General features: G+C 39.1%; 3 protein-coding genes, 1 non-coding gene and 1 pseudogene across 4 annotated transcripts; 2 read left to right on the plus strand and 3 right to left on the minus strand.

The window, feature by feature from the left end:
* The first annotated feature begins 18,997 nt into the window (after positions 1-18,997).
* LOC141608196 (uncharacterized) lies at positions 18,998-21,091 on the plus strand. Its single transcript, XM_074427561.1, has 2 exons — positions 18,998-19,153; positions 19,285-21,091. The coding sequence occupies exons 1-2, from the start codon at positions 19,009-19,011 to the stop codon at positions 20,316-20,318; spliced, it is 1,179 nt and encodes a 392-aa protein (XP_074283662.1). The 5' UTR covers positions 18,998-19,008; the 3' UTR covers positions 20,319-21,091.
* Positions 21,092-30,476: 9,385 nt separating this feature from the next.
* Positions 30,477-34,389, plus strand: LOC141651753 (uncharacterized). Its single transcript, XM_074459454.1, has 7 exons — positions 30,477-30,492; positions 30,707-30,847; positions 30,957-31,009; positions 32,216-33,311; positions 33,375-33,424; positions 33,633-34,076; positions 34,204-34,389. The coding sequence occupies exons 1-7, from the start codon at positions 30,477-30,479 to the stop codon at positions 34,387-34,389; spliced, it is 1,986 nt and encodes a 661-aa protein (XP_074315555.1).
* Positions 34,390-37,764: 3,375 nt separating this feature from the next.
* LOC141608203 (uncharacterized) lies at positions 37,765-42,165 on the minus strand (annotated as a pseudogene).
* A 597-nt stretch (positions 42,166-42,762) lies between these two features.
* On the minus strand, positions 42,763-43,327 carry LOC141651763 (uncharacterized). Its single transcript, XM_074459463.1, has 2 exons — positions 43,305-43,327; positions 42,763-43,216 (listed from the first exon to the last, which is right to left on the minus strand). Exons 1-2 carry the CDS (start codon positions 43,325-43,327, stop codon positions 42,763-42,765), a joined length of 477 nt encoding a protein of 158 aa, XP_074315564.1.
* A 25,414-nt stretch (positions 43,328-68,741) lies between these two features.
* On the minus strand, positions 68,742-68,848 carry LOC141621410 (small nucleolar RNA R71). The gene has a single exon (XR_012532308.1). It is a non-coding gene; the product is annotated as a small nucleolar RNA R71 (small nucleolar RNA).
* Between the last annotated feature and the right edge of the window lie 3,241 nt (positions 68,849-72,089).

Consider the following 72,089-nt stretch of genomic DNA (forward strand, 5'->3'; position numbering starts at 1 on the left):
TTGGCGCATATTTAGCCCCCGAATTACCCTTGTTTCCATGCTTTTTAGTGCTTATTTGGGTCATTTCTTATCTTTAGTTCTTTGTTTTGCATATTCTTTGAGATTTTGATCCCTTGGTAGGAAAGGAGTAAGAATCTTGCATTTTCATGGCAAATCAAGACTAAATTGATCAAATTCAATGACCAAGCATCAAGGAGGGACAAGATTAGAAGGCCTTTGTACATATCATAGTAGAAGAGCAATGTTGAGAAAGGATCCTTGAGTCCCCAAGGAAATCCCCAAGGAATTTATGAAGAAAAGGGAAGAAAAGAAGAAGTCACCACGCTGACTGACAATCCGAGTGGATTGTCAACAATCCGCCCGTCCCGACCCTAATCCGCCCGGATTCCTTCACAGCACGGGTTGTCTTCTTCAAGCTACGAAAAGAGAAGCCCTTCTCTCCAAAAATACCGGCTTCTCCTTGCTCTACTTAAAAAGTGTAATTACTAGTTTAGCCCTTAGTTAACCCTAATGCATCCTCCCTAATTTTCACTATAAATACCCCATTAGTCTAATTAGAGGAGCATGTTCTTCTTATCAATAATTAGTGTAGTTAATATCAATCAAATCTCTCTTCAATATTGTAATCAAGTATTAATCAAGTTTTAATCCAAGTTTTAGTTCTTTAATCTCTCTTTTGTTCATCCTTTATTTTGGGTAATTGAAGATTATTTGGGTTATTATTGGGGGATTGACAACCTCTCAATCTAGCATTCAAGTACTTCTATTATTCTTGCTTTATTATTGGAATCATTAGTAGGTATAATCTCTTAATCCCTTTTTAATTATTGTTAATTACTTTCATTTATTCATCATGTTTCATATTGTTGGTATGATTGACAACCTTGCTAGCATGATCAACATGATAATGAGTGAGTAGTCTCTTAGCTAGGGTTAATGGGTGATTAGGGGAAACCAACATGGGGAATGATTCATGCTTAAATTAATATGCTTTCATGGTTTATTTGCTTGCTTGTTTTGATCTCAACTCATGCACATGTTATATTTGATGAAATGCTAAGCCTATGAATCCTTGCATTTACTATCATCTCCTATCTTTTCAATGAGACTTGTAAGACATAACCCAACTCGAGTCTCATTAGACCATGCATGTTGTTGAGTAGGGAAGATTAAGTCGACTTGTAGGTGTTCTACAATCTAATCGATTCGGCTCCGGGACCCAAACTTTCCTAGGATTGTAAGATATAACTCAACTCAATCCATCACAACAATAATTGCTTGCTTATAATTTGAGAACATGTTTGTATGATCATATCCCATGATTCCCCTATGATCCCATGACACCCTAGTGCCTTTAATCAATTGTTTACACCCCTTTTTATTCATCTTGCTTGTCTATTTTCATTGTTATTCTAGTTTAGTAACCTTCTACATCAACCCAATTTGTGACACCCCTTAGACACCACTAGTTACAATAGAAATCTCATTTCAACTCCCGTCCCTTGGGATCCGACCTTTACTTGCCTCTTTACTAATTGTAGAGTTGCTTGTTAAGCTATAAATTGTGTTTTGATTCGACCGTAACCAACGACCACATCTATTTACTTGTGAATACGAAACGGACCGATCAAAAATGGCGCCGATGCCGGGGACGGTGTTTGTTTGATTTAGATTTCCTTTTTGTTATTAGTTATGTCTTTCTTCACCTTGAGGAAGTAAAAATCCTCAAGGTTTGTTCTAATCATTTTTCGAGTTGTTTGATATTTTGCGAGATGGATTTCATAGACTGTTTTGTAGAGGACCACTTGAGTATCCCCTACTTCAAGGATCCCATGCAAGCATTAGAAGCCTTAGAAGCAAGTGAGGCTAAGAGCATGTATTGGGAGTTGGAGGTGGATCTCTTCGAGGCCGCTCTAGCTAACAAGGAACTTACTCATGCACAATCCGAGTTGGTGCATAATATTCTAGTAGAAGCATGTCAACCCGTAGAGGATGAGCAATCCATCCTAGAGGATATTTTGCAAACTCAAGAGCAAGAGGAACCCATCATGGGATTTGAATATGATGAGGTTGATGAAAGTGAAGTTGAGTATGCTATGAGAATGGAATGTCTAATGGAGATGGAGCAAATTCTCAATGAAACTCCAAAGGAAGAAAGTAAAGTACAAACTCCTACTTTGAAACCCCTTCCCCCAAATTTGAAATATGCTTACCTTGATGAATCAAAGACCAAACCCGTGATTGTTAATGATAGACTTGATGATGACCAATTGGGAAAATTGCTTAATGTGTTGAAACAACATGAGAAGGCTATAGGTTATAGTCTAGATGACCTTAAGGGGATAAGTCCCGACTTTTGCATGCATAGAATTCATCTAGAGGACGACCATAGACCTACCATTCAACCCCAAAGAAGATTGAACCCCCACATGCAAGAAGTTGTCAAAGGAGAGGTCATGAAATTACTTGATGCGGGAATCATATATCCCATATCGGATTCTTTGTGGGTTAGCCCCGTTCAAGTGGTACCTAAGAAAGGAGGTACCACGGTAGTGATAAATGAAAAGAATGAATTAATACCCACAAGAATGATCACCGGTTGGCGTATGTGCATTGACTACCGGAAATTAAACTCCGCAACAAGAAAAGATCACTTCCCCTTACCATTCATTGACCAAATGCTTGAGAGGCTAGCCTCTAACAAATTCTTTTGTTACCTTGACGGGTATTCGGGATTCTTCCAAATCCCTATACACCCGGATGACCAACATAAGACCACCTTCACATGCCCTTATGGTACTTTTGCATATAGGAGGATGCCTTTTGGATTATGTAATGCCCCCGCTACTTTCCAAAGATGCATGATGAGTGTCTTCTCCGATTACCTAGAGACCATAATGGAAGTTTTTATGGATGATTTTAGTATTTATGGAAAGGACTTTGACTCATGCTTGCATAATCTTTCTCTTGTATTGCAAAAATGTGAAGATGTTAGTCTTGTTTTAAATTGGGAAAAGTGTCATTTCATGGTCAATGAAGGAATTGTTTTGGGTCACTTGATTTCGGAAAAGGGCATCGAGGTCGATAAAGCTAAAGTTGAGGTGATAGAGAAACTCCCACCTCCCGTGAATGTTAGAGGGGTGAGAAGTTTTCTCGGTCACGCGGGTTTTTATCGCCGTTTCATAAAGGATTTTTCAAAATAGCAAAACCCCTCACTCAACTTTTGCTTAAAGATGCCCAATTCCAATTCTTGACGAGTGTGTTGAAGCTTTTAATAGAATCAAAGAAGCGTTAATCTCGGCACCAATCATTCAAACCCCGAATTGGGAGTTACCTTTCGAGATTATGTGTGATGCTAGTAACTACGCCGTTGGAGCGGTTCTTGGCCAACGGGTAAGGAGAGCTCTTCATGCCATCTATTACATAAGCAAAACCCTCGACCCTTCTCAAGTAAATTATGATACAACCGAAAAGGAGCTTCTTGCCGTTGTATATGCTTTGGACAAATTCCGTTCCTACTTGCTTGGATCCAAGGTGATTGTATTTTCGGATCACCGTGCTCTTCGACATCTCTTGATAAAGAAGGAGGCAAAACCAAGATTGTTGAGATGGATTTTGCTTCTTCAAGAATTTGATTTGGAAATAAGAGACAAGAAAGGAGCCGAGAATGTAGTGGCGGATCACTTGTCAAGAATCCGGTTTCATGATGAAAATGGAGAAACCCCGATCAATGACTCATTTCCCGACGATATTTTGATGGCTATTCAAACACAACTTGAAAGGCACATCACCCCATGGTTTGCCGATTATGCCAATTATATTGTTGGAAAAGTGCTCCCTCCAAACTTGAACCACAACCAAAGGAAGAGATTCCTATTCCAAGTGAAGAGGTACTTTTGGGATGACCCAAACCTCTACAAGGAGTGTAGTGATGGGCTCTCACCGGAGATGCATCCTCAATGGGAAATCCAAGGAATCTTGGAAGGATGTCATTCATCACCCTACGGTGGGCACCATGGAGCAAGAAGAACCGTTGCAAAAATCCTCCAATCGGGCTTCTATTGGCCTACAATGTTTCAAGATACAAGAGAGTTCATCATTCATTGCGATGCTTGTCAAAGAACGGGGAATATATCTTGGAGGAACGAAATTCCACAAAGAGGCATCCTAGAGGTAGAAATCTTCGATGTTTGGGGAATTGACTACCAAGGGCCCTTTGTGACATCCAATGGGAACAAGTACATCCTTGTGGCCGTCGATTATGTCTCAAAGTGGGTGGAGGCAATTGCCACCCCAAATGATGATGCGAAAACGGTCACCAAGCTTTTCAAGAAGATAATTTTCCCAAGATTTGGAGTTCCTAGAGCAATCATTAGTGATGGAGGAACACATTTCCATGAGAAAAAGCTTGCATCCCTTTTGACCAAATATGGTGTTCAACATCGAACCGGCTTGAGGTATCATCCTCAAACAAGCGGTCAAGTGGAAATTTCAAATAGAGAGATCAAGCAAATCCTTGAAAAAGTTGTGAACAAGACTCGGAAAGATTGGAGCACAAAGCTTGATGATGCTCTTTGGGCTTATAGGACGGCCTACAAGACTCCCATAGGAGCCTCCCCCTACAAACTTGTATATGGAAAAGCATGTCATTTGCCAATTGAATTGGAGTATAAAGCTTATTGGGCAATCCGAGCACTCAATCTTGATCTCAAATTGAGCGGTCAAAGAAGGATGATTCAAATCCAAGAGTTGGAAGAATTCCGACTACAATCCTATGAGAATGCAAAGATTTATAAAGAAAGAACAAAATTACTTCATGACAAAAGAATTCGACAAAAGGCCTTGCACAAGGGAGACAAAGTCCTTCTATTCAATTCCCGCTACCGACTCTTTCCGGGAAAGTTGAACTCTAGATGGATGGGTCCTTATGTGATAACAGAAGTTGGGAAATATGGAGATTTCGAACTCAAGGCCGAAGATGGAAGCAAGTTCAAGGTAAATGGTCAAAGGTTGAAGCCATACTATGAAGGTGCATTCATTGGAGAGATCGAGGCTACCTACCTCGGGCCTCCTCCCCCTTGAAAGGACCATCTAAGGGAGAGTTTGGTGGAGTCCTCCCTAAACCACTACTTGTAAATATACTAACCCTCTAACTTGTATTTATTTATTGCATTTGTTTTAATAATAGCATGAACTCTTTTCATGAGCGTAAGTGAGGGAGGGTTTCTAATAATTTCTGAATGAAGGAAGGAACAAATGCCCGAGTGTGGGGATGCATGAAAGAAAGGAGAAAAAGTCAAAATTCGTTGCGTGAATCCGTGCGGATTCCAGAGAATCCGGACGTCTTGTCAAAATCCGGGCGTATAGGGGAGAAACCGCACGTCCAGCTGCACTGAGAAATTGAAGATTTCTGGACTGAGGTTGAATCCGAGCGTCCTGTGAAGAATCCGTACGTCTTGAGGAATCCGGCCGGATCTGAAGAAAGACGCCCGTCTTTTCTACCTGTGCATTTCAAGAAAAATCTCTCATCTTTGAAATCCGCCCGTCTTCTCAAAAAGGCGCCCGTCCCACCTGTGAAGAATCCGAGCGTCTTATGCTCGGGACGCCCGTCTTATGGCGTCAAAATTTTGGGATTTTACTCTGTGACAGAATCCGGGCGTATTGCCCATAATCCGCCCGTCCCGTGAAAAGAGAATCCGAGCGTCTTCTCTTTAAATCCGCTCGTCTTCTCGTTATTTTTCAACCCGACTTTTTCCAATTAAATTACCACCCCACCACACATACTTTGACACATCACTATTCCTTCCACTTACCCTATAAAACCCACCTCCTTATGACTCCCATACATATCCAAATCACTCTCTTTGCCCTCAAAATTAAAAATCCCCAATTTTCTAGGGTTTCCAATTCTCAATCAACAAGGAACATCCTTAGCAAATCTTCAAATCAAAAGAACCCAACAAAAGAAGCAAGAATGGCACCAAGGAGATCCTCCTTTAGAAGTGAAAGAAGACCAAGGATGGTGGGAAGTTCCTCTACCTCACATCTCAACACCATTAGAAGGGAACATGTAGAGATTGTAGATCTCACAAGGCTCGATGATTTCTCGAATGTGGAATTCCTTGATGATGTGCAGCGATTGGTCTTCCACCAACTCTTAAGTAAGAATATTCTTCCCACTAAATTTCTTTGTCATGATACCTTAAGAAAGCTTGGAATTTTTCACCAAGTAGAAGCACTCTTTGAGGTTTTTGGTCTTTCGACTCTCTTTCGCATGTATGAACCAACCTATCGGTCCCTTGTGCTAGAATTCTTAAGCTTTTTGAAGATCACAACCGTAAACAAAGTGATATGCATAGAGTTTCGGTTGGAAAATGTTTCTAGGATGATGACCCTTGTCGAGTTTGCCAATGTGTTCGGACTTGATGTTTCGCCTACCCGAACATCAAAGCCCAAAAAGTATAATGTTGCACCATTGTGGAGGGCCATGACGGGCCGGGATTTCATTCTTACCAAAGAGTGTCTTGCTTTTCACATCCAAAACCCGATCTTGAGGCTTACATATCAATTTCTTTCGGGTACTCTTTTCGCCCGCCGAGATCCGGCCATTGTCAACCAATTGGACCTTGTATTTATGGAATCATACCTCAACATTCAAGGGAGAGATAGGTATCACTTCAACAAACCTCTAGTTTTGCTAGAGAAGTGGGCAAGGTTTAGAAATGGGGATGATGATGGAATGAAGCACATAGTGAATGGTGGACTCATAATTAGACTTGCAAAGCACTTCAACCCAAGGTTCAATGAGAACAATGAGTACACTCCACTTACTGGGAAACAAGAATTAATGAAGATCTACTTGTCGTCCAACACCATTGGATAACCCTTGAGGGGGTTGATAAGAGGATAAAGTGGTTGACAAAAGGGAGCGATCCACTCTATCTCCCAATAACCGATCTACCACGGGTCTCCCCAAGAAGAGGAAGCTTGTCCCCAATGCCCTCCTACCTCATCCCAAGTCAAACAAGGCAAACTCCACCTCCACAAAATCCACCACCACAACAAGATCAACAAACTCAAAATGAGAAGATAAAAGTGCCTCCTTACCCCTTTCCCTACCAACCATATAACCATCCAAATCCCTTCATCCTCCCCCGTGACGACTTTGTCACGGGAATTTTGCAAGATTTACACTACCGTCAATATGAGACCTCCATGGATACTTATTATGCTCTTTACCCCCAATACTATGAGATGGCTCAAAAAGGACGGATTAGTGAGGAAGGAGCTTTCCCCTCATGGGCTCAAATGGAATTGCTCTTTCCCAACTCGGAGAAGGCTAATGAAGGGGCAAACGGTCGCAAAGGGGAAGAAAGTGGGGATTCTTGTGGAGGTGATACGGTGAAGCTTGAGAGTGAAGATGAATTCATGGATCCAAGTTTAAGTGATGCTTCAAAGGATATTTGGGATAGCGATATAGAGGGAGATGATGCGGATGCCTAGGAGACTACTTCATCACTAGGTGGAGCAAGCATGAGCGGCCACCTAAGTTCAAGTGAAGTTCTCTCATCTCTTCTCTTTATCTTTATTTTTCATGAAAAGAAGTTTGTGTCTTGTCTCTTTGTATTTTATTTCATTTTGATCATTGTTGGTTTAGTCCTAGCAACATCAAAGGACTCACACCTCGGTACCATTGAGGTGTTCTTATTGTTCCCATTTGTAAAATTCAAAATGACAAAACTAGTTTCATGCATAGCATAGTGTGTGCATGAACTATACCCATCCTTGGACATTAGCAATAGTGTCTCACTCGGTTTGGGGAAGTTAATGCATACACAACGGGAGGTAATCTAAATTATCCTCTCCGTCATAACAAAAACCATGCATCATGTAGTGTAGCTTAGTATAGAATTGCATTTAGTATAGAAATCATGCATCATCTTTGCATAATTTCCATCATTTTGGCCATTGAGGACAATGCCCATATTAGTGTGGGGATGGGAATTCTAACATTTAACTCTTATTCGAAAACCCATAAAAATTGAAAAATTTCAAAAATCATAAAAATTGAAAAAATTGAAAAACCCAAAAACATGTTCATTTCCTTTGTAGTGTAGTCTTGTATATAGTGTTTGTATATATTGTGTTTGTCTATCCTTTTTCACATTGATTGACTACGCCACATCCGAGACATGAGGATATTGAAGACCGCATGGTATGATCTTTCCAATCTCCTTTTTCCTCTTTATGTTAACGACTATGTGGCTTTATTTTGATTGATGCGGTAAAAACAATGTGAACTTAGGACTTGCATTTAGTTTATATGGCATATTAGTTGGTAGAATCATTTGCATTAGGATGTATATATGCTAGTTGCATCATGGCATGTAGTTTGCATGGTTAGAAATATTTTGTGAAACCGTCTACTTCGGAAGCTTGACAAGTGTATATAGGCCCTAGTAGATGCTTTTTCTTCTTAAAACTTTGCTTGTTAGAATACTTGTAAAACACCCTAGGATGTGTCATGCTAGTATCCTTTGACCCATGGATTAAGGCCTAGTCAAGAGTACCTTGTGGTGTGATAACTCCTTGGCTACCGTTTATTCCAAGGTGACCCTTGAAACCATGCATACAACCATCATCCATGTTCTACCACATTTTTGTCATCAAAGGGAATGGACACAAAAAGAAATCAATTTGAGTTCAATGAAATGAAAAGTGAAAGAAAGTTTGCAAAAATGCATCAAATGAAAAGAGGAGCAAAAATAGAACTCCTAAAGCTTCAAATATAAGGCACCCTCACTACATATGGGGTGAAATGCAAAGAAAAGTTGAAAGTTGTCAAGTGTTGAAAAGCCAAAAATCAAAAGAAATGGCAAGAAAGTGTTCTCAAATGTCAAATGCCACAAGAAATTGGGGGGAAAACAAAAAACAAAAGCAAACTCCCAAAGTGAAACTCAAATATCTATTGATCCCTTTATCCATCATATCCATTTTTGTGCATGGTAGAGAGGGGACGACCCTTCTTCTTGTCTAGGCAAGAGGGGGAATTCCGCGATCCTCCAGTGTTTCTAACACCATAGGGTGTTTACTCTTGACAAAAGCATTTAACGATTGAGGACAAAGGTACCCTAGCTTAACACAACTTGGAGGTGATTTATTGGTATCCTTCTAGGCTTAGTAGTTTGAAGAAATTGCATCTATGAAGGATTGTGTACCCTTGAATTGCTTCCCTTGTAGATAATTTCCGCCACTTGATGAGGGAGTGGCTATTCTTTTTGTAGATGCATCCATTATATGTTTTTGTGTGCTTAATGTTTGGATGTGTCGCCATTTTGGCAAGACCCACCTTGCCTTGCAAGAAGGCATCCTACCTCATGGTTGTCTTGTTGTGAGTTGAAGGGGCGGAGTGAGACCCGCTAATTGTCTCATATCGGCTATATTATTAGGATAGGTTAGTATTGGTCCTAGTCTTTGTCACCTCTTTACTCGGGACGAGCAAAGGTTCGGTTTGGGGATATTTGATGTGACCATAATTGGCGCATATTTAGCCCCCGAATTACCCTTGTTTCCATGCTTTTTAGTGCTTATTTGGGTCATTTCTTATCTTTAGTTTTTTGTTTTGCATATTCTTTGAGATTTTGATCCCTTGGTAGGAAAGGAGTAAGAATCTTTCATTTTCATGGCAAATCAAGACTAAATTGATCAAATTCAATGACCAAGCATCAAGGAGGGACAAGATTAGAAGGCCTTTGTACATATCATAGTAGAAGAGCAATGTTGAGAAAGGATCCTTGAGTCCCCAAGGAAATCCCCAAGGAATTTATGAAGAAAAGGGAAGAAAAGAAGAAGTCACCACGCTGACTGACAATCCGAGTGGATTGTCAACAATCCGCCCGTCCCGACCCTAATCCGCCCGGATTCCTTCACAGCACGGGTTGTCTTCTTCAAGCTACGAAAAGAGAAGCCCTTCTCTCCAAAAATACCGGCTTCTCCTTGCTCTACTTAAAAAGTGTAATTACTAGTTTAGCCCTTAGTTAACCCTAATGAATCCTCCCTAATTTTCACTATAAATACCCCATTAGTCTAATTAGAGGAGCATGTTCTTCTTATCAATAATTAGTGTAGTTAATATCAATCAAATCTCTCTTCAATATTGTAATCAAGTATTAATCAAGTTTTAATCCAAGTTTTAGTTCTTTAATCTCTCTTTTGTTCATCCTTTATTTTGGGTAATTGAAGATTATTTGGGTTATTATTGGGGGATTGACAACCTCTCAATCTAGCATTCAAGTACTTCTATTATTCTTGCTTTATTATTGGAATCATTAGTAGGTATAATCTCTTAATCCCTTTTTAATTATTGTTAATTACTTTCATTTATTCATCATGTTTCATATTGTTGGTATGATTGACAACCTTGCTAGCATGATCAACATGATAATGAGTGAGTAGTCTCTTAGCTAGGGTTAATGGGTGATTAGGGGAAACCAACATGGGGAATGATTCATGCTTAAATTAATATGCTTTCATGGTTTATTTGCTTGCTTGTTTTGATCTCAACTCATGCACATGTTATATTTGATGAAATGCTAAGCCTATGAATCCTTGCATTTACTATCATCTCCTATCTTTTCAATGAGACTTGTAAGACATAACCCAACTAGAGTCTCATTAGACCATGCATGTTGTTGAGTAGGGAAGATTAAGTCGACTTGTAGGTGTTGTACAATCTAATCGATTCGGCTCCGGGACCCAAACTTTCCTAGGATTGTAAGATATAACTCAACTCAATCCATCACAACAATAATTGCTTGCTTATAATTTGAGAACATGTTTGTATGATCATATCCCATGATTCCCCTATGATCCCATGACACCCTAGTGCCTTTAATCAATTGTTTACACCCCTTTTTATTCATCTTGCTTGTCTATTTTCATTGTTATTCTAGTTTAGTAACCTTCTACATCAACCCAATTTTTGACACCCCTTAGACACCACTAGTTACAATAGAAATCTCATTTCAACTCCCGTCCCTTGGGATCCGACCTTTACTTGCCTCTTTACTAATTGTAGAGTTGCTTGTTAAGCTATAAATTGTGTTTTGATTCGACCGTAACCAACGACCACATCTATTTACTTGTGAATACGAAATGGACCGATCAGTATGAGATAGTACATCCGATGTATGTTCATTTTCCTCCTTAGCTTCCAATAAGTCGGCTGGAAGTTTGGTTGATTAGGGATGTAGTTAATTCATGGCCATAGATTAAATGCATGATGAGTTTCAATTTATCTTTTTTTTTTTGTCACGAAAGTAATAAGAACGATTTCTAGTTTTGGTTTTATATAAAATATGAGTCAACTCATTATCTAATAATAGGATCAATAAATTATTTAGCAATTTATAGTTTTATATCAATTTTATTTTATTTTAATTAAAATATTATAATTTAGAGTTTAATGAAAATAATATAATTTGATTAAAAGATTAATTTTAATGAAAATATAATAGATGAATTAAATTGTAATTGTTATTTCCTTATTTAGTGAATGGAATTATCATTAGTTGCCTTGCCTTTTTTGTGAATATGCTTTTTGGTGGAAAAATGATAGAGTTCATCTATTCTTTTAGTGGATTGGAGATTAAGAACTTATTTCCTTATTAATATATAATTTTATAATGACAATATACATTGTAAACCTATGATCTATTCATTTCACAAATTTAGCCTCTCTTAATTCAATCATTTTAATCATTTTAACCTATGAACCTAGACTATCATCATTTTCCTTAATTCAATCAGCCTCTCTTAAAAAGAACATATACGTGTAGATACCCAGTATCTGTCAAGTCTCCAACAAACACTCGATGATTATCGGACTACAACATGCATAGGAATCACAATGTTTAATCGACAGCTTTGTACAACTATACGTAAGAAAACTTAAAATGATTCGAAAACAAAACATTTCAAAACATTTCAAAAGTACCTGGAGTGTTTAATGCATGACGACGGGGTCACAATGACACTAACTGGACTCAAAATCGACACCGGGCAAAAAACCGACTCAAAATTCAAATCCAGACTCCAACAACGAGTCAAACACAAAAAACAAGACTTTTCGAAACTTCCATGTTAAGTATTCCCGGGATGCTTCATTGTCAAGTATAAATCATGTCATCCAAAACATAGGATAGAACAAATCATGTTTACAATTGCGTGATAGTGACAAGACACCTCGAAGACCCGCGAAATGACTCGTGCCTCTTCGAGCAGCTCATGCGGCCACGTCGCTCAAAACGCACACAACCACCCATTTTTCGATAAATACCCCTCAAATGCCACCATTTGGGATTATGCGAGTGTCCGCCCCCTCATTTCTCCCTTAAAATTCTAGACTCGACTTCTCAAGTCACAAACTGACATGTGTTTTCGACCTACTGATCGAAAACACAAGCCTTACACATTGTTTGGTACCGTCATCGTGCATTAAATCACTTGACCGACCATCTCGATCAACTACACCATCACTAAACTTAAAACACTCTTTTACATTGCTAAAACGGTTTTCAAACCGAGTTTTCCGACCAAACAAGTTGATGCACTTTCGTCGATTTCTCATCTCAAGCTTAGCATGTAAGTATGAGGGTGAAAAAATCCTCTTCTATCATGTTTTTCATTTGTTTTATGACTATAATATGCTAAAACATGCATAACGTGATTCAAACATAGGTTAGATGAGCCAAAATCGGATTTTGGCCGGAGACAGGGGCCGCTTGTATAGCAGGAAGGCTCGCGCCTAAACCCCCTCTCAGGTCTTAATCCAGCCGTGTTTGGTCTCATCTTTCCTTTTCTATTTTATTTCTTATTTGTAATCGGCTTTTACCATTTCAAATATTTCAAATCATTTTCATGATAAACTTTTAACCATAAAACATTTTTCACCCTTGGTTCCTAATACCATGATGGTTTAATCCGTGTTTCGGTGATAATCTTTGGTTAAATGCATTTTAAAAGGTATTTTAAAAACCTTTTATTTCATTTCTTTACATTTTTCAAAACAAATATATTAGTCATAAATACAAAGTCATCCTTGGTTCTACATACCATGTTGGTTTTAAACCCGAGTACGATGATAAACATTGACTAATCACAAACAAATGGACTTAAAACAATTAGTTCATAATCATTTTCAAAACTATTCATGTCAAACTTGCAAAATCGAACCCGACATCGAATATTGTCAATACAATGACGATTATTCAAGTCTCGTTCTCGATACCAACACAAAGGCGGTCTAAACGACCTTTTCAAACCAAGATGGGTTCAAACACCCTCTTTTTAAACCATTTTACAAATCTTTTAATAGTCAGAAGACGTCCCTTCAACCGTCTGCTGACCCGTGCCTAAACAGGCCAACCATTTTCCAATCTTCAAACAAGGACAGGCCTGTTTGCATCGCCGGATGGCTCGCGCCTATATAGGCTGCCTGATGCAGACCCTGTTTCCTTCCAGCACATGTCCAGGACGATCCCGACTTCAGTTAACCCGAATACAGGACGGATCAGATGACAAATCTGCTCTTTTACATTGTATTTGCAAAACGCCTTACTAAGACAAATGGATCACGTTATGCACCATAAGCCTAACTCGGTAAATGGATGTTTAATTTCCGTCTTGCATGCAAATCAACATTAAATCCAACTTGACATCAAATACTTGATATTTGGATAAACAACCGATATAAAGCTCACATGTTAGGTTCAAACTTGTGGATGCGCATTCATACATTTACCCGTTTTATCAACTTTTACATTTAACCAACCAAGATCGATCAGTAGAGGCCGCTACCGCGGGAGGAATTGGATGTCCGATTAAAGGGCTTCCCAATACGTACCTTCACCTCTTATTCAGAAACTTTGGATAGTGGACGACCTTATCCAGGGCGTACGAGAGTCATTCTAGAGATAGGATGCTAAAGAGGGACGATTCCTTATCTTTAATACCTATGTCAAACACCGCTTTTTGCCTTGGTTGACCTAGGTATAAAGTGGATTTGAACGGGTTCTAAGCATCCCACAAATGCTTGGTGGCGACTCCGAACATCTCTTGCATCGTTTCGAGACCCTTGTCGAGACGAAAGCGACCGATCTAAAACGATCCGGTCGAAAGCATTCTTTTACGCCGCCGAGCGTGGCTTTCAAAGAGACCGCTGCATGTCCCACGGATCGGCTGATCGTGCAGGTGGCCATGTCAACATATTGGCGACTCCGCTGGGGAAAACTAGGACACTTGTGTCTTTGTGATCCCTAGATGGTGAGACTCGAACGAGATCTTGGTTGAAATGCATTAATTGATATTACGGTCATAAGTCGGGTTCCTTCTCCGGGCCCACAACCTAACTCTTTTCGACCAATTGGCTCGTCTCGCCGGCGTGAGTTTTCCCATCCCCACGTTTCGAATCCCGATTGAGTCAAGCATATCGTTGACGTTACACATTTCTGTTTCGTCAAAGGGCTTTCATTTCCTTCGAGCACGAGGCTAGGGCACCCTCCTTACACATTTTGTTTGGATTGGTATCCCTCTCAAAAATCGGGGTTTGATCGCTTGGTGTGTAACCCAGCCTTTTAAGCCAAAACCCGTGTCAGCATTATGCATAATATAATGAAACTGCGAGTGCTTATGTGTTATGTGATCATAAATCCTTCCGTGTCATTTCAAACTTTCAAAACCCCCTTTTTGCGCCGTTATAATGGCCGTTTCAAATCTCATTCTATCACTGACCGTCGCATTTCAAAAAGCACGCCTTTCTAGGCCGTCGTAATGACGATTTTCAAACCCGGTTTTCTACAACCATTTCAAACAACACGCCTTTCTAGGCCGTCGTAATGACGATTTTCAAACCCTTTTTTCTACAACCATTTCAACAAGACGCCTTTCTAGACCGTCGTAATGACGATTTTCAAACCTTGGTTTCCTACAACCATTTCAACAACACGCCTTTCAACAATTTGGGAAGAAATCAGTCAGAACCGAAGACAGATCAATGAACACACACGCGGACTGTTCAATGCGCTCCAGCATTGTTCACGTGTTTACTTGACGCCCAAGGAATAGACGTCGAGACTTCTTACCAAAAGGAGTCCTATCGTAGTTTAATTATATTTAGGTAATAAATATTTTGTGTTCAAATAGGATTATCTTATTTTCCTAAGTCGAGTTGGTGTAATACTTTCCTAATATATTTAGGAAAGTTTGGTTTCCTAATTCTAGATGAAGTTATTATTATTTCCTAATTAGTTTAGGAAAGTTTATTATTTTCTATTATGTTTAGGAGGTTGTGTTAGTAGTATAAATAGGGAGTCTTGTAATCCTTATTACTCAGATTAACTCGAGTTTGAGAATCAATATAAGTTTTCTTGTTGCTTATTGCTTGCGAGTTTTAAGTATCTTATTTCTTTCTTGCAAGGGAGAGATTAGAGTGTGAGTCAATCCTTGCGAGGTGAGAGTCATAAAACCAGTCGTGTGTGAGTTTGAGTTCCTTGCAAGGGAGAAGAGTTTATTTACGTCATATCCTAGTTTTAGTTGAGGGGTCTTGCGAGATTTTCACAACTAATCCATATCCTTTGTATTTTTCGTTCAATATTATACAAAAACCAGAAATAAACAGTTCAATTCCGCTGCATAGTTGATAATATAAATCGAACAGTTCACAAGACCGTTCAAATCCATAATTCCGAGTAGATTTACATCACCTGATTTCTTACGCATAGAGTGAATGGCTTCTTGAAAAACGACGATATTATTTGTAATTTGTCTCCCAGGGACAAATCCACTCCGAGTTTCATAAATAAGATGAGGCAGTACTTTTCTGATACGATTAGCTAATGTGTTGCTAATAATTTTATAAGCGACATTGCATAAGCTAATGGGGCGGAATTGAGAAACCACTTCTAGAGCATTAACTTTCGGAATAAGGACTAAATGTGTGTCGTTAAGTCCCTCCGGAAATCCTTTACCTTCGAACGCTTTAATAACCATGTCACATAAAGACTCCGCAACAAGAGATCAATTCTTCTGATAGAAAAGAGCTTGAAATCCATCTGGACCAGGAGCTTTCAGTGAACCCATATGATTAATCACTCGTTCAATTTCAGCAATATTAAACGGTCTAGTTAGCCATTCCCAGTCCTTATTATTAAATGCTTAGAACAAATCCCATGGGAGATTATCTTGGACATAGTGCTCCCGTTCTTCCATATATAGGGTTTTAAAGTAATCAACAATAAGCTTCTTAACCTCAGACGAGTTATCGGTCCATACGCCATTCACGCTTTTAAGGGAGGTAATTTTATTTCTCCAACATTTCACCAATGTTGGAAATGAGATTAGGAGCGAAATGAGTAAAGTAAAGACGGAATATGAAGTAGCAATTTTGGTTTACAACCCTACCGAGCAAACTCGACTACCCAATTTCTACAGATAATTTTAATCATAGTACAAAAACAAACAAATAAGTTTTTTTTTAAGACAAGTGCAAAAAAAAAACAAATAATTTTAATCAGCCTGGTTTATAAATTTTTATGGGATATTCTACAGTGTACCCTCGAGTTTTTCGGTATTCTATGTTGTACCCATACCTTTTTAAAATTCTATAGTGTACCCCTAAACTCTATACATTAGTCTATACCATGACCTTATTTATTGTCTTTGCTAACTTAGTTTCTTAATTGACCTATTAAATCGTTTATTTACCATTCCAATTACTCGATAACTTACTTATTTACTTCTTAGTTCGCTGAATTACCCCATAACCCATCAAATAACATATGAATCTAACTTAAAGTTCATCCAATATCCATTATTATATCATGAATCATAACTGATGTTTTTAATAGTAGTTTGTTCTTATTAAAAGTGATTTGTGATGTTTCTTATACAGGATGGTGATACAGCATTAATAAGTCAGAATAAAGGTCAAAGTATGGTTGTTTGATAGTGATAAAGTTAATAGAGAGGTAAACGCGGTCATGGTGGAAAAATAAGTAAGGAGTTTAGGGGTACAATGTAGAATATAAAAAAAAAGGGTACAAGATAAAAAACCGAAAAACTCAGAATACACCGTAGAATATCCCAATTTTTATTTACTAAGCTGGTCCTGGTGACGCGTCTCCAAACCCCCTGACAGCCACCCATAAGTCAATAACCTAATCTTCTTCACCCACCACCACATAACCTACCCCCTTTCCCCAAACCCTAGATCCCCCTTTTCTCTTCTCTCTCTCCTCTTCCTCCACCGCCTTCCGTTCCTCCGCTACCCAATTGCTACCGCCAATCGTCGATTCGCATCCCCCAGACGTTGATCCCCATCATTGATTGTTTTTTCTCTGAGGATCCGGTCGTGGTATTTATCTAATTCAATTATTTGTATGTTTTATCATTAGATTAATCAATTAATTGGTTTCGACTAAGAGGGTTGTTTTCGGGTTTGTGATTTTGTTTGTTTTGATTTTAATTGATTTCGATTGATTAGATCTAGGTTTGAAACCCTAGGTTTGATTTGGTGTCGATTGTTTTAATTTCGACGGAGATCTGTAATTCCTGTATCTCAATCTTACAATTTTGCTTATTTTTTGGTTAATTTTTCTGGGTAGAAAATTAATATGCTCACGTGTGCATGTTACGTCAGCATCTTAAGTAAAAATAAAAAATAAAAAAAATAAAACATGAATTTTACGTCTTCTATACTTGTTTACTACTCGTAGTATACCTTAATAAATGACTTTTAAGAGAGCACATTCAGATCGGGGAAAGTAGCAAATTGCTCCCAAATGTTTGGGGTTACGTTTTAACACGTGCAATTTGCCCCCAAACGTTTTAACATGTGCAATTTGCCCCCAAACGTTTGACAATATGTGCAAATTAATCCGATTTTAAAATTCCGACAGTTTTTTTTTATCTTCCACCACCCAATCCACCACAATCCAACACAACTGTCCGCCCCAAGTCCCTCGCCACGGTCCACTACCGTTCAAACTGCAACCATAACAATACCTCCAAACTCAACCCATTTTCTGACTATCACTCTCGTATCTAATTTTTCTTCAAGTCCAAGGTAACTTATCGGATTGTAAGCAATGAGAAAGAGTCTAGCGATAAGTATTGCACATGTGTTGTTTGCAGGTATAAATCAAAGGTTAATGGAATTTGATTGACTAATCAACTACAATAACAAAACTTAATACGAAGTACTCCGTATTAGGAAGGGGTAGAGTGACTTTTACGTACTACTCTGTAAAATAATATTACCACCTCTAATACATCAAATTAGGAAAATGGGTAAGGTACTTAGGTTTGAAGGCGGGTTATGTACGGGGTTTAAATGGGGAGAATAAAATTGCGGTGGAAGATTGTGTTGGATGGTGGTGGGTTGGGTGGTGGAAGATAAAAAACTGCCGGAATTTTAAAATCGGATTAATTTGCACATATTATCAAACGTTTGGGGGCAAATTGCACATGTTAAAACGTTTGGGGGCAAATTGCACATAACCCCAAACGTTTGGGGGCAATTTGCTACATTCCCCAGTTCAGAAAGTTTCCGACTTTCGCGGTTTTAATTAGGGCGATCATTAACGCCATACCGGAACGTAACTCTGCCACTCGAAATCCGCCTGGAGAAGTTGAAGTCATTACAAAATATTGCTCTCACGTATCGAATGACATAGTACTTTTAGGCTTTAGCTTTGACAATATCATTCGCCTTTAATTATGGCATATTATGGCGCCAAATGGTTTTTTAAGAGCTGATAAAGGGTTTGATAATATACGTCCATGGTGTTTGATAATATACGTCCATAGTGTTTGATACATGTCTCTTCTGAAACCAATTCAGTTGCTTGGCATGCAAGATGTTTTGTCCCATCTATTTCTGCATTCGATATTTTGAGGAGTCTTGCTCCTAATTGTACCATGTTTTTTCTGCTCAGCTCTCTGCCACGATACATGGGACATAAACGACCATTTGATGATGAAGTGGTCGATGAGGTTTCTCCCAAGCATTCGAGACAGAGTGGAGCCTGTGATGAGTTTATCTCACGCAATGATAGAACCTCAAAACAAGCTGACATTATGAAACGTCATGATTCAGGTATGGGTTTTGTCCTGAAAGACAATGTGCTAATGTTCACTAGTGTGGAATATTTATGATTGATTTTGCAATCAATGAAACAGTGTAAAGATGAAAACAGGTTTCACTTCTTACACATTTTATGTTTGCAGGTGAGTGTAGCATTAGGAAAGATGAAGTTGAGTATCATGATGTACATGAAAATGGCGGCTACCCTGATATTCTCAGGGAGGGTGCAGAGGAGACCGAAAGTGATGCACCTAGATTTGTCCCTTTGTCTCACTGGTCTACCAGTAACACTAGTGTGGAAGATGAGTCATCAGAAGAAATGTTCCACATGCCGTTTTCTCCAGGATATTACAATTTTGACCGTCCTTTTAGGTTGGTGTGCAGTACCGATGATGTATATCATTGCTTGATAGATAACCCTCCTCGAAAACAAGTCCCAATTGGGCCTGAACATCAAGCAGACATTCCACCTTGGGGCAAGACTACGTCAAATGGAAATCTTAATGGGACACGTATAATGCTAATTCTAGAGCGTCCGTCTGTCATACAAGGTATTTCGAAAGCTGGAGATGATAGGATTGACTGTATATGCCCAGATCCAGGCTCCGTAAGATGCGTGCGAGTCCACATAGCAGAAGCTAGGGATAAACTGAGGAGAGTCCTTGGCGAGCATGCTTTCACGGAGCTGGGCTTTAATGATATGGGAGAAGTTGTGGCAGACAAGTGGGAAAATGAGGAAAAGCAATTATTCCACAAGGTTGTATATACTAACCCAGTATCTCTGGGTAAAAATTTCTGGGATGCTCTTTCAGCCGTGTTCCCATCTCGAACCAAGATGGAGATTGTTAGCTACTACTTCAATGTTTTCATGCCGAGAAAGCGGGCAGAGCAGAATAGATGTGACCCGACGAACATACATAGTGACAATGATAAATGGCAGGGAAGTGATGATGATGATGACGGGGATGATCACGAGGATAATGACTCTGGTATCGAGTCCCCTGTACGTCTTGATGGTCTTGTGTTCCATCAGAACGGTTCACATGCTCGTGATTACGGAGAGGATGATGGTGATGTCTCTGATGATACCCATGAATTTGATGAGGGCACCAGCCAGGGGCATATCCATAATTTTGACACTGATTCCGCTTCCCAGTTCTCAGGAAAAAAAGTTTGATGATGGAGGCGAAAATGATGTTCGAGATGGGTCATGCACATCCTCTGATTCTGTGGCTTCTTTTCAAGAACGCCCAGCTCAAAATGACGGCTGTCACGACTGGCATGATTATATTATAGACTCGACCGATGCTAAAGCATGGGACGGGTATATGAATTGCCCTAAAACGGCTAAAAGTAATGGTGATTTTTTACCAACATGCAGTATGATCGAAGAGGTTTTTGGAGGAGATTTCGACTCCAAAGATCAAAGATGGTGAAATGGAGTAATTTTAAATTCTTGTATTTCATCAAGTTATATTACTCCAATTTTTTTGGCCGAGAATCGGACAGTAGACACCCGGAGATTGACGATGTGTTCTGTCCTCAGAAGGATGACCTCTTCCTAGAAAAGGATAACCATGTTTTCGTTGATAGTCCGGGGGTTCCAAAATCTTTCCCGGTGTAAATTGCTATTTGAGTGAAAGATGGGAGCCCCAAGTGTAAGATAGTAATGTTTACTGGTGGTGCGCCGATGTAGGCGTGTGGGTTGCTCATCTTTTACAGCTTGTAAAAACCCCAGTAATTTTGGTTAGCCTCTTCTGTAGTAGTTAGAATAACTGTTCTCGTTCTGATTTGTATCATTCTTTTATTTAAAATAAATCATGGATCGTAATTATTAGTTGACTTGGTTATTTGTTCTCTAAAATTTCAAGAAAAAAGTTGTAAATCACCTTCGTCCTGAGGACCTAATAAAATTATTCAGTAGGCGGTATTCCATTTTATTTGATGAAAACGTATAGTATTAGTGTACTGATATTCGCGGTGGCAGAACAACCCTATGTTACCCTACTTGCATCGGTGGGTGGCAGAACAACCCTATGTTACCCTACTTGCATCGGTGGGTAGCAACATAAATACTCGAACGTATGTTACATCATAACTTTTAATACAATAATAATCTTACCCTGGTTTTGTGATCAGTAGGATTTTTTGAGAAACAACTACAGTAGCATTATTTATGGTATGAAAGACAACAGACAGAAGATTTACAGTGATTACAATGACCATATAAGTTTATCAATGAAAAGGTACAATGCAATGCAGGTAGATTTGTTCCCACACTTTTCAGACAGCCCAGATTTCATGGCTATATCCATTGAAGAAATCATCTACGACAGAGTATAGACTTGTCAAAACTCGACCCGACCCGTTTTTTATGGGTTACAAACCCGGGTTTTTCAACCCGCGGCCTGTTTGACCCGAATACAAAATGGCCTGTTATTTTAGGGTCGAGACCCGACCCGAACGGGTCGACCCGGTGGGTCAAAGGTAAATTATGAATTACAAACACAACTAAAAAATCAATTTTATATAACTTTTATAATATTTAATAATAAAATAATTATTAAAAAAAATTATTTTAATAATTATGTCAATATAATTAATGTAAACGTTGAATATAATTAAAATAATAATTTTAAATATGTTTTACTTTTTTTAAAAATATTTTTTTAATTAAAAAATTCGTTTTAAAAACATGTTAAAAATTATTTCGTGACCCGTATTCTGACCCTAACCCGACCCGTATTCCGACTCGACCCAAGACCTGACCCGTCCAACCCGTTTGACAGGTCTAACAGAGTATCTTAGTTTATCTTCTATTGGTAGGTAGAAGAATTCTTTAGCGACCTTCATTAATTCTTCCAGGAATGAGCTTGTTAAAGTCGTGGTTTTTTTTTTTTTTTTTTTTTTTTTTTTTTTTTTTTTTTACAGCAATAAATAGCATAGCTTACAAAAGAGCTTCCTGAGCAAGATTATGAGCTATCCTATTCACTCCCCTAGGACAGAAACTAAGAGAGCAACAATGAAGATTAGACGCAATAGACTTAATATCCTTGATAATGCACCTAATAGACGCGATCGCCTTTTCCGCTCCAGCAACCTGCATAACCAAGTTAAGACAGTCCGTAACAAGCCTAACATGAAGGTACCCCTCGTCCAAGGCCTATTTAAGCGCCATGATAGGAGCATGTCCTTCGGCATGCAGGGGAGAAGCAGCGAACGAGCGAGCAAGATCGGATAAGCACCGCCCCATACCAGAACTCCTATCAGCCCTCCAAGCTGCATCACACTTGACAGTGCAAACATTCCCGCACACAGGTTCATCAACAATCCAATAAGGAAAGGAGTTTCCAATCCTCTTTGCTAAAACAAGATTTGGAGAGAGGTCCACCAGAGGCTCCTGAATCAGACTATCTACCGTACTACGCGTAGCCTCATTCATAGTTTGAATATCGCCAGTATAGACTTAATAGCACCCATGGGCCAAGGGCGTCGATTTCTGAAAACCATTTCATTCCTGCAACACCAGATTCTCCAGAGAGTAGCTATAAGTGGATAAAGGACGGAATTAGGGCCCGGGCCAATAAGAAAATAAGTAATCCAGTTAATGACCCACACTCTAACACCAATATCGACTCTCACCGTTAGTCTAAGACCTAAAGGGCAGCCAAACCATAGAACTTTTGCAAAGCTGTAGTCTCTGAAGAGATGCGAAATAGATTCCACATAAGGATTTAGGCCATCACATAGATGTACATGAAGAGCGCCAGATCATTTTTTTTCTTCAGGAACTCAGATGATACGTGCATTTTATATAGTCTTTTTAAGTCTCTTATTGCACGTATTTCTATGCGGTTCTCATAGTTCTATGCTATGAAATGCCCCGAACATTCTACTTTGGTTTTTTTTTTGCCTTATTTGCGGGAATGGACCTGAAAGTAGCAGAATTGAGCCTGGAACTGTCCTTTTAGCTTGCATTTAGAAGATAAGTGGGATTTGGAGCGGAAACGTTGCTGCCTTGGGACACGTGAAGTGATTTCGGAGGTCAAATCAACGAGTCATAGCTGATTTCAGTAGTGGAGTCATCGATCGAAGGCTTCTGTTAGCTGATCTGTTCGATCGAACACTTATGGAGGATGAGAAGACTCGATCGAATTGTTTTTATCATCGATTGAAAGGTGCTATCCTGGAGTTACTCGATCGAGTAAGCATTTCACTCGATCGAGAAGTTTCTTACTAGAGTTCCTCGATCGAACGGTTCCAAAGTGTGTGATCGAGTGTTTAGTTGTTTAGACGCGTGATTTTAATTCGTGTTTTAATATCTTAGGTCAAATAAATATCTCTCTTATATAAGGAAAGTCATAATTAGGCTCTAGGGGGATCTTTTCTGGGAGTATTAATCAGACGTTACTTCCTCTTTTCTAGATCGAATTCTTTGTAACCTTTCTTCTCTCTTTTATATTAATTCACTTTTGCTCATTTCTTCATCATGCTTGTTCTTGCCTTATTTCCCGTTCTTGTTTTATTTACTATTATGCTTAGCTAATCCCTTAATGCTAAGATTAGGGGAGCCATGGTAGTATAGCGATGATGCGATAGTTGGTTTAGGAGATCTAATGTTAGAATTGTTTCATTAACAATATAAATATAATCGTTTGGTTGAATGCATGCAACTGAATTAGTTAATCTGGTTAAGTTCAGACCTAGATCGAAAGATTGGAATGAATAGACCTGTTATGAGCAATAGACTACACTAGTGAGGGTGAAAGCTAAGCTAGTCGTATTTTAGGGCGGATAGCGGACCGAAAGGACCTTTCCTTTACCCTTCTCACATCAGACCGGCTGATCTCATCTTTAGCTGATTTGTGTAATATCATGGTGAACCGACATCCTGGTATATTTCTCTCTATCTGTTTAATCTCCTTTTTCATCCCTTGCTTTTATTAGTTTAGTTTATTCAACTCAAACCCCCCATCTTGTGACCTTAGACAGACTGAATGACAAGTAGATAGTGACCGCCTCCCTGTGGATACGATACCCGACTTACCTCTGCTGCATTAGTAGAGCCAGTTGGTTTTATTTTTGATAGGGTTGCGACAGCCGTGTCAAATTTTGGCGTCGTTGCCGGGGAGGCAATTATTTTATTTACTTATTTCTTATTTAGTGTTTTTTTTATTTAATTTAAAGAAATTAATTTATTTATTTTTCTCCCCTTTATTACACTTTTTTACCAACCACTTTCTTATAGATTTTACCTGGTTCATTCCGGATCTTTAACTCTATTTCGGTTTTTAAAAATCGTTTTAATCTTTTCTCTCGATTTAAATTTTAAGTTTTTATAAAAGAAAGACGGAATTCGATTTTAAAACCCCTAAGTTCACCTTGACTTTCCATTACATTTTCGTTCTTCCTTTTTGTTTTTCATCTTCCCTTTTTTATTCGCATTTTGAGGTGTGCGTTCACCCATGGACGGTTCGAAAAGATGATTCATGTCAGCCGACCCCAAATCATTTTGGGATTAAGGCTATGATGTTGTTGTTGTTGTTGTTGTATTTCTTTTTGTCTGTCTTTAACCTCAAGGAATTTATTCCTTGAGGCAGTTCTTATCTTTTTTCCTAGTTTTGTTTTGATAGGTCCTACAGGTCCTACCTAGACGGGTCTAGGTAAAAGATCATCAAAGGGAAGGCTTGAGTACCTTTGATCTTCGATTTATGTTCCATCCTATGGCGCAACAGGTGGTCTACTGTGAGAGATGTGGTGCTGTTGGGCACGATGCTGTTATTTGCTTGACAGGAACGACGAAGTCTATGCGTTTAGGCAGCGTAGACAAGCTAGTCATTCCTTTACATATGTGCCGCTACATCCACTTCAGCAGCGAGTTTATCAAAAGCCTCCATTCGTTTGGCCACCGCAACAACAAGCTCCTCCTGATAAACAGAAAGAAGAGATTGCTAAATTGAAGTCTTTGGTGAAGGCACTTGCACTTCAATTGCAAGAAGATGATAGATTTATGGAAGCTCAAATCAAAGAACTTGAGTCTCAAATAGCTCAGTTAGCTGCTGAGTCGAACTTTAGGCACACAGATCTATCTGAAAGCGAAGCATCATACGAAGACTTCTGCATTGTACAACAACAATCACTCGATCGAACTAGTTATATTGTTCGATCGAGTGGATTATATGAGGAAGCGATCAATCGAATGGATTACACTGCTCGATCGAACACTTTGCACGAGGAAGACCTCGATCGAGCAGATTTGTTAGTCCGATCGAGTAATATTCAGGAGGAAAGTTCACGATCGAGTACCATCTTTGCTCAATCTAACATAAGGGCCACGGAGAGCATTACTATGTCATCTGGGTTCGCTTCGGATGGCGATTTGGACGAAGACAATGGGTATGGTGAATCTCCCATTTGGAAAGCCGAGCTGGATGCTTTAGAGGCTGCAATTTACGGGACGGAATCCATAAAGGAGGGGAACGAGGAAGTAGCTGAGTCAGTAACTGTTCCTAGCGCGGTAGAGGTAATATGCTCTTTTGCCAATGATTCCGACGTTATGAGAGACCGACCTGAGGTAGATATTGATAATTTCTTGATTATTGTTATGACTGATAGTAAACTACCTCATATGACTTCTGCTATATGTTTCAATACTCCACCCCCTCCTAGTTGGATAAATAAGCTAATAATGTTTCACCATATTTGTCATCAAAAATTTGTTAGGCTGAGACGGTACTTCAGATTGCTCTTATATGCTCATTTTCTATTTTGGTGCTACTTATGCTTTTGTGTAGCACATGCGCAGATTTATGATCTTATGCTAAGAGCTTTGAGTTGCTTTGATTGTGACCAATTATAGCAATTGGATGAAGAAAAGAAGGTCGAGCTGGGACCTGTCTGAAACTAGCGCTGTCCGGGAGGTAACCCAGAGTTTTAAACTGTGTTTCCTTGACGCCTAAGAGTTGCACAATAAGGAGCTCTCGATCGAGCAATATGCTACTCGGTTGAGTGCTTGAGTCTTTCGATCGAGCATTATTCTTCTCGATCGAGCAACCACAGCTGCCGACCATTCGATCGAGTAATTTCCCTTTCTTCGATCGACCACTTTTGCAGCTCATGTTCTTCGATCGAGCAGGCTTGTTTGGATTCGCTTCCTGTGACGCTGTTCTGGAGCTATTAGCGACCTCCCATGTTGCTGGCTGGTTTGGGGAGGTCCCTACTTCGCGTGTTCTTGTGAGTTTTCCACAGTCTCTCTCTCCTTTTTAGTTTGCATTTCCTTTCCCTTTTTTGGGTACAATGAGGGCATTGTACGGTTTGGTTTGGGGAGGTTATGCATCCATATCCGTGTCTGCATGTCGTTTTTATTGCATTTCTGTTATCACGTTTAATTTCTGTATGCATTGTTGTTTATTTTTATAAAAATTCAAAAATCTCATAAAAATTAAAATTTTTAATAAAATCAAAAATTTCACGTTTACTTTTGCATATAGGTTGAGTCGGAACGGTAGTTTTCGATGATGATATTGCACTATAATTTGTCCTTTTGCTTAAGCCTTGTGAAAGACTATATCTTATTAACATTGTCTTATTGCATAATCTATGAGTTTATGTTAAAATTTAGCTGAACAAATAGACTTGACCTGAAATTTTGGCAAACTACTTATAATTTCTAAGTTTTAGAGCCATATAAACTGGTGTCATCCATGACCAGTTTCTGTAGGATTGTGAGTAGTTACTCCTTGCGTAACATGTTCATCAATTTGCACAAGTATGAAATTCAATTGCTTATTGCCTGCATACATTCGGGTTAGTGGTTGGTGTCACATGCAGGGAGGTGCTTACATTTCCTTTTCTTCCAGTTTTACCCATAAACTCCACATTTAGCCAAATTTGCCTTTTGACCCTTAACTACATCCAAATTTAGCTTGCCTTGTCAAGCTAGTTTAGTGTATGTTTTTGCGGTATATTATTTATTGAGCCGAGTTTGGTTTGTATTTGATTGGGAGTTGGTAATATGAAGAAGGAAGAGGAAATGAAACTGAAAAAAAGGGTTGAAAAAAGAAAAAAAAAAAAAGAAAAATCAAAGGAAACCGTGAAAAAGAGAAAAAGAAAAAAAAATGAAAAAGTTTGATTGTTGACGATTTTCGCTCCTACGTTTTATTTTGATCTTATGAGGAGTATGTTCTTGGTTGAGCGAGTTGTTGTGCCAATTAAGGGCACTATGCTTAATTTTGATGGATTAAGAATCGGATATGGTTCGTTTGGTTCTGTTTAGGTAGCTAGCTTGGCTCATTACCTCACATTCCTAAAAATGTTTTGCCTTTTCTTACCCATTACCTCACTTTACCATATTTTTGTAAGCTCTCGGCTGTGACAGGACCTTGTTTGGTTGGAATGTATGTACGGTAGCTAGAATTGTCTGTCATATTAGCTGCATGAATGCTTATGTGGGTCGTAGTTTAGGTGAGTGACTATTTTTCTTTTTTTCTTACATTTAATTACTTACCCTTTGCTTCATGAGAGAAGAGTGACCCGTGAGAGTCCATCATTAAAGGTCCTACAAGGTCGACGGTTCAGCTTTATTATAAACATCCTATAACTCGTTTGCATTTGACTGTTTCGCTATAAGTATTAGTTTGCTTGCATTAAATTGGTTTAAGTGGGCATTTGTAGCTAGCTCTGAGCTTTCTTTCCATTCCATTAGTTTGCATTTAGTTTACTCGAGGACGAGTAAAGGTTCGGTTTGGGGAGATTTGATACGTGCATTTTAAATAATCTTTTTAAGTCTCTTATTGCACGTATTTCTATGCGGTTCTCGTAGTTCTATGCTATGAAATGCCCCGAACATTCTACTTTGGTTTGTTTTGCCTTATTTGCAGGAATGGACCTGAAAGTAGCAAAATTGAGTCTGGAACTGTCCTTTTAGCTTGCATTTAGAAGATAAGTGGATTTGGAGCGGAAACGTTGTTGCCTTGGGACGCGTGAAGTGGTTTCGGAGGTCAAATCAACGAGTCATAGCTGATTTCAGTAGTGGAGTCATCGATCGAAGGCTTCTGTTAGCTGATCTGTTCGATCGAACACTTATGGAGGATGAGAAGACTCGATCGAATTGTTTTCATCATCGATCGAAAGGTGTTATCCTGGAGTTACTCGATCGAGTAAGCATTTCACTCGATCGAGAAGTTTCTTACTGGAGTTCCTCGATCGAACGGTTCCAAAGTGTTCGATCGAGTGTTTTGTTGTTTAGATGCGTGATTTTAATTCGTGTTTTAATATCTTAGGTCAAATAAATATCTCTCATATATAAGGAGAGTCATAATTAGGCTCTAGGGGGATCTTTTCTGGGAGTATTAATCAGACGTTACTTCCTCTTTTCCAGATCGAATTCTTTGTAACCTTTCTTCTCTCTTTTATATTAGTTCTCTTTTGTTCATTTTTTCATCATGCTTGTTCTTGCCTTATTTCTCGTTCTTGTTTTATTTACTATTATGCATAGCTAATACCTTAATGCTAGGATTAGGGGAGCTATGGTAGTATAGCGATGATGCGATAGTTGGTTTAGGAGATCTAATGTGAGAATTGTTTCATTAACAATATAAATAATATAATCGTTTGGTTGAATGCATGGAACTGAATTAGTTAATCTGGTTAAGTTCAGACCTAGATCGAAATATTTGAATGAATAGACTTGTTATGAGAAATAGACTACACTAGTGAGGGTGAAAGCTAAGCTAGTCGTATTTTAGGGCGGATAGTGGACCGAAAGGACCTTTCCTGTATTTTAGGGCGGATAGCGGACCGAAAGTACCGAAAGGACCTTTCCTTTACCCTTCTCACATCAGAATGACTGACCACATCTTTAGCTGAATTGTGTAATATCATGGTGAACCGACATCCTGGTATATTTCTCTCTATCTGTTTAATCTCCTTTTTCATCCCTTGCTTTTATTAGTTTAGTTTATTCAACTCAAACCCCCATCTTGTGACCTTAGACAGACTGAATGACAAGTAGATAGTGGCGGCCTCTCTGTGGATACGATACCCTAAAAACACCCTTAGTTTATAAGAAATAGGCAACTTCCAAAGCTCTGATTTATAAAAGGCAACAATGGGTGGAGACATTCTAGAGTAGTCAGCTACCGAGGTAGATCCATTAGATAGGGCCGTAGCAACAACATGATATCCCGGCTTAACAGCAACATGATATCCCGACTTGACAGTGAAAACACCATGTTTAGAGAATTTCCAATAGAATGAGTCATCCGTAGGTTGGCACGGAATATAAGCTTCGCGGATTTTCTTAGTAACTTCCTCTCCTGCATCAAAACCAAGAGAGGAGAGATCCCATCTCCTATGGCTATCATGAAGCTCACCGACCAGGAGCGTAGTATCAGTGGGAGCATCAATAATATCCCCGCAAAGATCCTAAAGACTATTGCCCTCAATCCATTTATCCTTCCATCATTGAGACGAGAGGAAGAGCCAATAGTCCAAGCAATGTTGTTGTAGATAAGATCAGAGCTCCAAACAAGGCTTTTAAGGGCCTATGATGACGCATGGGGAGCCTTCCAACGTTTCTGGAAAAGGGTATCCTCTTGATGACCAAGTTTGGGACCAATAACTTTACTAATAAGACTCCCTGGAACACTTAAAATTCTCCAAGCAGACTTGGCAAGGAGCGCTTGGTTAAAACAACCAATATTGCGAAATCCAAGACCCCTTCTCCAACCAGCTTACTAAGGAAATCTTTACTACACCAATGAATAGACTTCTTAGTTCTAGTTCCACTCCACCAAAAATGCACCATCAGAGACTGGAGCCTTGATGTTACACTTACCGGTATGCGAAATACCGATAAAGAGAAAAGAGATAGTGAAGAAAGAATAGAACGGATAATAAGAGTCAATTTGCCAGCCGCAAAGAGAAAAATGTTGTTCTACGAGGATAGCCTTCGCTTTGATTTGTCAACAAGAAATATAAACAGATCCCTCTTAGATGACCCAATACTCGTTGGTAGTTCAAGATAGTTTCCAAGATCGTGCCTAGAAGCAAATTTGTACTCTGACAAGCATTTCTTGGCCGTCATGAGGGAGTAGTTTGGACTGAAGAGAATAGATGACTTATCTTTGTTAAGACATTGCCCAGAAGCAAGACAATATTCATCAATAATGTTCATAAGAAAATCCAAGTCCCCAGAGTCACCACGGATAAAAAAGAGAGAATCATCTGCGAACAATAAATGGGAGAAAATGACAGTATTCATCAATAATGTCATGGTTTATTACCTGAAGATTAAACAAGAAAATGACTATGACTATGTGAATTATAAATAAATATGTATCTAAGAGATCGTAAGCTAGTAGTTAAGACTGAAGTTGATGAAACACAGTTTAAATCCCTTCTCCATTTTGTATTGTGCTATTCATGTGTCAAAAAAATAGTTCATTTTTTGTAAGGCCTGTTTATGCACTAGAATAATGTCAGACACAAAGTTCCTTAGAAGATCAATACAAATGTTACTCTCTTAAGTTAAAAATCCGCTTAGTGTTAACTTTATTGAACTAGAAATAGTTGATGAATCACGAGAGAACCGGAAACATCATATAATCAACCTTGAAATTGACGAGGGTACCGGCGAGGGGCATATCCACAATTTTGATGCTGATTCTGGTACCCAATTCTCAGGAAAGAAGTCCGATAATGAAGGTGAAAATGATGTTCAAGATGGATCATGCACATCGTCTGATTCCGGGGCCTCTTTAGTCTTTATAAGGAGCTCCAGCTCAAAATGCTGGTTGGCATGACTATATTTTAGACTCAACCGATGCTAAAGCATGGGATGGGTATATGAACTGCTCTAAAAGTAAGGTAGATTTCTTACCGACATGCAGTATGATCGAAGAGGTTTTTGGAGGAGATTTCGACTCCAAAGATCAAAGATGGTGAAAATGGAGTGATTTTAAATTTTGATTTTCATCAATTATTGTTTGGACACTAGACACTACACTCCCAGAGTCCCAGGGAGAAAGAATAACCATATGTTCTTCAATTGGGGGTCCAAAATCTTTCCTGGTGTAAATTGCTATTTGAGTGAAGATGGATGCCCAAGTAAAGTGTAAGGTAGCAATGTTTTTTGTTGTGTCGATGTAGATGTCGGCTTGCGGGGTGTAGCTCATTTACAGCTTGTAAAAACCCAATTAATTTTGGTCAGTCTCTTCTTGTAGTAAGAACTAAGAATAACAATTCTCAATTTATCTGTATCATTCTTTTATTCGAAAATAAATATGAATCACACTCCTTAGATTAACATGGTTAAAATAAATGTTCCATTCAAATCCACCCATATTCCAGGAAGTTGGAATTCTCATTTTGAATAATGTCGTCAACGACGGCATTTACAATAATTAAAATAGCCTTCTAAGTTGAACATGCCCAAGTAAAATTCAACACTTGATGGCCCAATTTCACTATATGAGGAAAGGCAAAACATAGAGCATCAGGCATTCAGGCCACTATCCACCTTTTTGCCCTGAGGATAATGTGAAAGTATAAGGAAGTCAATATTGACTATGTTTGTAATAGAAGTTAGTTGAGTCTACAACTATATATAGTAGCTCATGTAACAGAATTCATTATCAATTCAATAACTCTTCCTCTCTCTATAACCGTCTACTCCTCTCTCTATAATAAATTCCCTTATACTCAAGCTCACTCATCATCACCATTAAGGGAGGTTCTACATTCTTTACATGGTATCCGTCGCTAGAGGTTCAAGATTTTGGGATTTCTCTCATTCCTTATCGCTTCCGCATCTTATTCACGTCTAGATTCTTCATTTTTGGTGTGATTTCTCTGATTCTTTCTTCAAATTCTTCGTTTTAGTCGTGATTTCTTCTGCTGTTTGTCCGCGTTTTCTTTCTAATTCGTAACAATGCCGGATGATGTTGCTTCTTCTACTACTCCTGCTGCTTATGAGATTTTTTATGATCCTCTGTATATTTCAACAATTCAACAACTGATCAGCCTACGCTGAAGTTAGTTGATACTAAGTTTAATGGACATCATTTTCTGCAGTGGAAAAGAGAAATTTATCAGGCTTTAGTTGCTAAAAATAAAGACGGCTTTATCGATGGATCTTTTAGGCTTGATAAGAAAGATAAAAAGTATAATCACTATGTTCGCTGCGATTTGTTGGTTAAGAAGTGGATTATTAATTCCATGGAGTCACACATTGGTGAAACTGTTCAGTATGCAGCCAATTCTAGAGAATTGTGGTCTGAGATGGTAGAACGATATGGTCAGACAAATGCTTTAGAAATTTATCAGCTTAAGAAAGATTTAGGACAAATTACACAGGATAATACTGCTTTGATTGAGTATTATAGTAAGCTGAAGCATGCTTGGGAAGATCTTGATTCTTTAGACCCTGTGCCGTTCTGTTCATGTGGAGCTTTGGATGCTTGTACATGTCAATTGTTGAAGAGAATCTGGGATAGAGAGACTACTTCCAAGTTAATTCAGCTTCTGATGGGGTTGAACAGTGCTTTTGAGCCTGTCAGAACTACTGTGCTATCAATGGATCCTTTACCTCCATTGAATAAAGCACTAGGTCTCTTGCAGAAGATTGAGAGACAGCGGCAAATCTCAGAAACTGCTGTTGTTAAACCTCAGGCTAATGCTTATGTGTCAGCTAGGACTACTGATGTTTCTCAAGGTGATTGGAAGAGACAAAAGACTGATGCTGCAGGAGATAAACCTCAGAAGTATTACACTCATTGTAAGAAAGGTGGTCACAATTTGGAGGACTGCAATTATTTCAAGATTTGTGATCTTTGTGGCAAAAGAGGACATTTGGCTGCTACTTGTTTTCTCAGAACTAGAGCAAATAATACAGGCTATTCCAGAGGCAGGGGCAGGCATAACAACAGTGGCAATAGATCTAATGTCTATCAGAGAAGAGCTAATAATGTTGATTCTTTGAATCCTGCTGATAATCCTCTGGAATTCACAGATGCTAATGTGGCAGGTTCTAGTTCACAGGTTCCAGGAGTGGATCAGTCTGTGGTGAATGGCATTGTTCAGAATGTGATGCAGCAAGTCTATAAGGCACTCTCTGACAAGTCTAATCCTGCTGGTGCATCTTCATCTGTCAATTTTGCAAATTTTGCAGGTACAGACTTGTATTCTCAAGCTTTTACAGTTGCTAATACATATGGTCAGTTGTCCTGAATAGTGGACACAGGTGCCTCTGACCATATGACTTCAAATGAAGCACTGATGCAGGTTATTATCTAAGCCAATCATGATTGGGTTACTAGATGGTACTATTAAATTAGTACACAAAGTTGGAGACATTATTTTAACTCCTAATATTCACCTAAATAACGTTCTTGTTGTTCCTGATTTCAAGCAAAACTTACTCTCAGTCAGTAAGTTGATACAACATACACCTATGATAGTGTTATTTACTTCTAAGTATTGTGCTTTCCAGGTCCTTTCCAGTAAGGTTCCTCTGGAGTTAGCAGAAAAGAAAGGAGGATTGTATTGGTTTGATCCCATGATGAAGAATAAAGGGCAAGCCTCTCAGTTGTCAACATCTGGAGAGCAGCATGCTTCTTCACCAGATTGTTTACAATTGTTAGCTTCTAATGCTTGTAATAAGAGTTGTAATTTGGAATTATTGCATTCTAGATTGGGACATAGCTCTTTTGACAAATTAAGGCATGTAATAAATGTTCCTGCTAATCAAAAGTTCTCTTGTGAGACATGTATGTTATCCAAGTTACATATTCTTCCTTTTCAAAGGAGTCTTTCTTATGCTCAACAGTTATTTGAGTTAGTTCATTTGGATCTTTGGGGTCCTTATAGGACTGCATCTATGTCTGGGGCAAAATATTTCCTCGCTATCTTAGATGATCATTCTAGGGTTACTTGGGTTTATTTGTTCCAAAAATAAATTCCAAGTGCCAAATTTATTGCAGACTTTTCTCACATATGTTGAGACACAATTCAACTGCAAAGTTAAGCAGTTTAGGAGTGACAATGACACTGAATTCTTTCAGGAACAGTGCTCTTCTATTTTTCAGCAGAGAGGTATTCTACATCAAAGAAGTATTGTTGGTAGACCCCAACAAAATGGGAGAGTTGAAAGGAAGTACAGGCATTTGATTGAAACTGCAAGAGCATTAAGAATACATGCTAATTTGCCTATTAAATTCTGGGGAGATAGTGTTCTTACAGCTACTTAACTTATTAACAAGATGCCAACAGCTATTTTGGGATGGAAAACACCATTTGAAATTTTATTTGGAAAACAACCAGTTTATGATGAGTTGAAAGTATTTGGCTGCTTGTGTTATGCACCAGCTGCAAGGTCACACTTTGGGAAAGATAAATTTGCTGCTAAGGGAAGGAAGTGTGTGTTCATTGGTTACCCTTATGGACAGAAAGGATATAAACTCTATGATATGGATCAACACACCACCTTTGTGGCTCGAGATGTCATATTTCAGGAAGATATTTTCCCATTTAAGCAACAGTCCTCCAAGAACACTGAAGAAGGATCTCTAGTGGACATATTTCATGATGAAGCAGGCTTGTTAAATATCTTAACTAAGCCTAACAATGATCAAGTTACCAACAATGATCAAGTTATAACTCAGACTTTTTCTCTCAACAATCAAGAGCATCATATTTCTGGTACTTCTACAGGTACAGACATGGCTGCAGAAGTAAGAAATTCTGTTACTAATGATGCTGGCCCAACAATTGTTGTTAATCCCAGTTCACATCAGGAAGTGGTTGTAACTGTCCCTACTACAACCAGAAGATCTCAGAATATATAGGGTACTGTCAGGCAATATGATAGACCAAGGCAGTTGTCTTCTAGGCTCAGAGGGTTTCATTTGCCCGTGCATTCAGGATTGCCACAGCAGAACCTTCACAAGTCTAATGTTGTGTGCACTGCTGTATTTGAAGACCTAGTTAATTTTTCTGAAGATTATATACAGTCACTTGCTAATGTCATCAAGGAAACTGAACCAGCCACTTTTGCCCAAGCATCAGCTGATCTTAGATAGGTTGATGCAATGAACAAAGAGTTACAAGCCTTGGAAGAAAATAAAACATGGGAGTTAATAGATTTACCTAAAGGACATAAGCCTATTGGCTGCAGATGGGTATACAAAATTAAGCATAAAGCTGATAGAACAGTGGAAAGGTTTAAGGCACGTTTAGTTGCTAAGGGTTATAATCAAGTTAAGTATAAAGATTATACTCACACTTTTTCACCTGTTGCTAAGTTTGCAACAGTCAGGATTCTACTTGCTATTGCAGCTGCTAAGAATTGGCCCTTATTTCAATTAGACATTAATAATGCTTTTCTACATGGTTTTATTACTGAAGAAATGTATATGACTCCACCAGAAGGGTATGATAAAGCAGGCCAAGGGCAAGTGTGCAAGCTCAAGAGGTTTTTGTATGGTTTGAAACAGGCAAGCAGGCAGTGGAACATTGAATTAACTAAGTTTTTATTGCAGCATCATTTTGTGCAGTCCAAGCAAGATTACTCCTTGTTTACAAGGTATAATTCTCTTACACAGAAATTTACAGTAGCATTAGTCTACGTGGATGATGTACTACTGACAGGGGAATCAGTACATGAGATAGAGCAACTTAAGAAGGACTTGCACACAACTTTCACCATAAAAGACTTAGGAAATATGAGATATTTCCTAGGACTAGAAATTGCAAGGAATGATTCTGGTTTGCTAGTAAATCAAAGGAAGTTCACACTAGATATATTGAAGGATATGCATATGGAAGATTGCTTGCCTGCAGATTTCCCAATGCCTAGAGGGCTGAAATTGTCAACTGATACAGGAGAATTGCTTGATAATCCTGAGCAATACAGACGCTTAATTAGGAGACTGCTATACCTGAACATGACAAGACCAGATATTTCCTACTCTACACAACATCTCAGTCAGTTTCTTCAACATCCCAGAGTACCACACATGAAAGCTGCTTTACATGTTGTTAGGTATTTGAAGAGGACGGTCAACACAGGCTATTACCCTGCTAATACAGACCTGAATGTCACTGCCTATAGTTACTCAGACTGGGGACAGTGCGTTTTTTCAGGAAGATCACTAAGTGGCTACTGCATTTTCATAGGGGATTTCTTGGTTTCTTGGAAGACCAAGAAGCAAAAAACAGTGAGCAAAAGCTCAGCAGAGGCAGAATACCGTTCAATGTCATTTACAACATCAGAGATGGTTTGGATTGCTCAGTTGTTAACAGATTTGCAAGTTCAGGTGCCAAAACCCATTCCATTGCATTGTGATAACCAGGCAGCACAACATATAGCTCACAACCCAGTCTTTCACGAACGTACCAAGCATCTAGACATAGACTGTCATTATGTACGTGACAAAATACAAGAAGGTTTCCTGTCTACTCATCATGTCAGAACAGGATTACAACTAGCAGATTTGATGACCAAGGCATTAGGAGCTCAACAACATAAATTTCTCACTTCCAAGCTTGGACTCAGATGTAATGACTTGAGCCAAGCTTGAGGAGGGGATGTGAAAGTATAAGGAAGTTAATATTGACTATGTTTGTAATAGAAGTTAGTTGAGTCTACAACTATATATAGTAGCTCATGTAACAGAATTCATTATCAATTCAATAACTCTCTTTCTATAACTGTCTACTCTTCTCTCTATAACAAACTCCCTTATACTCAAGCTCACTCATCATCACCATTAATGGAGGTTCTACATTCTTTACAGATAAGTATGCAAGTGACATCGGTATCGAGACAAGGAGTACTAGATGCAGCTTATGAGAGACTCTTTGTCCCCGAAGTCCTTGCTGCCATGTCCATCACACTTTCGCATATCCCATTTACTCATTGTTATGATTTATCGTTTGCGTCAGGTTAACAACTTTGTCTCAAGAGAACTGCTCGAGAGACTCATTTCTTATGTCTAGATCAATCCAACTTAGTTCACCAGCATAATCCTATGCCATAGAAAATTCACATGTCTGAGTCTGACATAAAGAAAAGGTTTTACACTCTTAGTCTAGTGATTGTAACACAAGTACTGTGGGAATAGGTTGCAAGTTCATTTTGTGAATTTTCATGAGACCCGGTTGAGAGAATCATGTCTAGATTAATCCCCTAAGTTCAAGAAATCTAACCCAATGAAATTTTGTAAATTCACAAGTCCTTGCTAATTCCATATGAACGAGCTAAGTATTGGGTTTTGTTAAGGTTAAAGGACACAAGGCACAACGTCAAGGAACAAGGATGAATAGAAAGCCTCAGTCTCAAAAGGAAGCTACCACCCCTGATAAACTCCCCATTTGGCTAGAAAGGCAACACACAAGCGCTCTACGGTTGACCCTTTAGCTGTTTAGCAAGACTTAAAGGGGGTCTATTAAATATTAACCATATTGATTCAAATAAGGCAAATATCATCAATATTGACAATCACGCAAATCAGCAGCGATCCTCATATCAATCCTCACCTACAATCAAGGGAAAATGATTGTGTCTATATTGTAAAAATAGGGAGTGTATATTTTCATATCATTGTAATTAGAGTAAATATTCTAGCTGCCATCTACCTTGTATATCTATAAATATGTACCTCTTTTCATAATGATAATACAATTCACTTTACACACAATATTAAAGTCTCACATTAAATACCTATAATCTCGACGTATTTGGCACAACAATGATAAACATTCAAAAAACAGGAGGATCAATTGAAATGGAACATCCAAGAGAGTGAGGAATAAGCAAACCTTCCCTTTGAGCTCTTTGAACGTAATCCCAGAATACGAGTGTCATCTGAAAGCATTTTATGGAACATGACCGCATCTGCTGATTGCCAGTGGATAAGTAATAGAAGTTCATTGAACTATCTAGATTGCTTCAACCTGACATCAGACTCCATAAGCGTACTTGAAAGAGGCAGCGATGATCATAATTAGTGAGAATAGTACAGCAGTAAACGTAACAGCAGAGACCAGTCTTGAATGGGCCTCCATTCCTGCTGGTATGCTCCAACGGACATCATTAACTTTTAGACCATCATTGCCAGCTATAGGTGTTATCAAGCAGGTTTGGGTGGGTGAGTCTTCATGTATCTTGCAGCGTAAAAACAAGTCTGGAACACTAAATCTGATAGTTGAATATCCACCTTCCCCCAGAGGCTGCAACAAAAACACGATTATCAATTTCATAAATAACCGTAGTATTTGGTTTTAAGTGTATAAATAAAATAGAACCCCAACAAACAAATAAGGAGAGTTTTTTTGGATGGGTTAGAGAAAAAAAAAAAAATGAGGAGGAAGCAACATATGTGGATGCGGTCATGCGGGCATGCCCTATATTCAACAACAATAACAACAACAATATAAGCCCGACGTCTCATATGCAGCCTTTAATGTTGTAAATAGTTTATACCAGGTTAGTGGGTTACCTAAAAACGAAGCTACTGTATACAATTTTCACGAGAAATTCTTTAATAGAAAGGTAATGTCCAGTACCTTTAATACATGTTTAGGCCAAGATAATACAATTAACAACATTACCTCAATGTCTTAAAGGTTTTCACCTTTTGGTGAGGTAAAAGGGGGCATATGAACGTAGTCCTACCCAAGTACTTTTAGACAAAGGCTATTTTCGAATGACTCAAAATGAAAATTGTCACAAAATGTGTTGACACTCTACTACTTTATGATACATGAAGCATAGAGAGTTTAGTGAGCCAATTTGCCAAGAATCTATACCTAAGCCAAAGAACAATTCGTAGTACGACACGCATGACAAGTGAACTATAGTGGTGTTCACCAAATCAAGATTCATATTGTTGCCAAAATGGGGGGGGGGGGGGAAACCACAAACTATAAGAGATATTAAAATAGTACTCACAGGATACCGTGCATGCAATGGGATCTGTACTGTGAACTGCTTGACAATATCCTTCTCTGCAGAAATATTAAGAGCTGCATCCAAGTGAATTTCAACAATAGACCGGTTGGAAAGAGATGAAGGCAACTCCAGATTTACATCTCCAAAAACAGAAGCATCCTTGAATACTGCAACCAAGACTTTTGCAGAGTCAAGAATTTGGAATATAATATGTGATTCATTATACGATTACGAATCACATTACAAAATATGTTCTTTGAGTTTCCATTCCCAATGGAGTTATACTTTGATTATGAATTATGGTGAAATAAACCAAAATAACTAATAAACTGGTTGCGCTTGGTCTCAATCCAGCTGTGGAATCGATTGTCGACGCCAAATCTCGCTAATTGTGGTCAATATCGCCTCAAAACGTGGTAAAATGAGATCACCACAGTAACCCCCAAAACCTTGATAAGTCACTCGCAAATCATTGTCGCGTACTCGCGTCTGATATTTAGAACCTGATTACGGATGTAGTAACCCCCATAGGCCATAGGAATAACTGGTGTGTACATCCAACCTCCTTTACCCATACCATTTGAGGGAGTCCGTAAAACATCATGTTGCTGTTGTTGTGATGCGAAAAATGTACTTGGCTTCAAAAGAAAAACAGAGTACACACCTCCACGTTGAAGGATATGATCAAGCTGAAAAGGATCTGCAAACACTCCAGAGGGCAGACTTTCAATGATCATGACTTCGCACATCTGTGCTGAGAAGTCAGCTGACAATTTTTGTGGTACTACACTGAATCTTATTGATGAAGATAAGTGGCGATGAGAACCCTCACCAATCAAGTGCCGCTCCAAAACCAGTAGCCTAGAAGCAGTTGTGTCTAAATTGGAAGCAACCTTATGTTTAATATAGTCTTGCACACTCAAATCAATGACATTGCCATGCTGTCTAAAACATGGTTCCATAGCATATCTCTCAAAACAAGGTAGTGAACTAATGGCGTGTATGTTAGAGTTAACGCTACAGTCTTGTTCCTGGAAAAATGAGAGAAAAGCTGAAATATATGCAAGTGAAAGTAAGCTTAACCCAGAAGTTCCTACAGAAATGAACCCCTGCAGTAGATTAGTACATATCAAAGTGTAATACTTACGGGTCCTAAATCGGTAAAAAGAGGTGTTCAAGGAAGCAACTATTGACATGGTATCGGTTATCTTTCTTAGACATCACTGCGTGAAGTATGTAGGGGTTTTAATTTTCACGAACTTAAGTAGATAATGTTATATTGTTATGTACTCAGCCACTACTATATGATTATATATAGGATGGAAGTAATATTTCGCAAGATGAAAAGAGAATACATATTTATACAACTTTCTTTTCACCCTTTAACCCTTAGTTTGGATACAAAATGTGAAGGGAAGAGGAAAGGGGTCCGCACCAATGTGATTCCAAATCTTACCTACGCTGGAATGATCTTAATTAGGCTTGTAAGAGAGGGAAGGGAGACATATCGCATTAGCAACAGCTTACTCCACATCTTTTGAGGGTAGAACAAATTAGTAGTCGGCAAAAAAAAAAAAAAGCCTCTCTCGCATCTCACGTTTTTACTTTCTCAGCGCAAATCATCACATAGGACGCACGCCAACTATTTATTTCAGTCATACTCGTTTAGAAGTATCCAACATAGATATGTATCCATGTGCCATATTCGACTATTCAGCTATTTTAGCAAAAATCTACCATTCTTTTGGATTAAAAAGAAGTCACCAAGTCTCGTACACATGTCTGATGTTCTGAGTGTTGAGTGTCCAATATAGTATGCGGGATAATATGAACTATAAAGAGCTAGAGTAACATACAAACATACACTAACATGGTAGTGGCAGCTGCAATGATTATAAAACCGCATTTCAGTCACCCATCCAATCCCCCTCATCCGGCCCAAAACAAACACCATTCTAACAGCACCAACAGCCGCGTCCATAAGGAAGCATCTTAGTTGAGAATGTTCCAGCCATGAAGCCGGTGTGCTTTAACATTATTGGGCAAGCTTTAGGGTCTCAGCTAAAAAATTAGTTTCATGTTTTTATATACTCCGTCCTATTCTTTCCATTTTTCAAAATTCCGCTCATATTTTTCAAAATAGAAAAAACAAAGTGAAATGGAGGTTAGTGTCAAACTGTCAATCTTACATACTACACAAATTATCATGTAGGATGATGTACAGCGTACAAGGTATGATAATTACTACATACTAACTTTTGCAAGCAATACAAAACCCACGCAGAAAATCACCCGATCACTACAGAAGTCTCAAACAATAGAGTTACTCTTGCTAGACGGTCTAAAACTTACAACAGAATCACTATAACTGGCATTAAAGGAACGAAATAGCCTGAAAGGAGGCTGTCTGAAACTTAAAGACGGTCTCAAATGAGATTTATCATAAAAATTAAAAGTTTTACCAGCATTAACATTTGTAGAAACTTAACCCAGAAATCATGTCCCAGATATAATATATGTCTCCTACAAGGCCTACAGCCCAATTTAAAATCCGAAAAATACCCTTAAATGCAAGAACATTACCAATCCTGAAAAGGGTGACAGCAAAATAAGAAGAAGATGGAGAAGAAATACCTGATTTTGATTTGAAGAGGCAACAGAAATGGTGAAAAGAAGGAGAAGTAGCATTGCCAACTTGAATTGCCCAACGAATTTATTGAATTCAATCCCCATTTTGTATTGCCTCTCTACTCTCAACTTTTAGTAATCACGATTTGGTGGCTTATTAACAGCAATATTACCAGTTCCTCAGGGGTTCCTGCAAATCGCAAATTGCGGGCTTAGGGGAGTCGGATGCACGCCGAACCTTGTGTTAGGCTGTTAACAACATTGTTGTCAAAGCAAACCACCAATAAAGTTGCCAGGTTTACTATAGGATGGATGATTATGTTTACATGATTAATCTAACTTTTAATAGGAAGAATATCAACTAGCTTAACACCCGTGAAAATTTACGGGATTATTTTTAATTTGTTTAAATAATTCTTTTTTGAAAAATTGTGAAATGAATGTTAAACGATATATCTAGTTATTGTTCCAATCTATACTAGTTTTATACCCGTGCAATAATTGCACGGGGTTGTATTTTAGGGTTGTTTAAGTAGTGTTGTTAATAGGGAGTGCTCTTTCATGATAATATCAATTTGGGAATTCTGAACATACAAAAATAAATTCTCGAAAATTGGAAGAGTTAACAAAAGTAGACAAACTGGAAAGAAATAAGTACAACAAAAAGATGTTATGGGATACAATCATAAGTTAATTGAACTAAGCTTCTCAAAAATTTCTTTATACACTACGTTATTTGTTCTATTGAACACGCGTTTATCATTATCGCAAATCAGAATCTCCAATCCCTTTTTGCTTGTGACTCTTGAAATAGCGACATAGAGATGACCGTGCGTAAACACCGATCTTGGAAGATAAAGCCCAACATGTGCTAGTGACTGTCCTTGGCTCTTATTTATTGTCATTGCAAAACACACCGCAACAGGGAATTGTCTTCTGTCAAACTGTACCGAGAGCTTACTGGAATCAGATGGAGTAAGTGTAATACGGGCAATATGCACTTTATCGCCCTTATGACTACCCAATAAAACTGTTGCTCTAATCAAAGTGATCCCAAATCTGTCACTATCAGTCGAGTGCCATTGCACAATCCGCGAGATTGGTCAATGTGTCGAAGAAGCATAACTATAGCACCAACCTTCAGCTTTAATTTGTGATTTGGAAGCCCCGAGCACTTAATAGAGTTATGAAATTCTGTGGAGTACAAATCACGGACCCTAATATTACTCTCATCTTTACTAACCTCGTCTGAGCTGAAGTAAATTTTCTCTGTTCCATCTATTCGAGATAATGCGTAGTCATTAACCAAATCAACGATCTCATGTATAGGTGCAAGGATGGTCCTCTCCTGAAGATACTCGGGATTCGATAGTTGATTCTCGAGGGATGGGCAAATGGCATCTACAATCGAAGCGATAGGATCTCCAGTGTGCTGAATCAAAATGTCATTTGGCAACTCTAATTCAACTTCCCCATCATTCGGATCTCCAGCAACTCTAATTCAACTTCCCCATCATTAGAGACAAATCTCATTATTCTGGCCATTTTGGATTACATGTAAATGTAATGAACAAATCTGGATACCCGTACCACTTGCAAATGGTCATAATATATTGGAAATTACCTATAGTTTACCCATCTGATTGTAAAACCGACGAAGACACGAAAATACGACTCCAAGCAGATGATGGTTCGGTTTCTCTACGGTCGACCGCATTCGCAAGAAATGACTAAGATTATGACGAAGAAATGACTACTTTTTAAAACCAAATGACAACTTTTTTTTATAAAAAGTTAATAATAATAATGTTTTACAAAAGTGTTTGTACATTATTTTTAAAACTACTTTTAAAAATAATTTTTGTAAAATTACTATTTTTCAAACTTGTGAACCAATGTCGTGTTTTATATAATGTATGTAAAATGTTTTGCAAAAGTGTACCATAAATGATTACTTGTTGATAAATTTTATATCAAGTCATATACCATTTGGAAAAGTATGAGATTTTAGTTTTCAATTATAAATTTCATTATCAATTTAAGGTATATACATAACTTTCCTAATAAAGATATAGTGATTTTTGCAAATAAAATAAAATTATTCTCCTAACTTTACAATGTAAACTAAATATACTCCATTTGTTCAACCGATTGCTTGAATGGTATCACACAAATAGGATTATACATCCAGTTGTACCATAAGCATGGTACAACCAAGTATAAGAATTCGAGCTTACGTGTATTTTTTCTGAGCTAATTTAAATTTCATGTTTTTAATGTGTAAATGAATGAACTCAATACTTTCTAATAAAGCTCATATTCTTTAATATAAAGCTCGGATACTTTGACACAAAGCTCATGTTCTACACCGTACAACATATACATCTGGTTGTATAGTCCATGAATTGATGGTATCACCCTCGAGTAAAACTTCCAGGTTATTAGTTTTATCGTCAAAGTCTAAGTATTAATTATTAATGTCATTATATATTTTATATTTTGTGAATATTTTTTCATTTCTGTTATTAATGTGTACTGCATTATCAAATAAGACGTACTCAATACCGTATATGTAGACTTGTCAATATTTGACTTGACACGTAAATTTGACTACCCAATCCATTTTTTTAGGATAAAAAAACGTAATTAATAACCCGGGACCTGATTAATTCATACTTGAAATGAGCTGTTAGTTTAGGGTCAAAATTGAACTCGACCTAACACGCTTGACTTGACGAGTTTAAGATAAGTGTATGTAAAATGTGAAAATACTTAAAATATTATTCATAATCCGGTTTCAATTGCACGAAGATATTTAATATTTTAATTAGTCTTAAGTCATATTTAATATCTTAATTTAAATCATATATGTAATTTGCAATTAATGTAAGAGATAGTACATGACGGGCCTACTAGAAAAATCAATTAGTGTCACTATAGACGGATATATCCGTCTAAAGTGAAAGACGGGTCACATATACTTAAAGTGGTGACATTTTTGTGTCCCACCATGCAACTTGTTGCTTGTCTTATGCTTAAAATGGGTAGATATTTGACTCATCTATAACATATATTTGACTATCTATAACTATAGTCGGATATCTCTCGTTTATAATGAGATGACCCAGACCAAGGTGACCTTATACCCATTTCATATTTACACAAAAATATATTACATGGCCTACCTATCAACTCACAATTAAATCTACGATTACATGCTCCTCTAATTTTTTTTCTCTTTATCCTTACGTTTTCCTTATTTTCTTAAAAATTTTCAAACTTCCTATGTTAATTTTGGTTTGGGTGGAAGGGAGTATGATAATTTTAACAAAACCACACATCCAACCTATATAACCTGATCTATACTCATATTTTAACCTCCCCCGTGAGTCCATGACCCATTTAACGGATCTAGTCTGATGGCTAATAGTATATAACTAAAAGTGAATTTTGTATATAATCCTCTTTTATGTACCAATTTTTACAAATAACCCCCTTTAAGTCAATTTTTACAAATAATCCCCTTAAAAATCACTTAATCCTAAAAACTACCCCCTAATGTTAATTACTCTTACGATTTTTATAAAACCCGATCCATATACGATATTACAACTTAAACTTATGTAATATACCTAAACTACCCTTACCTTACCATAACACTACCCAATAGTCCGGTACATGCCCAACAAACACACCCATTCATTAACTCATCTGATATGCGATTCTAACACCCTCCATCTATTTTAATTAACAGTAAACAAATGATAATGTCGAAGGAACTATTGTTGATTCAAAAATCTGTCAGCTGCTGCAAACATTGCAATGGTTAAGTCAAAAGAATTCGAAGTAGATAGGATAAGTGCACTCTCAAATGAACTTCTAGTACTCATTCTGTCTTTCCTGCAAATGAAAGATGTAACGAAAACATGCATATTGTGTAGGAGATGGAAATATATTTGGACTAAACTCCTCATACTTGATTTCTCTAGCTTTAATGTTTCATATTCATTACTACCCGCGTTCAAAGCATTTGTGTATCCATTGTTGCTCAATGATGCACCGTTGCTCCGTCGCTTCTCCATGGATCACTTGAATGAATTTGAGGATTTTCATGTTAATTCTTGGGGTTGGTCGGTAATGAGTCAAAATGTTGTAGAGATTATTCTCGATAGCTATCGACAAATCCCAAATCAAAATATAAACCTAAAACATAAACCCCCAAATCAATTCCCAAAATCAATCAATTAAACCTAAATTTCGCCACTCAATACCAAAGAGATTCTTCCAGAGCCCAAAATCTTTGACCTCAATTCAAAGATCATCGAGGCTCGGAAGTTTAAAGGGTCGATCATACGCCTTATTGGAGTGGCATTTTCGGATAAAGAGCTCGATGAAGATCATGTGGAGGCGGTGCCAAATTCGGATGAAGTCAGTGCGATGATGGAAACTCAGGTCTTTTTTTCAATCCCAAATCCGAGAGATCAAAGTGCGCCTTTCACAGCCCTTGAACCTTGCTATAACACCCCCGAGAACCCTTAAATCGCAGTTGCACTGGAGGAAAGTGTCGTGAAAGGAGTGTACTTCCCACAACAAGAAGCGGCAACAATTCGCAGTGGGGAAGGACTGGCGACATTTAGGTTTAATTGATTGATTTTGGAATTGATTTGGGGGTTTATGTTTTGATTTGGGATTTGTCGATTAACTAAAATGAGTGAATGAATGGGGTGTGTTTGTTGGGTAGGGAGTGTTATGAAAGGGTAGTTTAGGTATATTACATAAATTTAAGTCATAATATCTTATATAGATCGGGTTTTATAAAAATTATTATTTCCCTAATTAATATTAGGGGGTAATTTTTAGAATTAAGTGAAATTTTAGGGGGTTATATGTAAGAACGGACTTAAAAGGGGTTATTTGTAAAAAATGGTACATAAAAGGGGATTATATACACAATTCACTAACTAAAATGATACTCCATCTTTGCTAAACTAAAATATGACCCAAATAAAATACATGTACCCCTAGTCCCCTACAACCCATTAAAATATGAAAAGCAAAACCCTACCGTTAAAAGCCCCACAAATATACTCCATCTTCGCTAACTCCATCTTCTCTAGATCCATCATCCATCCATATGCATATGAATTTGTACACAGTAGAAATTGAAAACCAAAAAATCAGTCATTCCTCAAAAATCTCTGATCATTCTCATTAATCCCTCATTAATCCATTAATCCATTAATCCATCATCATCCTCATCCCTTCATATACTCTCCAATTCATCTATTGTCACCAACTCATTAAATATTTGACTTTTAATCAGTCATCTTCACCTCTTCTTAATTGCTCTCTTTCTAAACCGGTTGACGATCAAGTGCAACAGTAGATGACGGAGCTTAATTTTGGTTGAAGATAATATAAAGTAGTTAAGTTGATTTAAATATTTTTGTTAGGGAGTGTATGTCATTTACTCTCTTAGTTATTATTATATATATTACTAGTATTGGTGCCCTGCTTCGCCCGGGCTACCTCTATTTACCATTAAATTTTTTTTTCATTAAATAAAATTACTTAAAGTTGCATAACCCATAAATTTATCATTAATATATTTTTCTACGACATATACTGTCCTAAAATTACGATGAAATAAATTTTGAGACAAATTCACTACTCCCGCTATTAATATTTTACTCTTATTAATAAAACAATAGTAATAACATTTCACTACTTACCCGTAATCATTGTTACTTTCACTACTCCCGCCGTAATTATTGTTATTGTCACTACTGCCGCATTAATATTGATAATTTCACTACTCCTACCGTAATTATTGTTACTTTCACTATTGCTGCATTAATATTGATTATTTCACTACTCCCGTTGTTTCTACCACTTTCTCTAATCTCGCTGATAATATTGTTACTTTTACTATTCAAATGAGTGGTTACTATTATATAACTATATCCAATGTTACTACAATTCTTTTCTTTACTGACGAAATTACGTTTACTACTTAGGCATGCAATTTTAAGAGGATTATATATTTATATAAATATATTACATATGCGCATTACATCAAATCGAAAGAATTATGCAATATTATATATTATAGAATCTAACTTGAATTATTTATTTATAACCTACTTATATTATATTTTTGTATGTTAAATAATTAACGTCTCAATACATCTAATAAATTATAAAGTTTAATAAAATTGCATAGATTTTAAATTTAATATATAATTTTATGATGATAATAATTAATACCATAAGTGTGCATGTTTATACTAATTAATTATTTTATTTTAAGGAAATTGACCATCTTAATTAGTTATTTTATTTTAAGGAAATTGACCATGTTTTAGTCTCTTACAAATGTTTAGGAAAATTACCAAGCTTCTATATAATTTAATTTTAACCCAAACTATATAATATTTGCATTGAGATCCCTTAATCGGGTCCATCACACGGTGCTAGTGATTTAAAACTATATAGTATAATTAATTTGTATAACTTTCTTTAATTACATTGAAGTCTCTTGGTTTTTGGATTTAATATATAGTATTGATTTATCTATATTTTTCCTCTATTTATAAGACCATTTGTTTCACATTTATTTGGTAATTATTTTTTACATTTGTTTTAGATCCAGATCTATAGTAAAACGTTTTACATTCGTTGCAATAAGGAAATATTTGGATTGTAGCACTGAATTTTTTTATCTGAATTTTTTTATTTATTGGTTTTGCTATTTTTTTTTTTATATTTTTACGTCATTATTTGTTTTAGATCTAGATCTAGAGTATCGTTTATTTTATCAATGAAGTTAATAAAAGGAAAATAGGGGATTAATAAATAGGATTATACGGAGTACTATATTTTTTATTTTTATTTAGAGAATTCAAAGTAAAATTTACAAAATTATATAACTATAATTTTTATTTTTATTCAGGACTGTAAATTTAATTTAGATCAATGTTGTAATTTTTATTTTGTAATTTTATTTTTATCAATGTTGTAATTATAATGTTGTTATTTAAAATTTGTTATTTATAATGTTGTAATTGAGGTAAATATATTTGTATAAGTCATAAGTCGGTATGTCGTCTATGTAGTTGAATACTTTTATAATTAAACAGTTTAAGAATAGATTCACTTAATTCACTAATAAATCGTGGCCCTGAAAATCAGGAAACAAAAAAGTACATTTGACTTATTGACTTTCAACCACAGGCTGACACGTCAGCTCTGTGGTTGTTTGTTTAATAAATAGGATATTTGGCTAGTAGTACACTAGTACGTACTTTTAGTTATTTGTTCACATATTCCACTTCAGTTTTTCGCTTCTATTTTCTCAAATGACCCAACATTTTATATCTTTCTTATAAAAATGGCCTATAAATCGTCGAAGGAAAAATCTGTGACAAAGAACCTGAACTATTTAGGTTATTTTATCGCGAAAGTGATAATTAAGCAACTTAACTTTGTTCAATCGTGAAATTAAGCCCCATATGTTTTATTTGGAGCAATCAAGCCCTTTAAGTTTCACCAAAAGTGAAATTAAACCCCATTTTTTAAATTTTCACAAGAATTTTAATTAAAAACATTTTATATTAGTATTAAACAATTTATTAAATAATTACAAATTACAAATTACAACTTTACGAATTTCTACATAATTTATTAATCATTGAAGAACACTTTTACATACATATTTAGTAAATTGTTTATAATTTATAAAATATTCATACATATATAATAAATTGTCTATATACTATAAAATTCAAAATAAAACAATTCTCAATATTTAATATAAATATAAAAGTTCTAAAATTATAAAACAAAATATTTTATATTTGATAAATTGTATTAAAAGTTATTTTAATATAAGACTTTGGTGAAGATTATGAAAATGGGGCTAAATCTCACTTTTGGTGAAACTTAAGGGGCATGATTCCTCCAAATAAAACTTATGGGGCCTAATTTCATAATTGAACAAAGTTAAGGGGCCAAATTACCACTTTCGCGATTATTTTAAAAGAACTCATTTTGCAAAAAATATTACACAATTTAGGTACAATTCTGTTGATGCTAAAAACTAATGTAAAATTAGAAGAATAACGAAAGAGCTCTATTAGTATACAGCTTATTGGTAACTTTTTTTTTTCTTCAGAAGTGCTTATTGATAAAATATCGTCTAATTGTTTCAGAACAAAAATAGTAAGGGAGACAATCTCCATTCACTTAACTCCATTAACAATTCACTAATTATTCTAACCCAAATTTATTATCGATTTTGGAATACTGTAATCATATTTACATGGCCCAGCTCGATCTCGTCTTACTTCAATTATTTACTTTTTAGAATATTTCTTATGTTTTTAGCATTATCTCATATACTCTAATATCATATCAAAAGTACTCACAAATAATGTTGTAAATGTAACCACCTTTTGGCCAATTCTTTGACCTTACACCCAAGTATAAGGTACTTCATACTCTTTTTCAAATATACAACTTCTACAACTAATAAGCGGCTATTATTGTTTGGGCCTGTGGATAGCGGGGCCCACGGGGGCGCTTGGGAGAGAGAACAAGCGTTTGCATTTGTTGGAGTCGCCACCTATTTTTATGGGAAATTGGAACCGTTCGAATACCTCGTGCCATGTCAAGACACAAAGTAGAAACATGAACACCAAGCAATCGTTACCCTTAGCATTCTATGTCTAGAATGACTCTCGTGGATGCCAATGAACACGGATGTTCACAGAGATCTGGAGTAAGGGGTGAGGGTAAGTATTAGGAAGCTCTTTTGATCGAACACCTAATCCCGCCCGCCTCGATAGCGGCCTCTACTAATGATTAGGGACATCATCTATACTTGATATATCGTCGATTATATGCATGCAATGCAACATCCAAGTTTTAATCCTAGCATGTGAAGATTAGACTAAGTCGGTTGACACGTAATTTAATCATACAATTGGGTCGAAGTAGGATTTAATGCTCAATTACATGTGAAGGCATACAAATGATACAAGAAATATGACAAATACAATAAACAAAATTACAATAATGAAAATTACAATAATTACATTGGGTTCATTGATTTATGTCGAAAATACCTTTAAAACGGATAAATTGAGAAAAAAGAATAAAAGAAAGAATTAACGAATAGATCAGTAGGCGATAATACGGATAATAGTTAATTATACGTAAACTAATTAAACTAGGTCAAGCAACAACGGAGTTCAGAGACAGAACTGAACCTAGAACAGGCGCAGCAGAGCTGCGCCCTCTGGAAGAGGCGCAGCAGTTGCTGCGTCTGTTCCAAGGGTGAGTTCTGGCTGTGAAGCCGGAACTGCAAATCGTTAATATAAATTGATGAATTTAATGGTTAATTACGATATTTACTCGGATGGAAGTGATTATCAGGTTATTTACATGTGATTGAGGTCATAAAACATGGATGAGACGGATGCAAACGGATTAATTACATGAATGAACGATTGATTAGCGACTTGAATGTACAAAATAGGTTAAACATGACGAATTAATGACAAATTAATGACGAATATGACATAAAACAGATGGACATATATCAAAGGATCGAATTCCAGAAACTCAATATGAAAGAATCGAATTTCTACAACCCGGATTGAATTTAATGACAAAAAACCGCAAATATGAGATTATAAGGGATTTAAGTCGGATTTAATGACGAATTAAACATGTTAATGATGATGATTAATATACATATGAGATTAGGATGCTATTATGTCAAAGAATTAATAAGAAACAAACGAAAACAAATAAACACGAACGAATTACAGAGGACGAAGGAAGAAGAAAGGAAGCAGGAACTGCGGCAGCCTCACGAAGAGGCGCAGCAGGAACTGCGCTCCTTTGAAGAGGCGCAGCAGTTGCTACGTCCTTTCTCAACGGTCTGTCTTCTGGAAATCCGCAAGAAAGAGATTTTAAAGTACGGTTTTAGAAATCGGTTTTAAGAGGTGTTTTCGACATAAACCTTACAATTGTGATAAAAAAAGTAAATAACAATAAATAAAAGAGAGATTTACACCCTCAGACTTACATGTTTGACGAAACGAGATGAACTAAGTTTACGATTAGTGATGCTCGACTCGAATGTAGACGAAAGTGCCCTCGTAAGAGGAAAACGATTAGATTAATTAAGTTGATTGATGTGGAGTTGGTCAAATTGGTCGGTCATGCAAACGAGGCTGGTACTCAGAAGGATCCGAGCTTACGTGGTCGAATGTTCAAGCACGTAGACGCCAAAAAGTAAGAACAAAGGTCTAGAATGCAAAGGGAGAAGAGAAGGGCGGACACTCGCGTGAGAAATATGAGGAACGAAGGCTCCTATTTATACTAATCACGTGAAGAATTAGGGTTTCGGAGAGTCTTTGGAAGTGAATCTCGGAAAAATATGAAAAAGATACGAAAAACACACAGAAAAGGACCTGAGAAGAGGCGCAGCACCTGCTGCGTCTGTTCCCAAGTGGTTTCCTCCTGCGGAAGAAAGATTTCCGTGTTTAAGTTATGGTAGGACGGAATAATTTGGTTTTCCTTAATATCTTGTATGAATATTACGGGAAATTGTTTACCAAAGGATAAAGATTGTGAAATAATTATAAAATATGGAATAGAAATATCCGGAACATTCCAGAATATTCTGACTCGGGATTTAACGGTTATCAGAAAATGAAGACGGTTTTAGGCCCGGACTCCAAATGTACTCTAATTACTGTCAAAACGACCGTATCGGCACGTAGATGACAAATAAGAGGTAGACATCAGTGTTTGAGCAATCACTTGACGATAAACTTACGAACTGTCACAAATCGTTCCGCGTATCAAACATGCGGCCCAATCATCACCGGGTGGTTTGCGAGAGGTGTAGAAACGAAGTGTCTACAGAGCCCCCACTTTGACTGAGGCTTGGACAAGGCGAAAGTCAAAGTATAGCCATCAGGTCAATCGAAGATTACAACCTGACGACTATGGCGACGCGAGGCGGCTCAAGGGGTCTGAGCCAAGGACCTGTCGTCGGGAACATTTTAGAGTCTGTCGACTATCGGGGAGGGTCGTTTAAAGTCCATTAGACTACGTAAGGAGGCTCGCCAGCCATAAGAAGAGACCATACCTGAGACTTCTTTCTCGTGATGCTTCCGGAGTTGCATAGGAGCTAAAGGTAAGCGTAGGAGCTAAGAGTAAGCATAGGAGCTAAGGGTAAGCATAGGAGCTAAGGTTAAGACCTAAAAGATAAGTAAGGATTGGTGATAGGGTGTGGGACCCTAAAGGAAAGCATCGATGGGAAGAAGGCCAAATATAAGTTCAACTTAAGGGTAACTAAAGCTGGAGTGTAGGAACTCTATCGGTTTGGGAACTTATGGAGAACGACACCTTTGTCGCAATCCGAGGGGAAACAAGAAATATTGTGAGTAGCAGGACACAGGCGGGAACTGCTGGGAGAAATCTGTTCGTGTTCAGCTTCAAACAAACTTCGGAAGAAATAGGGGCTGATGTTGATCTCCATGTCTTAAGAGAAAGTGACCGTCGATCGTGAACTCTCGTTGGGGAACATAATCGGGAACTAATCTCCATGTCTCGAGAGGGAAAGTCTATCCGCTTACTCTCGCTGGGGAAAATATGACGAAGGCATGTCGAAACACCTGTGAAGGAATATCTGCTCGTCGTGGCAAGCAATGTCTTGGAAGCGATAAATAACGCATAATAGTCTGCTGTTGGCTTAGAAATGCGGACCGGAACGAAAGATAATCGTCAAACGGACCAAAAGATAAAAATAGCAACGAGGAAGAGGCGCACCAAAGATTGGGCCACAAATAACGAACTCATAACGAATTTTTGAAAACTCGTATGGAGGGAATGCCAAGAAAAGGCGCAGCAAGAGCTGCGTCTCTTGGAAGAGGCGCAGCACCTGCTGCGTCTATTCCCAAGGGTGTATTTTCTGCGTAAAAAACGCGATAAACAGAGGGATTATTTCATTTGTTTCGAAACATAAATCACACAATACTCTCTCAAATCTCAACCATTTCCGCCAAGGTTTGATCCAAAAGCTTGCATTAATCATGACTAATCGAGGTATGTGTCTCATTCTTGCATTAAACTTCTATATTTGCTCAATTTGATCGAAAAAATTAGGGTTCTCAACCCAATTAGTTCGAAAATTTGGGGCTTTTCCCCCAAATGGATTTGCCTTGTAAAATTGATACTAGAAATGGATAATTGGTAGTATAAGGAACACAACCATGTATTTGTTTCAAATTTTCGTTGAGTTTTGAGCATTTGAGTGAATTGAGACGGTTTCACAACTAGACCGTAAATTGCTTCGAAAATAGCCTTAGGATTGCCCATTTGCAACGAAACTTGATCTTTTGGGATCCTTGGATGATGGGTAAACTTCCTACCATCTTGGAATTTTGGTTTGTGACGGCTTTTTCAGGACACTTTTCTAGGGCATAATTGCCGTTATAACGAAATGCTGCCGAAATTTCGACTCGAACCCGAAACTAGGCTTCAAATTAGGCTTGACTCGACCCTAATTACCACATGAGTGATCGGGTTTGTGAGAATATAGCCAAAGATGGCGAGAAAAGAGCAATTCCAGGGCTTCCGAGGGCTCGAAAATCCCTTAACCAAGGCTCGTCGTCACGTGACGCGGCCTAAATTTACTTTAATGCTGCAGGTGATGAGGCTTCTACTTCTGGGAGGGCTCCCATGCTGATAGACACTGCTGTGATCGAGGAGGCTTTGGAGCAGGCTTTCACCGCCGCAGTGATGGCTGCTGTGGACGAGGTCCACGAGGAGGAGGCTGTTGAGGAGGAGGAGGCCCCGAGGCGGGCCAACATTGGGCGAGGAGGTCGTCAGCTGAGAGGAGCACCCACGTGGGCTGGGACCTGGGAGAGCAGGCACCTGCTTTAGGCTGCAGAGGGTCACCTGTCCTATAGGACGGTGAAGAGCCTGGTAATCTTGAATTCATTACTCCACTCACCTTCTTTTATTCATTTCATTTGCTCATATCTTATCCAATTTTTATTCAAAACTAAAAATAGCTTTTGTTTCAAATCACAATAGGAGGCCGGGAACATCAGGTCGTTCTCGGGTTACACGACAGCGATGGAGTGCTACGAGCGGCTGTCGGCAGAGGAGCGCGCCATGATCGAGCGTGGAGCGTTCGGTGCCTTGGTGCAGGCCTGGAGGGATATCGCGAAGAGGAAGCTGCGGGCTAACCTTAGCCTGGTCCGCACTTTCTTGGACCGATTCTGGGATACGACTTCCACGTTTCACATGCCTTTTGGTGAGGTGGGAGTCACTCTGGAGGACTACGGCATGATTTCTGGTCTACCGTGTGGGTCTGAGGCTGTGGAGTGGCCGGAGACTGCCATGAGGGTGGACTCGGCCGAGGCTAGGAGGTTGATCGGCTTGAACTTGTCGCCGAAGGCTGTCACAGTGCCTGGTTTGGTGCCCAGCTCTTATGTTCGAGACTACTTCGCGGGAAAGATCCCGGCACTGGTGATGATTGACGGGAGAGAGACGGCTCCTCCTCCCTGTACAGCTGAGCAGAGGGCGCGCTTGTGGCTTTGGTGGTTTCTGTCTTCGATTTACCCCGGAGACAAGGGAGAGAGGCTGTCGACGAAGCTTCTTCCCTTCCTTTCTGACCTGAGCTCCCTAGGGCGTTGGGACCGGGTCATCACTTGGGTTTTGCGGTCCTCATCCGCTTCATGAGTGCCATGGTTCGTCCGGAGTTGATGGAGAAGGGGACTTCTCCTGGTGCTGTCGGACCTGGACTACTGTTGGAGGTATGAACCTTTATTCAGACTAAAATCAATTCTCTTCCTTATCAATTCACGAAAGATCGTCATTGACCATCTCGCTTTACAGGCGTGGGTGTACTCCTACTTTCCGAGCCTCTCGCCCAAGAGGACGGAGCCGCTGGAGAAGGCCTATCCCGTGGTGAGGGATTGGGTGATGTGCAGGACGAGGAGCAAGCGTTCCTCTCACGGTGTTTACCGGCGGGACGTGAACGCTCTTCAGCTAGACAGCGTGAGCATCTCACTTATATTCATTTTGCTTCTATATTGCTTTTAATCGATCATAAGAACGATTCCTTGTTTGTCTTGTCCAAGTGGGTGCCCAGGCCTTGGGCGGAGTATGCAGGAGCGCCTCCTTTTGTGGCTGAGGTCCTTCGACCTAGGAGCTCGAGCCGGCTGCTGTTGAGGACGTCGATGGATCCTGTGTGGTACTTGGGCGAGCACTTGGCTCGTCAGTGCTCTCGGGACGTGTTGACGGTTCCCATCGATCCTCCTAGGACGATGTTCAGGGAGCCTTCTGAGGCAGAGAGGGAGGCTGACTTGGCTGGCGTCGGTGGCGACGCCCTCCTTCTTCCTGGCGAGGACTACTCGGCGTTCCTCTACGGGAGGTTGGCGTACTGGCCGGTTGTGGTGAGCATATTTTCTCTCCTTCTTTCTTGATTTCAAGCATATGATAAAAGATCATCGATTTATGGGAAACATTTGACTTTGCAGGAGGTTGAGACGGCGGGCATCAAGCCCCCAGAGTACCCCGAGACCCTCGAGTACACTGACGCGACTGGGAGGACGACGATCTCCGAGCTACGTGACTTTGACGTGGCTGTGACGGATGCTGGCCTGGACGATTGGCAGCATCTGATTCGGAGGGTGAGCCTCTAATTTGTATGATTTTTATGTAAGAACACATTTGGTTGGACTTATTCAATTATTGAGAACTTCTCTTTTTTTGAAAATGTAGGTTGCACCATCTCGGTTTGTGGCATTATGGAGGGTGGCCAACCGGCTGCGAGCTACTGCCGTCGAGGCACTTGTCGGCGGTCGAGGTCGTCAGGTATGAACCTTGTGCCTATTTCATTTTTGAATTTTGATTTTCCATCTTTTCTCATAATTGCTTGAAATGATTGACATGAGCCAGTTTGTTGTTTACAGGGGGACCGTGAGCTGGAGCGAGAGTTGGCTCAGTCTCGGGAGGAGACAACTCGCTTGTTGAGAGAGCTCGAGGTTCGCGACGCCGAGATTGCTGCTCTCGCGGCAAGAGTTGCGGAGCTGGAGGGCGATCGGCAGTAGTTTTGTTTAGTTTTGTACTTTGCACATTTGTACATTTGGACCTTCATTTTGAACATTTTGGACTTTGTTTGGGGCTCTAGCCCCCAGTTTGTTGCACATTTCCCTTTTTGGTTGTATATATGATGGCCTGAGTGCCTTTGCTGCTGGGTTGCGTTGCTTGTACCTGCAGGTTAGCTTTGAACAGGTTTGGTAGATGACGGTTTACGCCGTCATGCTGCCGAAAATCACATAGAAATCACGCAAAACATACATTTGTATATACACATGGCCTGAATTAGCGCAAAACGAACGACTCAAAGAAAATGCAAAAAATGCAAAAATTGCAAAAATTTTGCCGGAAATGACCGGACGGCAGGGAGGGTTACCCCTAAAAAAAGAAAAAAAATAGAAACCTATAAGTTAGAAATGAAATGAGTAATGAAAGAAATATATAAATGGAATAAATATAGGAATATTGAAATGAATTAAATTAATAATGAAAATTATTTCCTAAAAAAGAATTGCATTAAAAAAAAGGAAAATATTTCATAAAATGAAAATGTACAAGTGTGGTAAAATGACGAAAATGTCGATATCGCCTTGAAATGCGTGCCCGCGGAATTAGGAAACACGAAACATGGTAATTTCCACGTATTTGCCAAAATAACAACCCGTAGGAATAGGAAATTATTCATCACGGAATTATGAAAGATCCAACGCGGAAAATCACAGAAACCTAGCTGAGGAAGAGGCGCAGCATGAGCTGCGTCCCTTTGAAGAGGCGCAGCAGGTGCTGCGCCTGTTCCTAGGTGTTTCTGTTCTGACGGATTTTTGGAAACAGAAATTAGTATAAATAGAGACGTCGATAGAGCTTTTATTCACATAATTCTTCCGTCTCTTCTTCGTCTTATTACATAGAATTCTCAAAATACTCCTTCATCATGAATACTTTAGAAATTCGTCTAAAAGAATGGACCAACGAGTTTTCCAACATGGAGAAGTACGATATGGGCGCCTATAATCTTGGATCTTTGTTGAGTTTGAAGCTTATCAAGGTTGTTAAACCGTTTTTAGATGCTTGTCTTGATTACTGGGACCCGAATTATCATGTTTTTGCGTTCCCTGGAGGCGACATTTGCCCATTTCCTGAGGAAATTGCTGCGATTGGTGGGTGGGACCCCGAACACTTGCCTGCCATTCCTTCTACTTCGCAAGGGTATAAGAGCAAATTTAGAGACTTGCTTGGATTGACTAGACTCGAGGTGGACCGTCTAGTGACCTCGAAAGGAGTGCGAATGTTGGACTTCATTGACCGATTTATTAACAGGGCCGACCCCACCGTTTCTTATGTTGCTAGGCGAAGGGCCTTTGGATTTTGCTTGTTGCATGTGTATGTCTTCCAAGGGCATGTTGATGAAGACTTGAGAGGTGACCCTCGTCTTTTGGGCCTTGTTGAGCAAATGGAGCTGCGCAGGAGCCCAGCTTGTTTATGCTTAAGAGAGATATGTAGATACCCATTATCTGCTGAGACTCCAACAAACACCCGATGATTATCGGACTACAACATGTTTTGGGATCGCAGCGTTTGATCGACAGTTTGTGTACAACTTTACGTCGGAAAACTTAAAACGATTTCGAAAACAAAACATTTCAAAACATTTCAAAAATACCTGGAGTGTTTAATGCACGGCGACGGGGTCGCGATGACACTAACTAGAGTCAAAACCGACACCGGACCAAAAACCGACTCGAAAATTCAAATCCCGACTCCAACAACGAGTCAAACCGAGTCAACCACAAAAACAAAATATCTTCAAGCTTTCTATACTAAGTTTTCCCGGATTCATGTTGGTCAAGTACCAAACATGTGACTACAAAACCTAGGATAGAACAAATCATGATTGCGTTTGTTGTGATAGTGACAACACAACTCGAAGTGCCGCGACGTGGCTCGCGCCTCTTTGAGCGCCCAGTGTGCCACGTCGCTCAAAACTCACACAACCACTCATTCTCCTATAAATACCCCTCAAATGCCACCCATTTGAGACTTACGCGAGTGTCCGCCCCCTCTTTTCTCCCTTAAAATTCTCGACTCGACTTCTCAAGTCACAATCCAACGCGTATTTACGACCTACCGATCGTAAATACGAGCCTTACACATTGTTTGGTACCGTCATTGTGCATTAAACCACTTGTCCGACCACTTTGACCACTACACCATCACTAAACTTTTAAAACACTCTTTTACTTACCAAAACGGTTTTAAACCGAGTTTTTTCCGATCAAACGAGTTATTACACTTACGTCGGTCACTCGCCATAACCAAACATGTAAGTATGAGGGTGTAAAAATCCTCTTTCATTATGTTTTCATTTGTTTCATGACTTTAACATGCTAAAACATGCATAACATGAACCAAAACATGGAATAAACGAGCCAAAACTGATTTTTGGTCTGAGGCAGAAGCCCCTTAGGTCGCCAACAGGCTCGCGCCTAAATGGGGTGCTCAGACCAGAGATCAACCGTGTTTGTTCTCGTCATTTCCCTTAATCTATTTTTCATATTTGTAATCAGTTTTTACCATTTCAAGTATTTTCGAAACCTTTTTCACCCTTGGTTCTTCATACCATGACGGGTAAATCCGTGTTTCGGTGATAATATTTGGTTAATGACATTTTAGAAGGTATTTTAAAGCCTTTTATTTTCTTTACATTTTTCAAACAAGCATATTAGTCACCAACACAAAATCATCCTTGGTTATACATACCATGTCGGATTTTAACCCGGGTACGATGATGAGTATCGACTAATTACATTCAAAATGGACTTAAAACAATTAGTTCATAATCATTTTCAAAACCATTCATGTCAAGTTTGTCAAACCGAACCCGACACCGAATATTATCAAATAATGATGATTATTCGAGTCTAGTTCTTCAAATCAACAAATGCGGTCTAAACGACCCTTTCGAATCAAACCGGGTTCAAATACCCATTTTCAACACGTTTTATAACGTTTTCTAAACAGTCAGAACACGACATACAACCGTTGGCTAACCCGCGCCTCAAGCAGGCCTTTTCTTTCTCATTTTCAAAACCAGAGGGAGGCCCCTTACACCGCCGGCTGGCTCGCGCCTCTTATAGCCGTCTGGTACAGGGCCTGTTCCCTTCCAGCATCAGTCTAGGACGATCCCGACTTCGGTTGACCCGGATATAGGACGGATCAGACGACTATCCGATTATTCAAACCATATTTGCAAAATGTCTTACTAAGACAAATGGATCATGTTATGCACCCTAAACCTAATACGGTAAATGGATGTTTAATTTCCGTCTTGCATGCAAATCAACCATTAATCCAACTCGACATCTTATACTTGATACTTGGATTAAATCAACCGACTTAGAAAGCTCTCACATGTTAAGTTTAAATCATTGGATGCGCATTCATGCATTTAAGCCGTTTTATCAACTTTTGCATTCAACCAACCAAGATCGATCAGTAGAGGCCGCTAAACGCGGGCGGGATTGGGTGTCTGATTAAAGGTCTTCCCAATACGTACCTTCACCTCTTACTCAGAAACTTTGGATAGTGGACGACCTTATCCAGGGCGTACGAGAGTCATTCTAGAGATAGGATGCTAAAGAGGGACGATTTCCTTATCTTTAGTACCTATGTCAAACGGTGCTTTGTGCTTCGATTTGACCGAGGTATAAAGTGGAATTCGAACGGGTTCCAGGCATCCCACAAATGCTTGGTGGCGACTCCGAACATCTCTAATCGTTTCGAGACCCTTACCGAGACGAAACCGACCGATCTAAAACGATCCGGTCGAAGGCATTTTTACGCCGCCGAGCGTGGCTTTCAAAAGACCGCTGCATGTCCACAAATCGACTGGGCTTGCAGGTGGCCCGTGACTACGGATTGGTAGGTGGCCCAAATCCACAGACCGAGACGTGGCCCATGACCACAAGATCCTGTTGGGCTTGGATAATAGGAAGGCCAATCGTGACCTACCATACTTGGGAAGTCCCGTCATTTTGCAGGTAAAAGAACTTTTTCTTTTTTTTGTTTCTTTTTTTTTTTTTTTCGTTTTTTTTTTTTTTTTTTTTTTTTGATGTCTAATACCCGCTTTTGGTAGGTCTGGCTTATGGAACGACTTCGATTGATCGAGCCCCCAGTTCACGTTCCTTCTTATCATGCTCGTTCGATTGCGATGAGGACCAGGCTTTACATGGTTGACTTCACTCGAGTCTGCAATTATTGGGAGAACAAACTGAAGTGTGATGATGGCCCCTTGATTAGGTGGATTGTACCCTGGTGGCACCTCAAATCTGTCACTGGAGTATCTTCCTTGGATCCTACTCGATCCGTGCACATTCCTGGCTTGGAATTCATGGTGTGCATCTTGCCGGAAAGGCTGATGAGACAGGTTGGACTAAAACAGACAATCCCGAAGCTTGATACCGTCCCGCAGACTGCCGTGGCGCTTACTACTGAGAGTCGAAGGGAGTGGGCCATTAAATGGGCTCAAAGAAATGTATGGTTCTTGAACTCTTCTGTTAGTGCCTTATGGGTGTCGGATTCTTATCTGTGATGGAGGAAAGCTACTACTCCGGAAGAGCGCGAGAGATTGAGGAAGCGCGAGCCCGTTGACTACAAGGTTTGCGAGGTGGAAAAAGAAAGAGAAGCATCTGACTGAGGGAGAGGAGGAAGCCGGGTTTCGAGTTGTTCATCCTTCGAAGAAACCGAAGACCTCTCCTGCCGTGGATAAAGTGATTGACAAGAATGGGAAGTCTAGGCCTCGAGAAAGACCATTGATGATTAGGTCTGAGGTGGCGCAAGAGCGTCCGGCTCGAGGTCGTGACAAGAAGTATGATAAGAATGACAAGGGCAAAGGGAAAATGGAGGAATAGCCCAAGTCTCTTTACTATTATTTATTATTATTATTATTGTTGTAATAAAAAGGTGGGGTTTTTAGAATCCTAGCCTATTTTTATTTTTATTATGTAGCTTATTATTATTAGAAAAAGAATGAAATAAAAAAAAGGTTAAATGGTTATGAAACCGTTGTGATTTTCTATTTATTATTCTTGTCGAATTCCAAATGCAATGCAAATGTCCTTCTATTTAGATTTTAAAAATAATGGGTTGTATCCCGTGAAGGATTGCCTACGTATTCATTAAAAAAATGAAATCAAACCCTTGCGCGTAGTTCGAGTAAATGTAAAAGAATAATTGTTCTAAGCAAGAGCTTGTAATGAACTTAGAAAATAAGCATGAGCTTTTGCTTACTCTGAAGGTGCAAATTTAGTTTATTTGATGATATGAGGATGACAAATTTGTCAAAATGCAAGAGCAAAGTGACATTAGCGTATTTCAGCTTGGCCAGGGGCCGTTTATTTAGTGCCACAAGAGCGACACGTGAGGTTACACGAGGCGCGTTTTTGTTCCTATTCTAGGCATAATACCGTTTTAGTTGGTCAAGGTTTGTCGGGTTGGAAAACTCATTCCCATCTAGGTCTGTGATTCTAACCGCACCCCCTGGAAGTATGGATTTGACTAGAAATGGCCCGGCCCAATTAGGTTTGAATTTTCCTCGTGGGTCGACAGGTAAAAGAGCTCTAACCGATTTGAGCACTAAGTCTCCTTCTTTGATGTTTCTTGGCCTAACCCTTTTGTTGAAAGCTCGTTTGATACGTGCTTGATATGTTTGGACATTATGCAAGGTGCGTAGCCTACGTTCATCCAGGAGGATGAGTTCTTCATATCTATCCCTCTTCCAGTCGGCTTCTGGGATTTGACTTTCGAGTAAAATACGCAAGGATGGTATCTCTAGCTCGACTGGCTGTACAGCTTCCATGCCGTAAGTCAAATAGAAAGTAGTAGCCCCAGTGGGCGTCCTAACAGATGTGCGATATCTCCACAAAGCAAAGGGTATCTTGCTTGACCAATCTCGATAGTTGTCAATCATTTTCTTGAGAATTGTGACAACATTCTTGTTTGCTGCCTCTACCGCGCCATTAGTCTGTGGTCTATATGGCGAAGAGTGGTGATGCCTAATTTTGTACTTGGCTAGCAATTACTCAGTCTCAGCTTGGAAATGTGATCCATTATCGCTAATGATCTCATGTGGGCAACCGTATCGACAGATGATGTTGTTTTGTATGAACTTTGCCACGTTTTTAGCTGTGAGACTAGTGTAGGAAGCCGCTTCTACCCATTTGGTGAAATAATCAATTGCTACTAGGATGAAACAGTGACCTCCTGTTCCGGCTGGAGTTATCTTCCCGATTATGTCAATTCCCCAAGCATAAAATGGCCAAGGAGATGTCATCGTATAGAGCAATGAAGGAGGGACATGTTGTACATTCCCGAAGATTTGGCAATTGTGGCAATGTCTTACATATTTGATGCAATCGGATTCCATTGTGGTCCAATAGTACCCCAAACGTGTGATTTTCTTTGCCATCATGGGCCCACTCATGTGAGGGCCGCATTCTCCATAGTGGACTTCTTCCATCACTTTCCGTGCCTGTGAATGATCAAGGCAGCGTAGGATTACACCAAGAGGTATTCTTTTGTACAACTCTCCTTGCATGAGAACGTATTGGGAAGCTAGTAGGCGTATAGCACGTTGTCCCCTTTTGTCCATATCCGGTGGATAGGTACCGTTGAGCTTGAAATTCAAGATTGCTTAGAACCAGGGTTCCTGTGTGATTTCCTCTTCGTCGGTGATTTGATGGACATAAGCCGGCTCTGACCGTCGTTCGATGCATAAAGGCATTTCCACCATGTCATCTGGCATATTAATCAAAGATGCAAGTTTTGCAAGAGCATCTGCAAATTGATTTTCTTCCCGAGGTAGGTGTAAATAGGTCACGTGATCAAAGAATTGGGCCACTTGATCTATTCTAGCTTGATAAGGCGCAAAGCTTTCACTTCGGATTTTCCATGATCCCGTAACTTGATTGATGATCAGGGATGAATCCCCATGCACTCGGAGGTTTTTGATGCCCAAGCTCACTGCCGCTTGTAGTCCAATGAGACAAGCTTCGTATTCTGCAGCGTTATTTATGACCTCGAAGTCGAGTTTGACAGAGCTTGGTGTATGCTCACCTTCAGGAGAAATGAGCAACACTCCTATTCCAAATCCTCTTAAGTTTGATGCCCCATGAAAGTAAAGGTCCCAGGAGTATACGTCAGTTTGGAGTATATCCTCGTCTGTAAATGACCAAGTGTCTATCGTTTGTGTATCGTTGATGGACATGTAATACTTGAAGGCACAGATGTGGTTCAAAGGGTTTTCGTGCCCCTTGAATTTAGGGATATCCGTCATATTGAAGTTGGTTGGCAATTTGGAATTGACGGCCTCATACTTGCGGTTGTTCTCCCTATAAATGTCATCCCCTTTAAGATACATCAATTGCTCCTCTAAGTATTGGAGTCTTTTCTCAGCTAAAGCCATTCTCATGAGAGGATTTTCGTCCTTGGATTCACTCGCGAAGTTACCTACTACTTCACTTTCGTGAGGAGGCAACCTCCCCTCTACGGCGTAGATCCGGCCCTCGATGGTGTCAAGGCGATCATACACTTGGTCTTGAGTAACTTGGATTTGAGCTAGTGCGGCTAGGATTCGATCATTACCATCTTGAAGTTGATTGAGGTTCGCGTCACTGGTTCCAGGCATCTTGAAAACTGGATAAGAGATCGATGACGAATCAAAACACGATCGACCATTCTAACACACTTGCTAAGAGAAGAAATGTTTTGACTTGTAAAGTGGGTGTGTGCCACTTGTGTTGAGTGAGCTTTGAAGAAAAGATAAAGATTTGAAAATGTGTATCCTAGTCAACTATAGTGTAGTTGTAGGAGTGGACTCGAAGTGAGGTTTTGAAATGGGCTTGTGGCCCGAATTTTGACTCGACAAACGGACAGAGTTTTGACTGGGTTTTGCGCTAATCTAGGCCTTTTTCGAAATTTTGATTTTAAAAAAGGATTTTGATTTTTTGAAAGATCGTCATGGTTTCGTTTAGAAATGGTGATCACGTAAGGTACAAGAATTTATACAAGCATTATAACGGGATGCCGAGTGCATTTAAAAGGGTTTTGGTTTAAAGGGTGGGTTGCCATACCGAACCATCAAACCCGAAGTCTGTGGAGAGGCTCGTACCAAACAAGTGTAAGGCCGATTCCTAGTCCATTTCCTCAAGTAGTGAAGGCCCTTGATACAAACAAGAGTAAGCATCATGGTATGGATGACGTCAATCGCTATCCATCCTTAGGCCCAAATAAGAATTAGGACCGTTTAGACGGGACGATTTGTCGAATGGGTTGGGTTGGGCCTAGGAAGGCCGAATAAAACGATCTAGGAAGACCGAGTTATGAAAACCGACAATTGTCTCGTACAAACTATTCCCTAACCTTGTTCAAGTTTCACCCTTGGCTACACGTAAGTGTATTATACCCAGCGGAGTCGCCAAACTGTGGACAGCGGGGCCCACAGGGGCGTTTGGGAGAGAGAACAAGCGTTTGCATTTTGTTGGAGTCGTCACCAATTTTTATGGGAAATTGGAACCGTTCGAATACCTCGTGCCATGTCAAGACACAAAGTAGAGACATGAACACCAAGCAATCGTTACCCTTAGCATTCTATGTCTAGAATGACTCTCGTGGATGCCAATGAACACGGATGTTCACAGAGATCTGGAGTAAGGGGTGAGGGTACGTATTAGGAAGCTCTTTTGATCGAACACCTAATCCCGCCCGCCTCGATAGCGGCCTCTACTAATGATTAGGGACATCATCTATACTTGATATATCGTCGATTATATGCATGCAATGCAACATCCAAGTTTTAATCCTAGCATGTAAAGATTAGACTAAGTCGGTTGACACGTAATTTAATCATGCAATTGGGTCGAAGTAGGATTTAATGCTCAATTACATGTGAAGGCATACAAATGATACAAGAAATATGACAAATACAATAAACAAAATTATAATAATGAAAATTACAATAATTACATTGGGTTCATTGATTTATGTCGAAAATACCTTTAAAACGGATAAATTGAGAAAAAAGAATAAAAGAAATAATTAACGAATAGATCAGTAGGCGATAATACGGATAATAGTTAATTATACGTAAACTAATTAAACTAGGTCAAGCAACAACGGAGTTCAGAGACAGAACTGAACCTGGAAGAGGCGCAGCAGAGCTGCGCCCCCTGGAAGAGGCGCAGCAGTTGCTGCGTCTGTTCCAAGGGTGAGTTCTGGCTGTGAAGCCAGAACTGCAAATCGTTAATATAAATTGATGAATTTAATGGTTAATTACGATATTTACTCGGATGGAAGTGATTATCAGGTTATTTACATGTGATTGAGGTCATAAAACATGGATGAGACGGATGCAAACGGATTAATTACATGAATGAACGATTGATTAGCGACTTGAATGAACAAAATAGGTTAAACATGACGAATTAATGACAAATTAATGACGAATATGACATAAAACAGATGGACATATATCAAAGGATCGAATTCCAGAAACTCAATATGAAAGAATCGAATTTCTACAACCCGGATTGAATTTAATGACAAAAACCCGCAAATATGAGATTATAAGGGATTTAAGTCGGATTTAATGACGAATTAAACATGTTAATTGATGCGTGTCATTTATATGATGTTTTACACCTCATTTTACACGCATTTCAGAGCTCATTTGTGTAGTCTAAGCTACCATTTCCCCCATTTCCGTCTACTTTCGTGTTTTTGTACATTATTGTAGAAATGTGAAGAATTCAACGGAAATCGAGCTAAATCCGTCCCCGAGTACCTTGCATTGCATTTGACGTGAAGAATTCACTTAAGGAACGAGCTTGGTGCGCATTTCAAGGCCCAAAAGACAAATCCACGAGATTATAGAAGTCAAGTACCAGCTAAAGCAGTCGATCGACCAGTACCCTTAGTCGATCGACCAACTTGCGAGATCCAGAAGCTACTGTACACTGCTACTCAGTCGATCGACCGCCGTGCTGTGTCGATTGACCACACCGCTACTCAGACGAGAACTAAAAGATCGAGGAATAGCAAGCCCATGATATATTAGGTTTTGGAATAATAGTTACGTATATTTCTTATATAACATAACCTAGTTGACAGATACAATCATCTAGCTTTTATCAAGTTTACATTCAGTTTTAGTTTATCAAATAATTAGGGTTTGGGAAACTATTTTCGCATTGGATTTTCGTTGTGCTTTCAATCATTCCGTTACAATCCTTCTGCAATTTCGGTATTCACTTGCTCTTATTCCAGTTCATCTTTATTGCGTTGATAGTTTAGAAATTGCTAGTTAGTTTCCCGAAACCGTAATCATCGTTTTATGTTAATCGTTTGTTCTATTATTTTAAGCATGAATTCAGTAGTTAATTTCATTAATTTTATTGTCGTTATCGTTCTTAGTATGAGTAGCTAATTTATTCGTGCTAGGATGTAGGGGAATTATAGTGTAGGCGGCAATAGAATGAACACGGCCTGAATCGCGTTTCAGTCGATCGACTGCCATACATGGTCGATCGACTGGCCACGTGAGGTTTACCCTCGTTTTAATTGTTTTAATTCTTTATTCGACGAATCGAGTGCACACGACTAGTTGAATGTTTAGGATATGACTGACCCATTAGATCGAGAGATAGGGACAGTTGTTAGATCACCAATTAAAATGACTAAACTATGCTGAGATCGAAAGATAGGTAAAGTTTAGATTATAAGTCACTTTTCAGGACGAAAGTCAGTATTAGTGATATTAGGGACTTATAGCGAGATCGAAAGATGCTATCTGTTAAGAGTGGACCGAGTGGACCTCTTGTTTTCTCGCCTCATGTGTTTGATTTAGACCTGTTTAGTATGCTGCCGCCGAAACTATAGTGAACCGATCATCCTAGTACCTCTTTTTATATTTGATTTCATATATTTCATTAGTTTACATTTATTTTACTGTTATTAGCTATAGACCAAATCCAATCAAACCCCCACCTTATTGTTACCTTAGACCGAAATTAAACAACTAGAAATTACGTCTGCCTCTCTGTGGTTCGACCCGACTGCCGCTAGCTATAGTTGTAGTTGGAGATTATAAATTTATTTTTGACACCTCACGACGGGTATCAAATTTTGGCGCCGTTGCCGGGGAGGCAATTGTTCTAATTTTTAGTTGTTTTTATTTAGTCTTTCTTAGTTTAAGGGACATCCGTTCCTTAAAATTTTCTTATATTCTTTTTGTAGTTTCCTCTTATGCGCAGGTCACAGGGTGGTGAACTAATACCGTTCAATCCTGAGATCGAGAAATCCTTGCGTGAGTTGAGACGATCACAAAGGGTATTACCGACAGAGGAAGAGCTGAGTACTCTGTCAAGCTTTTACGAGAACGAGCTGTTCGAGGAAGATCCACCTACATCTCCTGCTTCTATTTCGTCAGCTGAGACTGTTACATCTCCAGATATTCCAGTCATGGCTGAAGAAGCAACTATAGCAAGTCATTCAGAGCCGACAGCTGCGAATCTCTACAAAGGATTCGAACTACCTGGGGAGGCGAGAAAATTCGAACCAAAGCCTTCCTATATCAACTTGGTTGAAAGAAACCAGTTCGGGGGAGCTGCAAATGAAGATGCAGCCAAGCATATGGAGATTTTTATCGATTATTGCTGCTCTATACCCCCACCGACTGGCGTGACCCAGGACCAGATAAAGGAGACCATGTTCATTTTCTCACTCCGTGATGCTGCAAGGGAGTGGTATAGAGATATGGATCGAGCCGCTCATGGGATCACCGAATGGAATTCTTTGGCCTTGGCATTCTACAAGAAATACTTCTCTGCCTCGAAGACGAATGCCATTAGAGCTCAGATCACGAGCTTTAAACAGGGACCTGATGAGAACTTTCATGAAGCATGGGTCCGTTTCAAGAAGCTGGTGCGAACCATACCGCACCATGGGTTCGAAAAATGGAGTCTTTGCAATCAGTTCTATAACGGGCTGTATGACGATCAGAGGGCTATTTTGGATGCTGCAGCCAATTGCCGATTTGCTGAGAACATGGGAGAGACTAAGGGGTGGAAGATCATTGATGATTTGGCCACTCATAAGGCTGAATATGGGAATTCGAGAGGAAACCAGAGGAGAGCTGCTGAATCTTCTTCTGTAGCTGCATTAGAAGCTCTCACTGCAAGGTTTGACAAATATGAGTTGGGAGGAGCTTCAAAAGGAGGGATGTACCATGTTAATGCTGTTTCAGACGGTCCTTTCGTATGCAGAAGGTGTGGAGCTGAGGGACACGTGTCAGAGAACTGTCCTAGTCCCTTTGAATCTTGTGCTTCCTTTCAACATTATATGCAGACAAACACCTACTATGAGCCTAATGTTCATCCCAACCTGAGGTGGAGTAGTCAGAATGTCCTGAATCCGACTCAACCTTCACAGCAGCAGCAACAGCAAGCTTATGTGCCCCCTCACAAACAACAATATCAAAAACCTCCCTATGTGCCGCAGCAGCAACAAACCCAAAATTCTGAGTTTGCTGAATTGAAGAATATGCTGCAAAAGGAGTCCCAAGCTAGAGAGGCCGGGATGAAATTGCTAGAAAGTCAAATTGCTCAATTGGCTAGCAAGAATACCACTCGAGCTCCGAGACACTTACCGACTCAAACTGACCAAAAGGAGACCCTTAATGCCATCACTTTGAGGAGCGGGTCTACCCTGGAGGGGCCTGCTATGATTGAGAATGCCCCTGAAAAAGATAAGACGGAACCGAGTCAAAACAAAGCTGGAACGAACAAAGGAAAGAAAAAGGCGTCTACCAGGTACATCAGTCGATCGACTAACATACCCGGTCGATCGACTGAAGTTCGACAACCAGAAGCTACTGTTCCTGTTCAAGTCAATCGATCGACTGACATCACTGGTCGATCGACTGAGATCGCTGTTGATAGTGAGCCTTTTCGTCCTCCGATGCCCGATAACTTGAGGGATCACTTGTTTCGGGGTACGACAGTCCCGAAAATATTAGGGCAAGACCCGAGTGCTGATGGGTCAGTCCCGGCTCCGAAGTACGACCCAATGTCGATCAATGGTTCCTATTTGAGACGGTCTGAAGAGGGGTCAAGCTTCAACAAGGAAAAGGTGGTGGACTTTCAGCCTAAGTCCACGGATGCCGGCATGCGTGATTTAGAGGAGAGGGCTAAGCTACTTCTTACAGCTCCATATCCAGAGAGACTAGTGCCGACGAAGGAACAGGTATCTTTCAATAAATTTGAAAAAGTTATTCGTAGCTTGAATGTACAAGTGCCTTTCCTTGAGTTAGTCAATCAAGTGCCTGATTATACTAAATTCATGAAACAACTCTTATCTAAGAAGAAGTCACTTGAAACTGTGCATACTTTAGAATTAACTAAAGAGTCGTGTTCTTATCTGACCCACACTGCACCCCACAAATTAGAAGACCCAGGTAGCTTCTCCGTTCCATGTAGCATTGGTACCTTTCCTATTGAGAAAGCCTTATGTGAATTAGGAGCCAGTATTAGCGTAATGCCTTTGAGTCTTGCTAGGAAGCTAAAATTGACTAGGTTTGCGATCCACGACATGACAATCATGATGGTGATCGCTCTGCCCAGTCCAAACAATTGGGAGTCTTAGAGGACATCCCCGTGCAAATAGGGAAGTTTTTCTTCCCTGTTGACTTCGTCGTACTTGATATGCCCGAAGATGCCTATATTCCCATTATATTGGGTAGACCATTTCTGCACACTGCTGGTGCAGTCATAGATGTAGGTTCGGGAACCTTGACCTTTAAAGTAGGGAAGCATTCCATTGTTTTTGCCCAACCTGCTAAGAAGAAAGACCCCATGTGGCCTGTAACTTGCAATACGGTTTCTGAAAAGAAATCTTATTTTATACTTCCCGATATGCCTGTCTCTATTTCTACTCCTGTTGTGACACCTCCGCCCCGGACTGGGAGCAAATTGGAGGAAGATTCGCCTATTTCGATATCAGCAGAGCTGGTTTGGGGAAGGAAGAGCTGCAAGTTACTCCAGCTGCGAAGGAGCCAATCATTTCACGAGGCGGTCTTGGTTGCCTTAGCTATGGCACTGATGAGGAAGTTGATGACGAGCCGGTCAAAGTGAGGGATTCCGATTTGGACTTTGATGAGCCGGAGGAGATCATTGAGTGGGAAGATGTCCAACATGTTGATCGATTGAGTTCGGCGGATGTTGAAGCTAAGAAGAGTGCGGCTAAGAAGATGAGCACCGTTGAGGCTACCTCTCGTAGCCAGAAGCCGACGAAGTGGGCCATACCATGGCCATTCTTGATCAACTATTAGTTGATCAAAAGCTTTATCAAACATTTACTTTATTGCTTTTAAGACTATTTACCGTATTTTGTGTGCGCGAGACTTCGCATTTTATTTTGCTTGCTTAGGATTTTATACGATTTAGACTTTACTTTGGGTTTTGCGCAATTTTGGGCGCGTATTATTGTGCATTTGCAGGTTTTTAGAGCTCAATAGCTCACGTTATTGAGCAAATACGAAGAAATAAGAAGTTACAGCAGTATCTTCAGTCGATCGACTGGCAACATTGGTCGATCGACTGCGTTGCAGTTTCCAGGAGCTACTGTTCCTTTCACCCTGGTCGATCGACTGGGCTAAGTGGTTGATCGACCGCCCTGCGCTGCTGTACTTATTCACGACCTCTCCCCTGCTGTGTTTGGTCGATTTGCGGAATTGAGGGAGTTTTCTACTCCACTTTATCTTCCGTCATTTATTTATTTCTTCTATTTTGCGCACATATCACCGCTTCTTTATTGCTTTCTCGATTTTATGCGTGGTACTTTGTTTGTCTTTTCAGGTACTTATTAGTAGCACTGCTGGCTACTGAAATCTCCTAGCTTACGCTGGTTTGGGGAGGTTTCCTTTGCTACGCTTAAAGTCTTGTGAGTTCCCGATTTCCACTTCATGTCATATTTATTTGTTTATTTTCTCGCAAATTCCCATTTCTCTTTTCTTCATTACATGATTTTGCACAATGGGGACATTATGCGATTTGGTTTGGGGAAGGGTTTTGCGTCGCATATCATTTGCTTGCATTCACGTTTACATTTTCGTTTTGCATCGTTTATTTCATTTCTTATATATACAAAATTCAAAAAAAAAAATTGAAAAATTTCAAAAATTTCAAAAATTGC

The sequence above is a fragment of the Silene latifolia genome, chromosome 1 (genome assembly GCF_048544455.1).
Source record: "Silene latifolia isolate original U9 population chromosome 1, ASM4854445v1, whole genome shotgun sequence".
NCBI lineage: Eukaryota > Viridiplantae > Streptophyta > Magnoliopsida > Caryophyllales > Caryophyllaceae > Silene > Silene latifolia.

Coding starts and splice junctions, on each gene's coding strand:
- LOC141608196 (XM_074427561.1), top strand. CDS start 19,009: ATGGGACATAAACGACCATTTGATGATGAAGTGGTCGATGAGGTTTCT. Junction 19,154..19,284: donor TATGAAACGTCATGATTCAG/GTATGGGTTTTG, acceptor TTATGTTTGCAG/GTGAGTGTAGCATTAGGAAA.
- LOC141651753 (XM_074459454.1), top strand. Junction 30,848..30,956: donor AAAGAAGTCCGATAATGAAG/GTGAAAATGATG, acceptor ACTATATTTTAG/ACTCAACCGATGCTAAAGCA. Junction 33,312..33,374: donor CAATTTTGCAAATTTTGCAG/GTACAGACTTGT, acceptor TGTCCTGAATAG/TGGACACAGGTGCCTCTGAC.
- LOC141651763 (XM_074459463.1), bottom strand. CDS start 43,327: ATGACCATTTGCAAGTGGTACGG. Junction 43,217..43,304: donor ACCATTTGCAAGTGGTACGG/GTATCCAGATTT, acceptor AAGTTGAATTAG/AGTTGCTGGAGATCCGAATG.